The sequence below is a fragment of the Martes martes genome, assembly GCF_963455335.1.
Source record: "Martes martes genome assembly, chromosome: 10".
NCBI classification, from domain to species: Eukaryota; Metazoa; Chordata; class Mammalia; order Carnivora; family Mustelidae; genus Martes; species Martes martes.
In genome coordinates this window covers 90,676,853-90,748,941 of record NC_137898.1, presented here as the reverse complement: position 1 = coordinate 90,748,941, position 72,089 = coordinate 90,676,853, and the positions used below count along the sequence as shown (strand labels likewise).

The following is a 72,089-nucleotide window of genomic DNA, read 5'->3' as shown; positions in this document are numbered from 1 at the left end:
CCCCTATTATGATGCTCATGTTAAAATAGTAAATTAAAATATTACTCACCTGAAACTCAAGAAAACCAGACTCAGCAATAAAAGTAAAACCCAAGTCCCTTGGCCACATTTATACTGATCTGTAAAATAAAAGGTTAAACAGATGATAGCTACGTTCCTTGGCAATGATAAAATTCCATGATTCTACAATCTCTGAGAGCAGATCCCAGCTGAAGAATTTATTTCCCTCTGATACCAGATTCCCCCCTGTTCAGGAGTCTCCATTTCCAATTTAGGACTTTGACAACCCTGTATAACTCCTGTGCACAAAATTCCCCGAAGATAGAGCCAAAGGGAAGATCCTACATTAAGTCAGCCCCATTGTTTCTCTTGACTCCACCCTCTCTGGGCAATGCAGTGGGACAGGGAACTTAGCTGGGGGCAACCAGGTGGCTGTCTGGCCTGCCTGCTCACAAAGGCCCCAGTGAGAATGCAGACCAACACATCAGAGGGGCTCTGGGCAGGTCAGACTTGACGCCTAACTTGACCCCATTGGCAGCTGAAGTCTGATAAAGACGTGATTGAACTGGGAATTTCTTCCTGACAGTTTAACTGATGGCTATAATTAGGGGGCCTGCACTGAGGGTATGGAGATACATAGACTCCATTGTAGGGAGGCTAAGTGCTAGAAAGGTCAAGGCCAAACTATGGTATGAAAGAAGCTCAAAGCTTTTTAATATGAGGGGGGAGTGAGTCTGTAAGGAAATGGGTTTACTGAGCATGACCAAACATATCCATTTTCTGTCAGTTCCTGGACTCAGTATTGTCATCAATGGTAGGTCTTTGTAGTGGAGCTTTGACCCTCAAGTTGTGCCTTCAGATACTAGCTCTATAAGGGTGGCGCAAAGAAGACGTACTTTTCAGCTTGAGAGGTTATATGAGGCAGATCCCAGAAAGCAATGGACTTTCTTTTCTTCTCCTAGAACACTCTCCCACATGAATAATAATATTGATGATGATAACAATAACCAAAACATGCCTGTAGATTTTGAACATTAAATTTAATAAATATTTGTCATGTCTGTTTATGCTTCATTGTCAAAATGATGATTAATAAAAGTGGCTTTAGGCCCAAAACACTTTCTGAGATTTTTTAGGCCTTTTTCTTAGAAGCAAGAAGTCACACTGTGCCAGCCATACTAAGATCCAACTTACAATGATCAAAAATAAAGTGAGTAATGGCAATAATGTCCTCATAAAGGAAAACAACAGCTCACAATTTGGACAGAAACTGAGGGAGTTGGTGAAACTCCTAAACCATGTAGGGGTTAGAGGCTTGACTTGAAAACATTCTTACCTGTTCTCGTTACTAATGAATTCATTTCCTGGTGAAGTTGGTTAAAAAAAAGACATCTTGAAGGAGATTGATTAATCAAAGAATTAGATAATCCCAGGATTGGCAGGGATTTGGGAGGCTACAGAGTCCAGAGCTTGCATTGTGTCTCCACAGTTCCTGCCACGTAGCTGACCCTCTGCTGAGGATCCTGGTGACTGGAAGCTCTACCTATTTGTAGCCTATTTCAGTTTGGGCAGCCAAACAAAACTCTTCCCAATATTGTATCTCTCTACCTCTCAATGATCAGTCCCACTGTGTATCCCTTAGGGTCCCATAGAACATGGCCACATCCCTGCCCTGTAGTAACTAGGCCCAGCTGCATGATTTGCAGGATCCATGCAAAATGAAAATGTGGGACCCCTTGTTACCAAATATTGGTAACAAGGTGAGAATTTCAAGATGGTAGTAGCAGTGCTTTAAGGCAAGTCCAGAGCCCTTTTAGGTGTAGGCCCCCATGGCTGCTCAGCTAACCACACTTCAAGAAACTGTTTGTTTCTGAAAGGCTGCACTTGGTAGAAGGCAAATAGGAAAGAACTTAATTTTTCCTCCACTCCTTTCTTAATTCCTTCTTCCTTCCTGAAGATCCTATAGAATGTTCTGGTCATTTTCAGATATTAAAAAGCTAGTATAGTCTTTTACCAAATGCCAAACTCTCTTTTGACAAACTACCTTTGTCCTCACCTCTCAAAGCCTGCGTGGGGCTGGGAAGCCTGCTGAGAATGCTTCTCCTCTTTGCCCACCCCCCACACCCCGCCGGCCTATGCATCCTTCTTGTTCTTCATGTTGCCCCTGGCTCCTTTGGGGAGAGAGGTGGTGGGCAGGAAAGGCCTCCTAACTTGACAGGTGCAGAGGTGACCTGGCACAAGTATCCTTGGTGTTGAGAACCCAAGTACTTCCTCTTTTTTGCAAAGGGACTTTTCCACGTTCCTCTGAGCCCCTCACACTGGGGACTTTCCACAGCAGTTTTCAGTTGGGATTGCTGCCTCTCTTGGTTGGCTGCTTAGGACATTCTACCTGCCCAGGACGATCTTCTTCTTCTGGGGTCACCCACCCTCACCCCTCCCCACTTCAGTGGCCCCTTGGATAGAGTTTTTCAAGCTGGTTCATGGCTGGGCTCTCCCTTGGGGGCCATATTTGGACCTTGGGAAACACATATTTTTGTCCGGCTTTTGGCACAGTGCACTTTGATAGAGCTTTCTCTTCCTTCTGCCGACATGGCCTCATCCATCCACAAGCCCTAGCCTCTTTCTTCCAGACTTTCTTCCAAATGTGAGTTAGACACCAGCTCCATAATCCTTCCTCATTCCAAGGGACATATGTCAAACATGCTGGGAGGTTCTTTGAAGCTCCTCTTGGTTGGCCTGAACTGTGGAGAACTTTAGCACACAGCTTTTTCCTAGAGAAACTTCACATTATTGTTCCTCCTAATGGATTCCTAATTTTTCCTGTCATCTGGAGGTGGGTGATGGGCTAATGCAAGCAGAAAAAATCTTGGCCAAGAACCTGGCTTTAAATGTGGAGTGTTGGGGCACCTGGATGGCTCAGTGGTTTAAGCCTCTGCCTTCGGCTCAGGTCATGATCTCAGGGTCCTGGGATCGAGCCCCACGTCGGGCTCTCTGCTCGGCGGGAGCCTGCTTCCCCCTCTCTCTGTCTGCCTCTCTGCCTAGCTCTGATTTCTCTCTGTCAAATAAATAAAATTAAAAAAAAAAATCTAAATGTGGAGTGTTGACACCTGTTGCATGTAGTGTGAGGTTTTGACAGAAACTGAGATGATAAGAGACGTTCCACTTTAACATCCTGTTACACAGCAATGTGCTGTGAAACACTTGAGGATAACCTAACTATGGCTAAGGATTGAGTGTGTCCCCCCAGATTCATATGCTGAAACCCCAACCCCCAATGAGACCATATTTGGAGATGGGGCTTTTATAGAGGTAATTAAGGTCAAATGAGATAATAAGGATGGGAACCTGATCCAATAGGATTAGTGTCCTTATAAGAAGAGAATAGAGAGTTCTTTCTCTCTCTTTGCCTTGTGAGGACACATCTAGGAGGCAGCCGTCTGCAAACCAGGAAGAGGGCCCTCACTGGGACCCAAATCAACAAGGTGGGCACCGTGCTCTTGGACGTCCAGCCTCCAGAACTATGAGAAAATAGATTTCTGTTATAGAAGATACCCAGATGATGGTTTTCTGTGAGGATGGCCCAAGAAGATAATACTCTGCCCTGTCCTGAGTGCTGTCTTTGTAATTTGGGCATATTTTGTTCCTGAGATCTTTCTCAGAAGAGCCACATCTCTCTGCTCACTTCTCTGAATGGGCTCCAGTTTGTTTGCATAGCCAAGTGACATCTTTCACAGCAACTGGGCTCTAGCAGAAGATAAAAATGTGTTTAATCACCTCACCCTTGAAACCTCTTTAATCACTTTTTAAATATAAATATGTGATATGAGGTAAGAAGAGATGATGGTGATATATCTAGGCTTGTTCTCTTAACATTATTTAGATGGTGGTTTTTGACTCATTTATTTAGTCTTATTTTCTCTCTTGTATCCTTGCTGCATTTTTTTAATGCAATTGCAGAACTTACATTTACAACTCTTTTTTTTTTTTTTTTTTTTTAGATTTTACTTATTTTGACGGAGAGAGAAAGAGCAAGCACAAGCAGGGGAAGCAGCAGGCAGAGGGAGAAGGAGAAGCTGAGCAGGGAGACCCACGTGGGGCTCGATGCCAAGACCCTGAGATCATGACCTGAGCTGAAGGCAGCCGCGTGACCCACTGAACCACCCAGGTGTCCCTATTTAGAACTCTTTTAGTTGAATTTCTTTCAGATTCAGTCCTTTGTTCCAACATTCATTGATTTATTCAAAAGTGTTTATTGATCTTAAAGTATCTCCTCACACAATACTTATTAATTGCAAAGGGAAAATAGTAATTTTAAAGTAGAAAACCTGGCAGACACCACCTTAATTAAATGATCACCATCAGCATTGCAGGGATAAGTCACATGAACTTCAGGTACCACATGACAGGATGCATGGAGAAGGACAACGCGTCACTCTGTGGTCTTCTTGCCAAAAATACATAACCTCCATCTAACCTTGAGAAAAAGACCCAAACTGAGAAACATTCTATAAAATAACTGATCAGAATTCTTCAAAAGTGTGAAAGTCATGAAAGACAAAATGGGACTGAGGAACTATCTCAGGTTGTAGGAGATGAAGGAGACATTACAGCTAAATGCAACATGGCACGAGGTGAGGAAAAGGACCCTGTGGGTTTGATGCTGACACTGATGTCAGTGTGTGTTTTCCACAGCACCATGCAATTAACTCAGTTCTGACATTATCTACCTGGAGAGAGCATCAGATTCCACAGGTTAAGGACTCAGTCTTACAAGGCACCCAGCCCTGCCCCCCACCCAACTTCAGATCTTCAGATGTCAATTAAAAGTCCAAGTTGTGACCTGTGTTTCTGACAGTTGGGCAATAGTTTGGAGGTTCCCAGGACCCCTCCTACGGTTCCATTAGTTTGCTAGAGTGGCTCACAAAACTCAGAGAAACATTTGCTTACATTTAGCAGTTTATTATAAAAGGCTATAACTCAGAAACAACCAAATGCATAGATGTATAGTTCAAGGTATGGGGAAGGCGTATGGGGATTCCAGGCTCTCTCCAGGCAGCCACTCTCCCAGCACCTCCATGTTCATCACCCTTTGGTTTTTATGGAGGCTTCATTGCATAGGCACAATTGATTAAATCATTGGCCATTGGTGACCAAACTCAATTTCTGGCCCCTTTTCCCTCCCTGGAGTTGAGGGGCAGGGACTCAAATTTCCGACTCTCTAACCACAGGGCAGTCTCCATCCTTTGGTGACCTCCTTTGCAAAGGTCAGCTTATTAACATAACAAAAGGCACTTCTACTGTTTTCATCAGAGGAAATTCCATGGATTTTAGGAGCTCTGTACCAGGGATGGGGAGGAAGACCAATGTATGTTTTATATTATAAATCACAACATCCCAGTGGGAAAATTAGTAAAATTCAAATAAGATCTGTAGGTTACTTAAAAGTACTGGGTCAATGATACCTTGTTTTCAATAATTTTACTATGATTTTATAAGATATTAACATAAGAGGAAGATGGATGAAAGATACATGGGAACTTTGTACTGTTTTTGAAACTTTGAGTCTATCATTTCAAACTAAAAGGTTAAGCAATAAATTTACTGAGTGTCTATTCTGTGCCATTCTCTGAGCTGGGGAGACAGTGGTGAAGAAGACACAGACTCTGCCCTCGGAGGCTTAGAGCTTGGTCCACAATGGGATGAGTAAGCATGGATTTTTAGTAGGACATTAAGTTGAGACAGGCTTTTGTGTACAGTGCAATGGGGAGCACATTAGAAGATGAGAGAAAGCGGAAAGTAACATCTAAGCTGAGGCCTGGAGTTTGGGTAAAAGTTACCCAAATAGAAGAAGGGCCTGTGGAAGGGAGATGTGGGGAATCATCTAGGCAAAGGGGAAAAACTGCGAAAGCCAAGCCCTCTGGAGAAACGTAAGTCCTGTGTGCACTGCTGGGCAGGAAGGGTTGGACGTGTGTGTGACCTGGGCGAGGCCAGGGAGGGTGTTCATGACAGTGAACAGTGACATTGGAGCAGAAAGTGGGGACAATTCATGAGAGGTTTCCTGATGCCCTGCTGAGGATCTGGGAACAGGAAGCCATTGAGGAATTTCAAATGGGGTTTTGAAGTGACAGTTAAGATTTAGTGAAAGCACTCTGGCTGTTGAGTGACTGACTAACCCAAGACCAGAAGAGGCTGGGAGGTTAGCTAGGTATGGGGACTGTGGCCTGAATGGGTGTGGAGATCAGCATATGATTCAGCATCTTTGTGAATTCCATTTCTCCCTCCAGAAGAGGACAGGAATTATGTGAGTGCCCACTATGAGCTGGACAATTTATTTACATCCCTCACTTACCATGCCTATAAAAAGTGTATGTGCGTGGTCCAGCTGTCCTCATCTTATTCGTGGGTAACTGAGGCTCTGTAAACTTCAGTGGTTGGCCTCTAGTCATGGCGGAGTAAACAAATGACAAAGCCAAGATCAAGCCCAGCTCTGCATGACCCTAGCTCTTCCTCTCTTCATGGTAACACATTACACAGAACCAGATGAACCATCAATCCCAGTCAGCCTCACGTCTCCATCTCTGGCAAACCTAGAACAAAGGAATCTCTGCCAGCACCTACTTTCGGTCAGCCACACGATACACACACAAAGAGCAGACAGCTGTTACTCCTCTGAGATACCTCCGTTCCCCTGCAGAAGGAGCTGGGCACACACAGGCCACGTGGGGTGAGTTCTCCTTCACAGCAGGGTCAGAGCACCGGACCCCCACGTCCCTCAGCCACTCTGCACTCAGGCTTCCAAATGGGCTGAATGTTTATATATTGCTCTAGTTTGAGATTTATTGAATGACTTTACATTATTTCTTATTTAGATTTGTGCAATTTTTCTTTTTCACACTCGGTTTTGTTTCATGTTCGACTTGAATCCGGGTTCAAAGTATTTCACAAGATGGTCTTGGATAATATACTAAAGAGATCAAGAAAAGCAGGGATATTCAAAACAAATTAAGCCTTAAATCATACAATTTTATGTCACGGTTCAGTCTACAAAAAATTCTCATATTGCCTCTCCTCTCTGCATGGGGTCATCATTATATCTCCTCAGCTTTTGAAGGTGAGGTTCTGGATATCTGTCCTCAAGACCTGGTCTTTGAGTCCTCATGCCTTATTTCCCCCTCACTTTCCTTGAAACCTCTCCTCTCATGCTACATCATTTTCTAGATCTTTTCATTTCTGTTGGTCCGTGGCTGTCTCTCACCACATAGGTGCCCACCATGGCTCCCGTCCCTCCACCGTCCACTGACCCCCGGAAAGAAACACACTTCTCATGGAACAATTTCAGTCCAAACTTAGGGAATCTACTCAAGTCCCCGAGCCTGTGGTGGATATGGTGCAGGTAGTTTGGGTTCTATACAGCACAATGATAGTTCTTGTCAATTTAGTTCTCATGAGAAAATGGGCTTCTGCCCCTCCCCAGCACCAGTTGCAATGAACAATAACAGCAAACCCTCCACGGGAGTTCTTTCAGGAAAAAGCCACTTAACATGGGAACACCTTAAGGAGCATTTTAGTCTTCAAAATGGAGGTGTTTGATATCTAGAAGCACTGCCATTTCTTATGTTGCCAGGTCTTTGGGTTATTTCTGCAAGACCTCAATGCTGAGGTGGTTGTTATGAGTTGTTAGGGGAATCCTATGGATACATGGCAAAGGAAGATTTTATACAACAGTCTGAGAAGGTCCTAGGCAAGAAGAGAAATCTGCTTTAACCGAAAGGAAAAGATTTCTAACGGCCAAAAGTTTAGGTGCCGTGCTAACAGGGGTGAAAGATTTTGTGCGGGAGGCCCCTGCCTCCCAAGCATTTCTGCTTTGTTCTTACACGATACAGACTTCAGAATTTTCTATCCCTTCCATGTAGCTTGTGCCAAATACTATAAAGAGTACATGGGGGGTTGGAGACTCGCCCCGGCATTGCTCTCAGAACAAACAGTTGAGCAACTGTTTTCAGCAGTGGTGACCATTTCCTGCAAGAAAATAGAAGAGGATTGCGATCAAGTGGACAGCCTGCAGGTCCTTCAGCACAGGCTTGAGTGCTGGATTCGTCGGGGAGCCCTCAGCACAAAGCCGGTGCCCAGTGCTGACTTCCTCACTGATAAGTCCGCAATGGGAAAGAATCAACCAAGGATTCTGCCTCTCCAACAAGCAAAAACATGAACAGGGAGAATATTGTCAATAGAGTTTCCTCCCTAGCATCACCAGTTTGTACAAGCATTTTCCCCAAGATCCCAGTGCCTTCTTGTCCCCAAAAAGCTGGGGTGCCTTACAAAGCTGCTGTTTTCCAGGAAACAGATGGTATTCTCGTTTCTCTATCCTTATTTATTCAATAAAGATCTGGTAGAGAGAGTAAAAGTAGATAAATGTTCCAGGCTTTAGCATCAAAGACACCTGGTTCCCTTCCTGGCTCTCTCACTTGCTGGCCACGTAACCTTGTGGAGATCCTTTAATAATGTGGAGCCTCTTCTTTTCTCATAAAGCAGAGATAGCACAGATTAACTCAAAAGATTGCTGTGTAGACACTGGGGTCATGTGGGTCCTGTGCTCATCACTGTCACTCAGGGGCTCAGGCTGACTAAGCAGTCACCACCTCAATGCTGCCAGTTGGCTAGCAGAAAGAAAAAGAGAGCTCGGAGGGGTCTTTCATTAGCAGGCTAAGTGGGTAACAGGGCCATTGGCTTCTGATTGGCTGGAACCAGTCACACGGTGCCACCCACCACAAAGGGCCTGGGACGTGCAATTCCCACAAGTGCCAGGAAGGCAGAGAGCCGGAAATATTTGGCAGTTAGTGCAATGTGTGAAGTACCTAGCACTATGACCGGCATGTTCCAAACACTCCATCCATGCTAGCTGTAGTTGAGTTTGGATCTGTTACATATAAAATCTTGTTTATGTATTACTTTAGTATATTCACAAGTGTTAATGGCTGATAATTAATTAATGCAGGATGTTCTTCCTTTCAGAAGTACCTACAGTTTAATAGAGGACTCTCAGAGACATGATATTACAATTCAAGAAATGAATCTTGCTGGGAGCTCATGGTGGAAGGATTCAGGTTTCCTGGAAGAGGATGGATCTGGACCAGAGTGAGATGTTCGGAGAGCATCTCAGTCACAAGCAGCTGGGGTTGATTTTCATGGTGCTTCACAGAGCACCTGAGTTCTCTGCTTTGGGCCGGGGAATTTTTATCATTCGCACATTTGTTCATTTATTCATTTACTTTCTCATCAAATGGTTATTGAATGCTTATATGTGCTGGGCACCCAGAATATGTCATTGAAGAAAGCATAGACGCTGCCTTCACGAGCTTGGACTCGGTAGGAGACACTGAAGGACAACAGCCAAAATGAGCACGTATATACCAAGTAGATGGGGAGATCTGTTCTCCACAAATGAAGCCAAGTAAGGAGTGTCTGGCATCCAGAGCTGCAGAGGGCAGAATGTGCTCCCATTTTATCTGGGGTGGTCAGAAAAGGACCCGAGGGCGCAGGCTCCATGAAGATGCCGGAGAAGAGCATTCCACATAAGGATCAGCCTCCGTGGCTCTGAGGGGAGAACCTTCTGGGCCCAACTGAAGAGAGAGCAGATGGTGTAACCAACAGGACCAGGGGACTGGGGCACGGGGCTTTAGTCTTGCTTCTGGGGCTGATCTGTAACGGTTCCGGGAGCGACCTGATTGTAAGGATGGGCTGGGAACTAGACTGCCTTGATTTGGATCACTGCTTTGCCCCTTACTAATGAGATGAGCTGGGCAAGGACCTTAACATCCCTCAGCATCTGTTTCACCATCTGCCAGTAGGGAAGAAACCTCAAGCTCCCTGCCCTTTCTGGGACAATGAAGTGGACTAATTCACACGGAGTATGGAAATCAAGGCCTGATGTCCTGTGAGCCCTCTTTGATGGTAGCTGTTTTTACTAGAGCAAGTTGCTTCCCTTCCCTGGGGTTCAGTAGCATCATCTGGAGAGATGGTCTCTCTAGGCTCTCAACTCAAAGATTCTTTGGAAATCTGATGCTAATTTACATGTTCTTCTTTGGACTATTTGCATGCCATGTGTTCCATTCTCACAGATTTTTTTTTTTTTTCACAATCTGCCCCCATCATTATCCTCTTATTGGACTTAGCTTCTTTCCAGTGATGTTGAGTACGGGGTCCTCCATTTGTTTTTGCCAGAAGCCCCTTCTCTCCGCCTCCCTGGTGGGCTGTATTCCTTCCGAGAACTTTACATACTTCAATACACTTAGCTGATTAAAAACATTCTTTCCATAAACATCAATACACTGGCAAGGATTTTGGAGGAGAAACTTTTAAAAAAAAATGAAATTTCAGGCTGTTTTCTGTTTGGAAACTAAGCATCTGGGAAAGATGCCATTTTAACTAAGGGTATATCAAGTCACAGATCCACTCCACAACATCGTCCCAGATGCCAACACAACATTGAATGTGTGCCCTAGCCGTAATGTCCATACAGTAGTGCATTTGAAAATCTCTCCTCTCTCTCTAGAACTCATGGTGCACTGTGTGCTCTGTCAGTGCTGGTGACCAGTTGGTGCTCATTTTAGAACAGGGGGTTTTAGGATGAAAACTGAAGCCAGCAACACCCAACATCTCTTTCTGTGAACATAGCGTCCTGTGTGAGACATAAACCCCTGTTTGTAGCCTTCAAGGTCACAGAGTGAGTGAATGCACTAGGTACCAGTGATGCTGGACTTGCCTTCCCCGGAGGTGGTCAATCCCAAAAGCAGTCAGAGGGAATTGTCCTGGTGAAAAGGCGAGGACATGCAGCTAGATGAGAAAGCCCAGGCAGAGTGCCACCGTCACCATCTATGAACTGCATGGGCTGGGTCTTCTATTTCTCATCTGTAAAACGTGAGTACATAGCTTTGGGGTTTTTGTTTGTCTGTTGTTTTTTAGAAATATTCACATATTTGAAAGAGAGAGAGAGAGTGTGTGTGTGTGAGCAGCGGGAGGGGCAGAAGGAGAAGGAGGGAATCTCAAGCAGATGCCCCATTGAACAGGGGGCCCAATGCGGGGCTCCATCCCATAGCCCTGAGATCACGACCTGAGCCAAAGTCAGATGCTTAACCAACCGAGCCACCCAGGTGCCCCTATACCTTCATTTTGATAAATAAATGACACTATATACTTTTATAAGTTGGTGACTTTTTATCTTGCATAAATAATGTGCATATTTATCTTGCTAAATAAATATATGGCTGCTCTTCAGCTTAACAAGTTCATATCCTAATGAGTTTGTTGTACTCCTTGGTCAGGAAGGAAAGAGAGAGAACCATGGTGCCTCGCTGTGACTTCCAGTCAAGCTACAACCCAGTAGAAGGTGGACACTAGGGACACTGGGTGGCTCAGTCAGTTAAGCTAAGCATCTGCCTTCAGCTCAGGTCATGATCCTGGAGTCCCAGGATTGAGCCCCATGTCGGGCTCCCGGCTCAGCAGGGAGTTTTGTTCTTCTCACCTTGCCCCTCACCCTGCTTGTGTGCACTCTCTCTCTCTATTTCTCTCTTTCCTTTTCTCTCTCAAATAAATAAATGCAATCTTAGGGAAAAAAAAAAAAGGAAAAAGAAGGTGGATGTTGTTCCAATGTCTCTCCCAATCCTCCCTCGCCCTTGGGGGTTACTCCTTTATCTCCAAATCAGTGCAGATTTATGCACCTATAAATAAATAGATGTATTAGTGACACCACTGGTCTCTGTAATTCTCCCTTTCTCAGAGCGTGTGGCCCACAAAGCCTGTAGAGGGACCACTGGACAGAGCCGGCAAACCCCAGCTGCCTGGCCCCTGTGTCCTCATCCAGCTCCACTTTCTAACATACTCATTTACACGAGAGCCCCACTCACCCACCGGGCTCTTTCCTGCCTCTGCCTTTGCCCTGGGTGCCCCTCTGCCCTTCTAAACCTTCTTTACCACCATGGCTCCCGTTCAGCTCTGAGACTCTCTAGGATCACCAGGAACCCTTCACCGACCCACCAGGCTGGTGAAGTCCTCTTCCTGTGTGCTTCTGCGTGTGCCTCCCTCCCTACACTTCCTTCCTCAACCCCTGACTTTCTGATGAGAAGCGACACTCCCCGCCGCCTGCCCCGCCATCTTGCAGACAGTGAATTTGTCAAGGACATGGGTTTTGTCTTTCTTTCTTTCTTTTTTAAAAAGATTTTATTTATTTATTTGACAGACAGAGATCACAAGTAGGCAGAGAGGCAGTCAGAGAGAGAGGGAGAAGCAGGCTCCCCGCCGAGCAGAGAGCCCGATGTGGGGCTCCATCCCAGGACCCTGGGACCATGACCTGAGCCGAAGGCAGAGGCTTTAACCCACCGAGCCACCCAGGTGCCCCCGGTTTTGTCTTTCTTATTCCCAAATCCTAAGCCCACCTGACACTCCTACATCTTAAGTTATGATGGTTGAATGCATGGAAGGTCGAGGAAGCCGTAGGGGCAAAAAAATAAGTGGCTTCCTTCAAGCCCTCCCGGCAAAATAGCGGGGCAGCCAGAACTAGAACCCAAGAATTCTGATAATCTCCAGCTTTCTTACTGAATCAGGCTGGCTGGGACTTGGTTTTAATCTCAGGGTCGGGTAGCAGTGTTTGGCTGGGACAGCATAACATCCCCTCTAGGGGTCACCTGCGGCCGCCTGTGTGTCCCCCAACTGGTATGCTCACAGCCTGCCTAAACTGGAGCCTCTCCCTTCTTGAAGGTTAAGGCAACAGCGCCACCTCCTGGCCTCAATGCCTCTTGTCCTAACCTGACTTGGGAAGTCTTGGGCGCTCTCTTGTGGCCTTTCAGAGGTTGCAGCGCAAAAGCGACTTGGTTATCCTCAGGTCATAGCTAAAAATGATGACCCGGGGGACATTTCCACCATTGATGCTTGAGTCATTCTGTGAACCCGTGCACTGCAACCATGCCTAGAGAGCAAGGCTTTATAACAACTCAGGATGCAGACAACCAGAGGCCTATAAGTTGCCATACACAGGGGGACATGGAATGCTCACTGGGGGCATAATGTCCAGAGAGCTCCTCTGAGTGGCACATACAGCAGTGAAATGGTGGTAGGGGGCATGGGAAGAATTATGGAAATGGTGGGAAGGAATGGATAGCCAGAAGAAGCGGAAGGGAAGGAAAGGAGATACACTACCCTGACCCGCACATCCTCCTCTAGGCCTGAAGTCACTAACAAGGCCTTTTAAGAAAATCAAGCTGGAGTATAAAAAGCCTTTCCCCAGAACAAGCTCCATGGCATTTCCAGTTACCTCTGTTTGAACTGTTCCGATGCATACTCAGCCCCTGAGTCTTCTCTCTGCTCTGTCGTGTTATTGACAACCATTGACGGCCCTGGCTGAGGCTCAGCCTTCGGCTCCTATGTCAGTCATATAAGAATCTCAGTGTCTTCGGAACGTGAGTCCAACTTGAAATACACTTCCTTGAAAGGCTTATTTTGTTTTGGGACAAGTCTCATACCAATGTGTCCTGCCAAGAAATTATTGCTGTTGAACTGTTGGTTTTCATTGCTGTCAAACACAATCTTACAAGAAGAGCAAGGGGGCAACCACCCTCAAGGGCCACCTGGGAGAGAAGACTTTGGATAGGATTTTCTTAGAACCCTCAGGGGAATTAGGAGAAAAAAAAAAAAAAAAGGAAAATTGAGAATGGCCGTTTGTCTGATAATACTGGTGCCTACATTCAGCTGAATTGCTCATTAGTGGTGCTGAACGGTTCCAGGCCATTTTCAGTGACCTGCAGTCAGCATTATACACAGGTGCCTACAGAGAAGGCCAGACAAAGACCTGGAACCCCAACTGTAGCTTAGCTATGAGCCTATACCTAGATTTCCTCTTTATTCCAAACGGAAATGGTCCTGCAGGGTCCTGCCTGACACACAAAGATTGGGAAGAATAAAGGAACAATGGTTCAGTATTTGTGCCAGTCTGGGCTACTGAAGGGACACTGGACCTAATCAGTGTAGATCATTCCTTTTCAATAATGCCTCTGAAAACACTTAGAAGCATGAAGAGGTGAAATTATATGTGACTAGCCTTGTTCTCTTGTCTGGTTTTTGACTCTAATAAAAATTATTCAAATGCAAAATCAGTAGAAAATTGATAACTCCCAGTTTGTTCAGATGAATTAATTGTCACATCAGGCTAAGTCCTAGGAAGAAGTCCGGGATATTAACTTTTCAAGTGCTTTTCCCATTCATTTTTCCCCTCTTTGGGACTCCGTTTCCTACTCTGTACAATTGAGAGTTGACCTCCTTTCAAGGACCTTTTATAGTTCTAATGCTCTTTGGTTCTTTTTTTTTTTTTTTTAAGATTTTATTTATTTGACAGAGAGAGACCCAGTGAGAGAGGGAACACAGGCAGGGGAGTGGGAGATGCAGGTTTCCCACTGAGCAGGGAGCCCAATGCAGGGCTTAATCCCAGGACCCTGGGATCATGACCTGAGCTGAAGGCAGATGCTTAACAACTGAGCCACCCAGGTGCCCCTGCTCTTTGGTTCTTTGAAAGGAAGCCTTGCATTATCCCATGGCAGACTGTATGTAACATCATTGCCCAGAAAGGTCTTTATACAGAAATCTTTGTTTGCTCATTCATTTTCCCACCGATTTCATTAACAAGTATTGAGGACCTACAACATTCCTGACACAGCTGTAGGTACCAAGAACGAGCTGTGAAAAAGCCAGGTCTTGGCTCTCATGGAACTTGCATTCTCATGGGGGTCCCAGACAAACATTTAAAAATATGTAGTGTAATGTAATATAGTATAATATAATAACATAACGCCAGTCAGTAATAGCGCTAAGGCTAAAGAACAAAGCCAGAAAGGACTTATAGGAGGAGGAATGCTATTCTTCAGAAAAGGTGGTCAGGACCGTCCTCTCAGAAGGTGGCCTTTGGGCAGAGACAACGGAGGGAAGGAGGTGGCCAGGTGGGTGTCCAGGGAAAGCCCACGCCAGGCAGAGGGAAGGGCAAGTGAAAGGCCTGAGGAAGCATGCCTGGTGTGGGGGAGGAAAGTGAGGGAACTGGGGAGTTGGGAAATGAGGCTACATCACTGGCTTCTATCTTAGGTCTTGGTGCAAAGTGTGGTGGGAAGCCATCAGAGAGGGAATGCATTCAGAGTCCGAGCTGTGAGCACACCGCTGGGCACGGGGAGCACCAAGAGATAAAAGGCAGCATCTATGCGGAAGGACCCCTCCCATCAAAGTGCTCTAATCTGCCCTTGTGATGGTGAAGGAGCCTGAAGCAGGTGTGTGCCACAGATCACATGAAAGGAGTGGACACTGGTTCTGAAGGAGCCACAGGGACCGGAGGCCTGGCACTCAGATGCCCAGCTCAGCAGAAGGAATCCAGAGTGGACCCCGAAAAAAGGGCAGGCGAAGGAGGGGAAGACTCTTCAGTCCAGGAAGGAATGAGCGCTGGGAGGAGGCAGGAGCAGGCAGGGCCTGCTTGGAAAATGGCTTGGTTGTAACAGAAGCGTCTCAGAGCAGAGCCATGGAAAGATAACCAGGTGAATAGGCTACCAAGGAGGAAAGGATCCCCCGCTCCCCCCACCACCACCAGGGCTGGGTAGGAAGGTGCTTTTCTTCAACCCCAAGATAGTACATGATCAAAGTGGTTAGGACTCTGATGGCCTCTATTACTCTAGGAGAGGGCTGCTGGTTTCCCCTGGGGGCCTCATCGTCTCCAAGTGCTGAAAGTGATGGTTACCTCATAGGCCACCAGGCCCCACCTGCCCTGTGGGAAGCAATCCTGCCCTCAGGGGCCCAGGGAAGGACAGATGGAAGCCTAGCCCTGCCTTTAGCACCCCATCTTTCTCCACATGGATGGCTGTTCTCTGCATTCCAACCAAGCCCCTCAGATGCACCGGGGATCACCCTTCCAACCAACATGACCTGTTGCAAAGAGGAGCCTGTCTGTATCCTGGCTTCTGTTTTCCTGCATCAACTCCTGGGTAGGAAGCTTTGTGAGACCCCAGTTGACTAGGGCACAGATTGGCATCTGGGGCCTGAGACCCTCTGTCTGCAGGGAACCGCGGGTGAGAAGTACTCACCAGGCCAGATTCTGACCGTGCCCGCCAGCAGCACCCTGGTGCCTGCCTGCTGCCACTGTCTATGAGATAATGTCTCTCCATTTTGGGACTGTGACATAGCTACCTCAGACCTCCGTGGCCGGTGCTTACATTCCAGGCCTGAGACCAGTGTGACAGCAGAGAAACCTGAGCCTTGAGGGGACATTCTCAGGCTCAAAAATCACAAACCCGACAGGGAAAGGCATTTGATCAGAAAACGACACCATTCAGGTTATTTTAATGCCCTGGATTTGTGTTGCCCTTTAAGTGGAGCCCCTTCTGTCACAGGACTTTGGTGCCAAGTGACCCTGGCAGATGACTTTCACTTGTTTTTAATTGTAGAGCAAGGTCACGTCTGGTCTGGATATGCTATGAGGGGTACGGATTGTGGACAGGAGGGCAGGTCTGGTTCAGGTCTGGGTCTTCCATGCACAGTGTGCACTCAGACAGTCGCACGGGCCAGGTTCTGAGGCTTCGTGGCAGCCAGCCCGGATGAGAGCAAGGGAACCTCTCTCCCCTCCCCAGCGCCTGCTTTTCCCCCCACAGACAACTCCTGAAACCTCTACCTTGTTCAGTCACTGTGGTGTTAAATGCCATCTAGGCAAGTTCTTTGAGCATCTCGAACAACTGTCAATCAATGGGAGAATGCACTATCGGCCCATCAAGCAATTAATCAATTCATGAATCAAGAACTATTTATATACCTGCTACTGACTGAGCATTTTGCCATGTGCAGTGGAGAATACACACCTACACACAACATAGTCAGTACTCTCAAGGAGTACATAATGAAAGCACAAAAAGCAAGATTTGTGCTCAAAGAGCCATAAATAGTCAAAATATTGAATCGTCTGGCACTAATGGTAATTGCAGTTGGAAGGAAAAGAACAGAGGCTATCCCAGTGGACAGACAACATTAAGGAAAGGCCTGGAGATGGCAGTAAGCACGTGCCCATTGCAATGAGCCGTCTGAAAACCTTTGTTCTCTTAAGACTGAAGGTAGAAGATCCTTTCCCCAGAAGAGTAGGACAGTCTATCTTCAGCCTGTCGGTAGTATTTCATGAGATTGCTTGGTTTATAAACTTTTAAACACTTAAGAGCAGCATGGTGTAATGGTGGAAGGACTAAATGGATTCCAGAACACATCATTTCTACATGTCTCTATTCAAGAGAGGCTTTGGATGGGCTTTGTGCTTAAACACTGTAGGCTGTAGGTGCTCATCTGTATAGTAAGGATATTATTAATATAAGGCAACAGAAACATCATGGAGCTAGAAGCTGGAAGACCCAGGTTCTAGTCTAGGCTTTGCCAGTGATAATGACAATTATGATACGATGTGTGTTACATTTTTTTTAAAGATTTTATCTATTTATTTGACAGAGAGAGAGGAGGAAGCAGGCTCCCCACTGAGCAGAGAGCCCGATGCGGGGCTCGATCCCAGAACCTGGAGATCATGACCTGAGCCGAAGGCAGAGGCTTTAACCCACTGAGCCACCCAGGTGACCCTGTTAGATGTTTTTTTAAAGATCCTAAACATATTAACTGATTTAGCCCATTCCCCTACCCAGTCTCTGTGAGGAAATTGCCATTATTATTCCAGTTTAATGGATAAGGAAACTAAGGCACAGAGATTTTAAACAATTTATCCAAGGACACAGAGCTAATCAGTGGGAGAGCTAGGGGGCTATTGTCAGAGCCGATTTCTTAATCCTGGTTCTTCCGCCTCTTGAGAAAATGGGCAACTGGTCTTGGGCAAGAGAAAAACTCTCTGTATTTCAGCTTCCTCTTTCAGTAAAATGAGGATGCAAATAACTTTTCAAATTAACTTAAAAAGTGTCAAAATCTAAAAAGGATATTGGATATGATATACTTTGTAATTTTGAAAGTCCTATGTATGTGCCAGGTATTACACTCCTTAGAGAAATAATAAAAAGCTAAAATGAGATGGTTCATGGAAAATAATTTGGAAAATGAAAAATAAAGTGTGTACTTTGATTATCCACTGAGATAAAAGTCAAGATGAATTATAATAATACATCCATTTCCATGACACACATTGAGAGAGCATTATCACTGTTTCAGAAACTGGCCAAGAATTGGAAGACTTCTGATGGTACAGAGCTGGACAGGGTCTTACCTATTACCCAGGCCAACCTCTCTGTATGGTGGAAAGAAACTTCAGTCTAGGCAAGTAGAGATTTGCCCAGGATCACTATGACCCGTGACTAGAAGCTAGTCCTTCCAGTGCCCAGGCAAATATGTTCCTCCCGTTAGTTGCTTCCCTTCTGCCTGGGTTTGGAGTGAATGGGAATTTGTTCAAAATCTGTATCATGTGACAATTCCAAAGAATGAAGTGGTCACTTTTTTAAAGCTCATATTTGAAATGTTTCCTTCTCTGCCTTTACATGCCTAAAAAGAGTTAAATAGGCATCATTTATATGGGTCTCATGGATACTATTAAATCACCTGTGTTCCTGTGGGAAGGAATGCTGCCCTTTAAATTGAAATCTGCTCCCATTTATGGTGCTGTGTGTTCCTGTGAGTTGAAATGATTAGTTACAATAACACATCTCAGGGGGCTGACTTTTTGCTCCCCTCCTGCCTTCTCTGATCCCACACTGGGGGCAGAGACTTCCTCTCCTGACAGGATGGTAACTCAAATCCCTTTGTGTTATTGCTCCTTCCTACTTTAGCTCAGTATTTTGAACACAGAATGTAATAAGAAAGGGAGAAAACTGTGTCACAGAAATAGGTTGGGGACTGAAGACTATGTCTCTTGGGGGGGGGGGAGCAACACCCTTTTTTGAGACCAGGATTCATCTGATTCCTCCTCTGGTAATATAGAGGCCCCCTTCACCCCAGCAACAAAGAGTCCCAGCTGGCTATGTGCTTATGAGAGGGGTCATAGTTAGAAGCTGCCAGTCCAGGGTCTGCTTTTTGGGGACATTTCCATCTTAGATCAGACAGTCTCAAAGGGCATTAGACTCAGGTGGTGGTGGTTACCACGGCAACAGGATCATAGGAGCTCCCCAAGTTTCAGATGAAGCCTGCTGCTGCTTTGAAATTTGCACCATATACCCTCTTCCAGTATCAAACTGAGAAGTCGGTATACTCTCACAGCAGAGGGGAGGGCAGGGACAGACACAAGGCCAGGGTCCACCTTTGCTTACATGGAACTTGGTGTTCTCGTCATCTGGCTAGTCAAGGGGGTTTTGAGAGGTGTGTGCTCTATTGTGTGTGTAGGAAGATGGAAAGAAAATTGCCAGATGTCAATGAGGATTCCAAGACTACCAGAAGAAAGAAAATTGTTACTCATTGACACAAAAAGGCTGCCAAGTCCATTTATGGACAGACAAGTCTGTCACAGGCCTATGTGGAGAGGACAGAGGAACTAGACAAGCTGAGAAATTGTGAGATGACAGCATAAGGAGAAAAGAGTGAGATATCATGGTGTAATGCTTAATGCTGGAGGGATAGCAGTAAACAGACAGTTTGGCTTCAAGGGGTTTATAGCCCAGTGAGGAACACAGGCAGACATCATGGAAGGCGCAGGTTAGGATGGACACTTGACTACCTTAGGTGCTTCTTAATGAAGACAGCTGGTATGTTTCAAGCAAGTTGTGTTAAGTCCAGCCCATTTAAGATAAACCCATGGAGCACTTGGTGTTATATGTAAACAATGAATCTTGGAACACTACTACATAAAAACTGATGAAGGGAAGAAATTTACGTGGCTAAACTTTATAATTGTGTATCTTAGCTCCGGCTGCTCTAACAAAATACCAGAGTGGTGGTTTAAACGGTAACTATATCTCATAGTTCTGGAGGCTGGAAGTCCAAATTCAAGGTGCCGGCAGGTGGTTTTCCTCCAACAGCCTCTGCTCTTGGCTTGTAGGCGGCCATCTTCTCACTGCTGCTCACATGGTCTGCTCTTCGCATGCATGAGGAAAGAGGAAGCTCTGTTGTCTTTTCTTCTTCATAGAAGGGCACTAATCCCACCGTCGGAGCACTGCCCTCCTGACCTCATCTAAATCTCATTACCTCCCAAAGACCCCATCTCCTACATACCATCACACTGGGGGCTAGGGCTCCAACATATGAATTTTGGAGACACAAACATTTAGTCTGTAACATTGTGTGAACAGCTTGGGATGTGGGAAGAATTTATCGAAATGTTTAATCTTAGGATTGGTGGTTATTCCGATTTCATAGGAGGAGACAGTAAGGGCAATCTTCCTCATAGAATACCAAATGTGAGTCAAGTACAAGAAATACCATGTTTAAGATTTACATGTAAATCTCAAGTTGCTGTCCATATTAATTTATCAAAAAGACAATTAGACTAGTGGGGCAGCCAAGTCAACCCATGAAGATTGGTGAGCTGATATAGGAGAAAAATTTAGGGATGAAGAAAAGCAGTTTTGGTGCTGCACACACTAAAAAGAGAAAGACCCAGAAATATGCAGTTTTTCGAAAAGTTTTTTTTTTTTTCTTATTTACTTAGTGTTTAAGGAAAGGGTTTCACACGGGGTGTTTGGGTGGTTCAGTCAGTCAAGCGTCTGCCGTAGGCTCAGGTCATGTTCCCTGGGGTCCAGGGATAGAGCCCTGAGTCAGGTTCCCTGCTCAGTGGGGAGTCTGCTTCTCCCTCTACCTCTGTCCCACCCCTCCACTCATGCTCTCTTTCTATTAAAATTTTTTTTAAAAAAGGAGGAGTTTCAGAAATAATATAGAGAAGGAATTGAGGAATAGGGAAAAAAAAAAAGAAGGAATTGGCTTAGGGAAATTATTAATCCAACAGTGCCTGCTATGAATGAGACTAGAAGAGGAAAATTTCTATCATGTGGGAAAAAAATCCATAGAAACCCTAATCTTGTAAAGAACTGGGGTCATTCCACCCCAACAGTGGGCATTCTTTCATTTCCAAACCTTGCTTAATCACAAACTCTTACCTCAATCCTTTTCAGACTGCTTAAAGTTACATAGCTCTGCTCTTCCTGCCTTAAGGCTGCAGATTTGCTTCTGTATCCACACAGGCACACTTTTCTCCCCCCTTACCTGTCCAGGCAAGCTTCTGCCTGGTAAATGCCATTTGCCACCCACAAGTCCACATCTGCAAGGTAACACACCTGTACATGGGGATGGCTTCTGCTTCAGCTTTCTCTACCCCACTCAAACAGATCACCAAAAAACTTTTTTTGGATCTTCATCCATATGCAGGATGTACAAAGCTGTCTGGAACAGATCTGGCATTAATTATCCAGTGCACAACACTGGAATAAGTGGTTAATCCCAAGGAGGTTTACACTGGAGATTGACCAACCTGCCCGGGGGTGGATTCAGAACCAATCTCGGCTCCAGAGACTCTTCCACATCATGTGTTGTGCAAATGTTCACTGGCACCAGAATGGACTTCATTCCACAGCAGATGGGATCCTTCTTATGCAGACCTACTCTAAGATAATATATGACCCAAGCACTATATTGTCTAGAGTTTCCTTCTTTTCATAAAATGCATCATTGGTTTAATTCTCAGAAAGAACTTCCTCCTCTTGTGCTCCTTTACCTGCTCTTGCCCTCTTTCAAATCATGGTCTGGAGGCTCGTTCTGGGGCTCCAAAACAGCAGGTGATTTTATTCCCCCAGGGCCACCATGTTGACCTGTAGTGAATCCAAATGTCTTTGATTCATTAGTTTTCATTCTTATGGCAGCTGCCTAGTTTTGATCTGTTGTGTTTGGGCAAAGAGTTGCAGTAGGAAATGTGGGGAAGATAGCAAACACCTGTAAGAGTGATGGGGGAATTTCTGCTATCCTTTCTTTTCTTCAAGATTATTACTTTGTCTTTGAAGAGTTTTCCTTGTGGGATTTTAGATATGGCTTAGATAAGCTGTTAGAGAAGGTCTGAAATAAAGAATCTTAAATCTGGGACCAAAGGATTTCCAAGATGATTGTAAAGAAGTCAGATAGCAAGCAAGTCTTTCTCTTCATGGTAATCGCTTTCTTACAAATTTGTGTCTGTGGTAGGAAAGAGCTGAGAATATTTCCTGCAGACTTTTGTTTTGTTTTCTGATCCAGTAGGTGAAGGTGAGGAGTAGAGAGTAGACAGGATAGGTTGTGTATTTTTGCGACTGGAGGATTTAGAAAAAAAATCTTCAAATCAGGACTAATTTTCTTTAAAATGCTTACGGTTTTAGCACCTTATGGCCCACATACTCAGACTGCAAACAGTACTGTTATAAAATGTGTGGATTTTGGCACAGAAAATACAAAAATCAACTTCTTTCATTTGATATTTGCTGTTGAACAAAGACATAAAGTCAGAAAAACGAAAGTGTGCTTCCCTCTCTCACATCTTCTGCCCCCAGTAAATTCAGTGAACTTATTAACATATTTTACCTTCTAAAAGTTAATTAGCATAATATTCTTTAACTAAATGAGCTTCAGCATTTATTTTGTACCTGCTATGCATTAGATGTGCCTATGGGAAGGCTGAGTCATAGGGATATAATGGGAATAAAACAGATTGTATGTTCCTTGCTCTTGACGAATTAGAATCTCTTATTGAGGACCCCATAAAATGCACATGTATTTTGATCACACTGACAGGCAGTGTAAAGTCACACAGAGGAAGGAGAGAGAAATTTTGGCTGGCACCATCAGATAAAGCTCCATGGAGACGCTGAAACTTGAACTGGCCCTGACAGAGGGTGCCCATGTGTGCACAGCTGGAAGAGTATGGGTCAAAGGACAGAAGTAGGAAAAAGCAGGATGCGGGCCCATACATTTCTAGGAAACCATCTCATTGAACCCTGCCCAACCGTCTCCATAATCCATACTGCCCACCAAGCCTATGTGACTCTCCCAGAGATGGATGAAATGTGCCCTAAGTATTCTTGAATCACTTGTGTTTACAAGCAAACTTCCAACACAAGGACACAAAGCTGGAAACGAACTGGCTTGCCATTGCTTTGAATTTGGATTCCATGTTAGTACAGGTAAAGAACATAAACTCCAAAAGGGCTTTAAAAATTTTTTTGTCCTTAAGAAGGTCAATCCTCTCTAGAGGATTGATATGAAATGGCAAGATACAAATGCAGACACTTTGCTCAATCTTTGTTAATCTTTTTATTGCTACTGGGGCAGGATGATTCTTTAAGGAGCACAGGCAAAAGGGCCAATGACCTGAGCTTGAAGGTCACTAAATCCAATTAAACCTAGAACAGAGAAGTCACGGCTTCTACAGACATACCAGAACCTTTTCTGCAATCATAGACTTTTGGTTTATCTAGATTGGCTTTTTCCCTCATTGATTAACCCAAGTGTCTGAAAGTAATTATAGCCAGCTCTCCATTGCTCATGACAGGCTGCAACAGTGACAGGGGAAAAAAAAGCCAAAATATGGATTTAGATAAAGGACACAGACCTACCTTAATCATTACAACACTCTAATATTATCTTGCATTTCCTAAACAAACTCTGGGGACAAAGAAGTCTATTTTGAGTTGATGTCACTTCAAGATAGGTTTTCTAAGTTCGGATCTTGGTACTATTAATTTTTCCCTTTCATTTTTTTTTTCCTCCCAAACTTCCACATCTCAGAAACTGTGCTAGTGACTTCTACAGAAGCACTTGCAGGTGAATTTTGAAGAGTCAAGATATGGAGAGAAACCAGCTTTTGTCATGGTGAAGAGACATCAGAGACAGGAGTTCTTGGGATTCTGTCACATGCTTGTTTTGCACTTCCAAGAAAGCAGAGTTCAAGTGCACTTACAGACCAGAGACAGGTGAGAGGTGTAGGGAAGCGGCAAGAAGGCTCAGCAAATCTGAGAATAGCACAGCATATCTGCCAGGGAGGCTGCGGGTGCCCACATTTTCTCCACCGCTTCGGAGCTGCCTTGGCTTCATACCCTGTTGCTGCTGGGTCACAGCAGGAAACAGGCTCTGATGATTTTCACTCGCTTGACACATTCTTCTGGGGTTTTGTCTTTCTTTTTCAAATGAGCCAGTGATGTCTTTGTGTAATAAATACTGGGCGAGTCTTAGGATACGGAAGTAATATTTGTTATACTCTCCCCTTACTGGCTCTTTTCCGAGGAACAATTCTGGGCACAGCTGCCTCTCTCATGCCTTACACCACAGAGGAGTGATGGGGGCTTGTGAGCAGAAATTCACCCTGCAGTGGTTTCATTCTCTTGTCCACAAAGGCAGTGGAAGCAACTACTGCCCTGGGATTTCTGGCAGTCTCAGTGGAAAGGAAATGGAGATGCCAAGTTATGGAAGTGCTTGCCCAGTTGGGTCTTGGACTACAAAAGCATCATGGTTTCCTTTCCTCCCCAATTACTGCTCCTCCCCTGGTTGGTTCCCATTTCCATCTGTATCCAGCAGGGCTGGCTAACCTTCCTTTCCTCCTCCTGGGAGAACACATATTGCTCCAGGGCAAAGGAAGACCAAGACAAACAGCAGGTTTCTCAGAGGCCTGGGGAACAGGGGATCACCAAAGGACAGCTTAGCTGCATGGTTCTCAAAGCAAGGCATCTCCAAATGAGCAGGAGACGATGCCATTGACATTTTTATAGCACAGCACTTGTTATTTTATAAACCTTGTTCTTACAATTCACTTCTCAAAATGGTTGTAATGTATTTGTCCCTTTTTCTAAGAGAAAAATGTAAGTCCCAATGAAGTTAAGTTACCTGACCACTTCCTCACAGCTGATTAAGTGGCAGAGCTAGGGTTTCAATCAGGCTGTTACTGCTTCCAGGTCATTATACTCTATAGACCCTGAAGCCATCTCATATCTAATAAATAATGGAAACAGTCTTGAAGAAATTAAGGGGGGAGGATCAGAAAATGACTGAGATAGATGTCAAATCCAAGGGCTGTTTACATGTGCAATGGAACTCTCATGTTTCCCATGAGGAGGAACTGTTAACTTTGGTGAAAAATCCTCCTCGAGAAGATTCCTCAACAATTCCCCACTGTATAGAGGGAGAGCAGTGCCAGCTTCCTTAGCACACTGCCCCAGACAGGCCCCTCTCCGGGCCCTTGCCTCGCCTTGCCTCTCACCACTCCCTCCCTGCAGTCTGTGCCTTATAGCTCTCCATAGCTTTTTTTCATTTTACATTTCTTGGTTGTAGTAAAATAAACAAAATCTACAATTTACCATCTTAACCATTCTTAGCATATGGCTCTGTAGTGTCATGTCTACTTACATGGTTGATAAAACCTATCTCGTAATTTTTCATTCGGCAAAATTCAAACTCCGTACCCATTACATGCTCCCCATTCCCCTGATTCCCAACAACCACATTTCTACTATTTCTGTGAGACTGACTGCGCTAGGTACTTCAGATACGTGGAATCATATAGTTTTTGTCTTTTTGTTGAGACTTTGTCTTTGCACACATTATTCATTGCTCCTCTAGACACCCTCCCCATGTTTTTACTGGTTAATTCTCAGGAATCTTTCAGGAGTCAATTCAGATATTGTCACCTCAGGCTCTCCATGGCTCTCTACTCTCAGTGAAGTGCCCTTCTTATATATTTAGTAGTGTATTAATCGCTTGAGAGTTGTCCATGTTTTAACCCATTGATACACAACATGGGGTTGAAGATCTGAATTCTCACTGGCATACATCTGGGAGCTTGTTAGAAATGCAGCATACTCTTTACCAAGGTCCCAGTAAATCACACATACATGAAAGTTTGAAAAGCACTGTTCTAACTTATTGGACAAGAGGCCTGCAGACAACTCATGGGCCAAACCTGGTCAGCTGTCTATTTCTGTAAATACAGTTTCATTGGAACACGGCCACTGACATTGCTTCCTGTATTGTCTGTGACTGCTTTCACGCTACAGTGGAAGAGCTGAGCAGTTGCAACAGAGACCACCATATGGCCACAAAGCCTGGAATATTTACTCTCTGCCTCTTTACCAAAAAGGTCTGTGAACTTCTGCACTAGATCGTGAGCTCCTTAAAAATGAGAACCTGGTCTTATTTTGCTTTGTAAGAAGGAACACAGACTAGTATAATGTGGTTATTACACGTGTAGGCTTGAGGGTAGACTGGCAAGATTTGTTATCTAGGCTCTGCCATTTCTTTTTTTTTTTTTTAAAGATTTTATTTATTTATTTGACAGACAGAGATCACAAGTAGGCAGAGAGGCAGGCAGAGAGAGAGAGGGGGAAGCAGGCTCCCCGCTGAGCAGAGAGCCCAATGTGGGGCTTGATCCCAGGACACTGGGATCATGACCCAAGCTGAAGGCAGAGGCTTTAACTCACTGAGTCACCCAGGTGCCCCAGGCCCTGCCATTTCTTTTCAAGTGACTATGGGCAACTCATAATCCCTCTGTGCCTTATGCTCCTCATCTACGAACTTGGAAAAGATAATAGAACCTATCTTACAGGGTTGTGTATGGGTTAAGTGAGTCACTCCAGGTGAAGTGGAAGTGCTTCATGTGGTGGCTTCAGCAAATGTTCTCCCTCATAGCTGGTTCCAGATATTTTTAGAGTACCACGGGGGAGCTGTTGATGTTGTACAGAAAATTATGATAATAGACATTGTCTACTAACACCCATTCTCTGCTACTTCCTTGCTAACATCTATTAGGTATCTAACTTTCCTGGAGGGTGGCCTCCTCTCTGGTGGTGGTGCGGGTGGGGGAATATTGTTGCAAGTCAACCAGGTAATGCCATTTTCAGTAGCTGTGGATTGGCTTAGGGGTGGACAGTTCTGGCCAATGTGAAGAGCACTGTTGAAGGACTTCTGGAAAAAGGTTTCCTCATTCTTTAAAATAAAAAAAAAGGAAGAGATGACTCTGTTCTTTCATATTGTTATATATGGATGTGATGCTCTGAACTGCAGCAACCATGAAGGTAGGCATTCTGAGAACAGGATAAGCATGTCTACAATGGCAGAGGGACAGATGGAAGAATCTGGGCCCTTTATGAGGTAAGAGTTGCTGAATCCATCAGCCCCTGGGGCTTACCTACTCATGTACTCGTATGGAAGAAAATAAAATTTCCTACAAGTTTTCCTTCAGTCCAAAGCATCCTGACTCATATAGCCATATACACATATTTTTACTCCACCCAGGACCTAACAACTGTTGCTGGGTTCCATGAGCAAAGAAAAGAGTAGCAACTGGAAATGAATGTGCTGAGTAGAGCCAAAGAAAAATCACAGTGTCCTGGGTTAGTGCAGACCCAATTCGTCGTTGCCTTTTATCACTCTCTCAGCTGGGAGCATCTTTTCTTGATACCCGTGGCTCTCTCCCAAGTGCTGATCTCCCCTGTTGACTGTGCCTGCTACCGAAACTTGACAGGTGGGTTTTGATTATTTCCTTGGCGATATCCATGATTTTCCTTCTAGGTAGGAGGGCCTGAGGACAGCTTATGTGTGTGCTTTGGGGCACAGACAACAGACGTGGCATCTCTTATGTAACATGAAATAAAAGGAAGTTTTCTTTGGGGTAGAAGTGTTAAAAAATTACTTAGAATCTACAGCCACAGGGATTTTGTGGTGTGTCAGCTTACATACTGGGGCTGTGTGTGACATCTGACCCAGAACTAACAGCACAGATTCAAAGCAATGTAGGTGGCTGAGTACGTATGAGAGAGAAGGTGAGCGGGAATGAGCTGGCTACTGCATCTCTCCCAAAGGGCAACCTGGCCTGAGCTGAAAAAGGTGAAGGATCGGCTTCAGTAAGTGAGGCTGAACTCCCTGCAATCCCACACTCCTGCAAATACTTACTAAAGCTAGAAATGCTGAGCTCCTTCTGCCTGTGAATGTCCGGGGTGGGAGAGCTCTGGAGCCATAAAGTCATTGTAACAATCATATTTTAAGGCTAGAAGGTGCCATGAGACATGATCTCATTCATCTCCTTGTCCTTAGGCAGTAATATTCTACCTAAAGCCTTCCAACCATAGCAGAACACATTTTATGGTTAAAAGCCTCCAGAGGGGTAAAAAAAAGTATAAGACTGCACAACTTTCTCCCATAAACCACTTTAATTGTGTGCACATCATCTACTTCAGAGTCTAAGAGACCCTGATGCCCATTCTAGACTCATCCCATTCTCATCAATCTAATCCCAAGATCCCCTTCCAAATGGGAGGATCCATAATTCAGTGACAGCAGGACACTAACAGGCAGGCGCAAAGCTAATGGGATGAGGGGGCAGAGGTCTCCCGTGACCTCCTTAAACCTTTTCTGTCAGCTACTGACATGCATTTAACATCACGTTGTTTGCCTCCTTTCCTACCAACAACTTCTCCTAATTGTTCCATTCTTCTAAGACACTACAGCATGATATAGCACCTTTGCCTTCATCTTCAAGTGTTCTCAAAGACTAATTAGATCCTTAAAGAACAAGAAGTAAAAAGCTTTTTGTGGGTAATCGATTCCCTGCAGGTTTGCTAATATTATCGGTTCAGTTTAAAAGTCCCTCACTGGAGACTTGTGAAGACAGAAGCCCATAGCCCCCTGGGTTTCCTACTCTTTGGGCATTCCCAGTGTCTCCTTTCCCTTTGGAAGCACTGGGCTGAATAAGCAATCTGCCATGCGATTCTGCTGAACGAAGACAGAGAGAAGGTCACAGAGACCGAAACTCAACTGCTCTTGGAGAGGGCTTAGGAGTAAAGCTAATAAATAAAATCTTTGATGCAACTCTCTTTTAGGAAAGGGTGTGGAGAGTGGGGTGGATCTACCAAGAAGCTTTGGCAGTCTGCTTTGAAGTCTTCTGAGCAGAAAAAAGTGTAGCCACCCAGGGAAGGAGCCTTCAGTGACATCCTCCATAGGGCTGATGTGTTGGAGAATATTCAATCATCAAAAAGTCCCTTGAGAAATGTTTTCCCTCCATCTTCTGGAATTGTTAGGCAACTAGACAGAACTTGGGGTGTCTGGATTCAGGAGTGGTCCTAAAAGAAACTGCAGTTTCCTGGTGGGAACAGAGAGCTCCACCAGGAGCTCTACCAGAAAATTGTCTGTTCCTCCAAGAAATTTGGCTACCAGTTTTCGCTTGGTCCATCTATAGCTTGTGTGTTGGTGGATTAGGAACATGTATGCACAGGGCCAGGCTCCTGGCAAACAATCTTAGGGAGGAGGGCAAAGGAGAGGCAAAAGGGGCTCATTCTTCTACCTCACAGATTCCTTTTCCAGGATCTACCCACCAGCAACAATCTGAACACCACAAAAAAGTACAGAAATGGATATGCATATGATTGGTACATATTTCCTCCATCATCTGCTATGTCACCTGCCCTGTGGAATAGAGCTGTGGGAGAACTGTGCCCCTGGGACCCTAGGCCTTCTGAGCTACAGTCCAGTTGCAGAGGGCACAGGTTCCTGACTGGTCGCGGGGTGGCACAACCACCCTCCTTTCCCAGCCTTCAAAGAATGGGTGAATAACCTATGGCTAAGGGGAGACACCCATTCTCTTGGGGTTGCCTGGGGTATCTGAGGCAGAGGTGGTTATGGTTGACTCCTCAACAGAGGCACTGAGATCCAAGAATTCCAGGATGATGTCCCAAAGGCAGTAAATCAAGTGCCTGAAACAAACGGACAAAACAACTTAGAGGGTCTGGCTCAGTCAACAGACACCAGATCCTATTTATGACATTTATTTTCCCTTCCCCCCCTTGCCCATTACTGATATCCTTAGTGAACCCTACATTTCAATAGCCTGATGAAGCCTCTGCCATGAAATAAAAGTTTGGTGAATAAAGGTTATGACCCCAGGGAAGGTGGAAACAGAACTTGAGACTAAACTTCAGGAAATTCCACATTTATTTATATAGCTACTTTAGCACATCAGCACTGCCCTGAAGACTGTGAGGGAGGGAAAAATCCCTGTGATATCAACTTATTAAGAATTTTCAGAGCTTCCGACTATGGCTGTTTCTCATAGTTAATCATTATAGATCTACAGTTACCTTACAGGCAATGAAGCAAAAGCCAGCACCCTTGTGTAGTGACAGTTAATAGGTACAGTCTGCTTTGGGACAGAGTTTGAGAAAGGACTGGAAGTCCTGAATACTTTTCAAAAGCACTGGTATCCCAACGTACCAGCAAGGAAAATACCTACCTCTTCTGGGTTATTCTAGGGGTGTTCACTCAGTATTTCTGGGTCCTTTTATCAGAGCCCAACCTCATTATCTTGTCTCCTTCCTATTAAGCAAAGACAATTCTTGATTCTAACACTGAATCAGCTTTGCAGTGAGGCCTTGAACATAGAGCTAAAAATAATTATCCAGCCTGTGGTACACAGGCTAGGGGATGTTCTTACGGTGTTCACAGGCAGGTGTTGAAAGAATTGTTAAGCACACTGAATAAGCCTGGAGGGTGACAGGGCATTTTCAGTAGCTCGCATGGGGGCCTGCATCGAGTTCTTCCACATGGAAACAGTGGCTGGCCCAACACTGGCCCACTGCAACATGACAACCTGCTCAGTAGCAGGCAGTGTGGGTTTTCCTTAGTGTGTACGGACCTGGACATCACAATCGGCAGTCAGGGCCTAGGGCAGAGAAAGACTGCAGTTCTACCCACCTTCATGTGGGCTGCTCACTTAGAATCCATGGACACCTGAGACCAGAGATGGCTTCAGCGGTAGAGATGCTGCATACATGCCTTCCAGCCTACCTGTTGATAAGGGGTTGCTGCAGTGACTCCAAGACTAGACTCCAGCTCAGCCGGCATCTGTTCACCCCAAGGATTTCTACCACGATATCTGAAGAGGAAAAAACAGATGTGGTTTCAGCAGTAACACTGAAACCTGAGATTCTAAGGAGATTATCTCATGATATCTACTATCTTTATCCAAACTGGGAACTTCTGGCAAACTTCTGAACCACATAGCCAAACTAAAACAGGGAAAAGCTAAGAAAAATGTTTCTTAAGTGTTTAAATAAGGATGGACCTGAAGAAATAATTCTGTAACCTGTCACTGTAGGTATGTCTGATGTAACAGTTTAGGGTGGAGAACAGAGGTTGGTAAGAGTATCTAATGACATGGATGGAACTAGAGGGTATTATGCTAAGTGAAGTAAGTCAATCAGAAAAAAACAATTATCATATGATCTCACTCATATGTAGAATTTAAGAACAGAGGAGCACAGGGGAAGGGAGGGAAAAACAAAACAAGACAAAACCAGACAGGGAGACGAACCATAGGACTCTTAATCATGGGAAACAAATTGAGGGTTGCTGGAGGGGAGGGAGTTGGGGGATGGGGTAACTGGCTGATACGCATTAAGGAAGACACGGGATATAATGAGCACTGGGTGCTATATGCAACTGATGAATCCCTGAACTCTACCTTTGAAACTAATAATACACTACATGTTAATTAACTGAATTTAAATAAAAAATAAATAGAACAGAAAAACAAGAGTATATAACATTGTCCTAAGAGCTAGCCATTCACTACTATACCCTCATTACCACAGCACAGCCATAGGTAACAAACTGCCTTTCCAACCTTCTAAGACCCTATAGAAAGTAAAGAAAAAAAATCCTCTTCAGAGTTTGTTTTTATCTACTGCTAAGGACCATATGCCTTATTCAATGACCCCAATTTATCAAGGCCGAGCTTCTGTGGGACATATCATTTTCTTCCCTGGTCCAAATACCATGAGTTGGCAGAGAACCTGAAATCTTCATCTGCTGGGAATAGTTCTGAGACCTGCCTCTGTGGTGTAGGCAGAGCCGTTATTACCTCACATATGCAGGATTCTCACCTACTATTTATGGTGTGGTCACAGTGATCCTTTCCATTCCCTCAGCATCACTTGAATGAGGGGTAGAAGAATCACAGCTCTGAGCATTTACCTATTAGCCTGAGAAATGGGGGGTCAACAGATTTTTGAGTCTAGGTTTCTGAGGGGTGTGGGGTAATGGTGGCAATGCAGGATGGGAAAGGAATAATTATCAGTATAACCAATCTCATTGTTCAATTACCTGGCAGGATTCCCATCAGGCTCTGCAAGGCCTGTTCTTCAGCAGCCGCTTTCTGCTCCTGGGTCCTCACAGGCCGTGGACACTTCGGTAAAACCCCACCAGGCCAGATGGACTCCTGAAGAAGCCGGAGGTACTGCACCCAGCGCTGTGGACATGTTAGATTAGCCACTTGCACCTCTAGCCACCTGTGGTGGAAGAGAGGAGAAAGGTCAGATAAATCTGAAGGAAACACCACGGCAAGGCAGGTGAGCAATCAGAATAGGGCAAAGCGAAGGGAGTGCCAACTCTCACAAGTGACATCAAGCCAATTCAACAACTTGGGGCCACAGAATTTAAGATGAGTAATAATAATAATCTTGTTATTTACCCAGTGTCTATTAGGAGCTCCATGTTGTATTAGGGGTTTCACAGAACAGAGCACTAAAAGGGCCCCTGTCCCTGGGCACGACTGGAGCTTGCCAACTGTCCTCTTGGGAAGCACTGTCCTCTCAGCAATGTGCACACACAGCCTTCACAGTTAAGGGTTTAGTGATTTTACACAAATTCTTCTGCTTTGCCACCCTGTCCACTTCTAGCTGCTCTTCATGTCCCTATGAGCTGTTCTGAGAGTACCCTTCATCTGTCCTTTGCTCATGGAAGTCCCCTCACTGACAAGGCCCTCTTCTTTCCAGAAGTCAGCTATTCTCGAAAGACCTGTAGAACCCCAACTCCTCCACAAAATTCTTCTTGATCATTCCAGCCAGAAATGCTCCTCTTCGTCCCCTCAGACCCCCTCTGGCACTTAGTTCTACAGCATAGGTTTGGAACTCATATTTTATATTGGAGCAGAAATTATTTCCTCATGTGTTTACAGCTCTACTTTTCCAACTAAATTATAAGCATCACAAGAGTTCTAGGTCTTACACTTTTAAAAAGTTCCCCACAGTGCCTTGGTGCTCAAGAAATGTTTGTTGACTGATTGCAATTATTCTTATTATGATGAAAACTTCCTCCTTTATCTCACATTAAAAAAAAATGAGGCAATAACTTGGAGGGGGCAAACATCAAATCTGCAGTTCCTGCAGGGCATTTTCTCTCTCATTCTTTATTTGTTCCTGCATTTTTTCAGAGCAATACGGTTACTAGCTGAAGTTCAAGGCTGCCAAGGCCTCCTTAGTATGTAGCAGGGCTGAGACTGGCAGGGCTCTGCCTGTAATGGACAGACCATCAGCCATGTTTACTCTGTTTGGTACTACACCACGTGGCAGCTCATGCCACTGCTCCTATACCCAAGTTACTTGTCGCCCATCCAAGAGCAGAGGGGGCTGCCAAGGCAAACTTTATTTAACCTCCACTCTGCCAGACAGTCTGCATTCCTCTCAAGCTAGGCATTCCAGCCTTGGGGGCTGCAATCCCCCAGGCCGAGGGCTCACAAATGATTCTAAGAATAGGAAGTCTGAAAGGTAATGGCAGGGCAGGAATGGCAGACACTGATGGAGATCAAGAGCGGCACAAAGCCGCTCTTGCCCAAAATAGCCATCACGATCGTATTTGTTATTATTAGGGCTGCATCTCCTTTTTATAGGGCTTTTCATTCAGCGAGCCTAAGACGCTTGATGAAAGGGATCCAGTAGCAAGAATTTCTGTTCCTGTTTATAGAAGAGGGTCAGCAAAGGGAGATGGATACGATGCCCTGATCAGATTCTCCGCAGGGGATCAGGTGACCCAACTCTCGTTCTTCACCTCAAGCCACAAATGCTTGTATGACTTCTGCTAAGGTGAATGACGTGCACCAGGGTCTCATCTGAGTGACTGGAGGGCGGGGGCGAACACCTGAAAACCAAAATCTTGAAGTCCTTCGAAAAGTCAGGAGAGTCTTAAGCCAGAGGCCTTCAGCTGGAATTAGATCTAGCTCAGTTCTCATTCACATTTGCGCAGTGTGCCCTGACTCTTGTCCTCTGGGGCCACTGATGCCTGTGACCCCACTCTAGAGAGGCATCTCAACATCCACTCAATCCTTCTCAGAACAGAATATTCACCAGTAAATCTGGGTACCTCGGTCACCTTCTGGGCTTGTCTTACAAGAGAGGAGACTGACTGTTTTGAACTACTGTTAATTTACCTGACAGGAATAGGTCCCTGTGCTGCACCATGGCAAGGATGTCCTCTTTGTTTTCTTCCATCGTAACTCAGTGTCTCAAGCACACCAGCGGGATGCAAAACAAATTTTAGCACGTGGCAAAATATGAATGTATAAATGTATATAAATCTACAGAACAAAAGCTTATTAAACTCTAAATGGGAATGTTGGGAAGAAGAACCAAAGTAGGAAAAAGTAAAAATAAACCCTTTGATGATGAGGATGAGTCAGTGAGTCAAGACAAGTTGCGGGTGTTAAGCAGAACTGACAGAGAGAACTCAAGTCTCCAAGTGAATGTCAGCTGCTGATAAAGAAACTGTCAAGCACTATAAACCCTGAGGCATAGAAGTGATCAACAGAAGGCCCTAGAAGAGTCGGTCCCAGGAATGTAATGAACATAAGAAAATATAAGATTTGTGCAAACTGGCAGAAGAGAAACAAACTGCATGTCTAGAAAGAGGCATATAATGTAGAATGTGGCTTCTACCTATGAGGTGCTATGGTTTCTGTTAGTCTTACTCTTCTCCATACCCCGAAGGTGAAAGACGTCAACCACGCACCCTGGTACCGTGAAGATTTAAAAATTCACCCTTTTCGGGATTCTCCTCTTGCCCAGGTTCCTCCCACCCCTCCTCCTCCAAGAATAGGAGGCTTTCTCCTGGATATCTGGGGTTAGCCAGGTTTTATTTCCTAGCCCCAGGCAGCCTGTGGAAAAGAGGCAGGACAGCAAAGCTTTCTCGCTCACAGAACTTCTGAGGTATACTCTCTCATCATGGGTGACGAGCATCCCAAAGTGGAAGGAAAAAAGGATACAGCTGAAACCAAGAAAATGACCAGTGCCAACTACTTCCACCACCCAAACTTCCCTGCCCCTCAGAAAAAATAGAAACAAGTCTGTGAACTTTAGAACAATTTCCAAGGCATGTTTTATTATTCCACAAAATGCTTTTTTTAAGTTGTAAATGGCCAGATTCAGGGATCCGGTATTATTTGCCTTGCCTAACACCTAGCATAGCATCAACAACTGATGACAATGAAGAGGGCAGGGATTTCTTCATCCAATGAGCAATTCTACCCCTTCCATCCCCATTTCCCTTCCTCTTATTCTCTATCTTATTCTCTTATCCTCTATCATCCTTCTCCAGAGTGTAGAGCCACACATCCCACCACAGTGCTTTACCTAGCCTTATTAACTCCCTTCGTCCTGCTCAGCTCATTCTGAAAATGGGTTAGAGCAGATAAGGTGAAGAGATTAACACTGGAAAATTAAAAAACAGACTGACGCCTTAGCTTCTTATTAATTCCCTTCATCTCTCTATTCCACATGTTGTCTTTCTATTCTTAACCTACAAGTGGGAAAGTTAAAAAGAAATGTGTCCCTATAGCCTCTCTTGAAGCAAAAGGAATGGAATGCGTGTGTCTGAAGTCCAATGTACCACAGGAGCTTTTCCAGTATCAGTTTCTGGAATCTGTTGGTACTGCTCACAGAAATCTAAAGTTTCAAGGTGGATACACACACGTATCCCTTGGTTTATTTATTGTAAATTATTTATAAGAATTCATTTACTAAATACAAATGTTATTGTTTATGTAATTCAAGACTCATGAGGTAAATACGCTAAAATAAATATAGTAGAGACTAGCCACAAATAGCATTGGTTTTAGTTTCTACTACTATTCCAGTTCTGATATTAAATTTATAGCTATCTCTCCGCCTACCATCCTACCTTTTTCCACCATTAAAAGAAGAAGAAAAAAAAGCCAAACCAGGTCTGTTCTGTCAGGATGTCCCTGGGTGATTCTGAGCACAAGGCAGCCTTCTTAGTGGGCCTAGAAATAGCCAATAAATTGAGAAAAAAGCAACAACAGATTGACACGGAGATATTCAAGATCTTCTCTGATGCCAGACATGGAAGGAGGGATGAGGGCTTTCCACTACACTGGGAGTGCATGTCTAGTCCGTGTTCACAGGAAGCTGGTCTGAAATAGCTACAGATAGAGGAATGAAGCAATAGCTAAAAAGGAGACAGTTTAATGCTAGGGCTTAAGATGGCACCTCAAGGTTAGCAGAAGGTCATTTCCCATCAAAACAACAGAATCAAATCTCATGATTAAGGAGAGAAAGCTTTATAGGGACGATGTTTAATCTAATTACCCACTGTCCCTTCACTTCTTTGCTAAGAGCTATTGTGGCTGAGTGAGGAGGGGTCCACGGGGAGGACAGGGGGAGGATCATGAAGTCATAACAGAAAATATTCCTAACAGCATTAACGATCTTCTAACAAAAATGCCTAGTGCAGTCCAAATGAAAGAAAACAACAGACTTATTCCTTGTACCCTTTTTATCCATCTGGCTACCTCTGTAGGCAACCCAAGGGCGATTACACTTCCACCTCATTCTCATGTATGAAATATGGTTCAAAGAAAAAAGAGAGGGTAAAAGAAGATCAGGTTAAAGCTCCTGCCATTCTAAACAGGTTTACAGTAGAAGTGTCAACTCATTTTATTACCCTTAGAGGAGGGTTTTCCAACCCTGGCACTACTGACATTTTGGACTGCTAATTCCTTGTTGTGGGGGGCTGTCCTGCGCACTGTCAAATGTTCAGCAGAATTCCTGCCCTCCCAGGTAACTCTTGTGTAACAGTCAAAAACGTTTTCGGACGTTGCTGTGCGTCCTCTGTGAGGCAAAATCATCCCCAGTTGGGAATCACTGCCTTAGATTTAGGATGTTGGAAGCCATGTGTTGGGCCATTTCCAGTCACTCCAACTCTGGCAGCTGTAGCACACCATTTCTCAAACTGTGGGCTCAACAGCATTAGAGGCGGCCATGCGCTCAACACTGCAGTTTCTGACACTTAAAAACAGCTAAGCAAAAATAGATGAGAAAACAGGAATGTGTATCTCATGTTTCAGGACCCTCTGTTTCATATATGGATGTTTATATGGATCTATCAGATATATTTGTGTGTGCTTGCATGTACTATGTGGTCACAGTGGGTCATGATGTAAATGTATTTCCTACTGTGGGTTGAAGTTTAAAAATAGCAAGAAAAACACTGATATAGTATAAGGAATTAGGAGTTCCAAGAAAAGGGGGAAAAAGCCCAAGCTACATTTTTAGCCTCCTGGAAACACTCCCCACCTCCACCCATCCCCAAGTACCTTGTAAAATGTTTACAATGTCATAGATCGTGAACATTGTGTTCTGTACCACAGTCCTAGTACAGTACTACAAGTATTTGCTCATTAAATCAGTAACCCCAACGCATAGGGTGGAGAGAGAGATCTTGAGGGTGATGTTGTGGATCCAGGGCATTTCCCATTAAACAAGCTGTTTTTGCCAATGTCACACCTGATAAAAGTAACACTTCCAGTCCCTCTGATTCCTTTCCCAGGCCTCTGCCTTCCTGCCATGGCCCCTTCTCGTGTTTACAGACAGTTCCTCCTTGTCAGCTCTCGGCTCAAGCCTTCTCAGTCCTAGAACTGGCCAGGCCCAGGTTACTCAGCTGTGTCTGAGAAAGTTCAGCATAGTTGCCCTCTGACTGTGTATGTAGGTCACCATCCTTTCCTGCCTTGTGTGGGGAGAAGAATGAGGAGGAAATGAACTTCAAGGGCAAGAAACCCCTGCTTCTTTTTCCCAATAACTATTGTGAAATCTAAAATGGCTCAGAGTCTACACAATTTCTTCTTTGATTTTTGCTTTCATGTTTTAAATCACAGATCCACATCTTTAAAACATGTGCTTCAAGGGAAGACTACATACTGCCTAAACACCATGCTTTAAGAATCGGAGTTCCACACTTCTATATCTAGCCACAGTCTTTGTTTTTGATTAGTAACATACAAGTTACAGCTACAAAATTAATAAGTGTTAAGAGTTGAAGCATTTTGAATCAAGGAAGGAAATTAAAGAAATCATCTGTCTAATTTTAGAGGTTATCTATTCTAATAATCTCACCTATTAACACATGAAAACAGAGAACCAAAAACAAGCACTGCTTAGCAAAAGGCTTATAGGAACATACAACTTCACAGCTAGAAGGAAACAGGTGATCCCTACCTCACCTCCGCCCAGAGTCTAAATCTCCTGAGTAGCATCACGGCAGAGCCAAGGGTTCTGGTCCATGAGTGCAGAAAGTTGGGCTTTTATCTAAGCTCTGCCACCAATTAGGAATGTGACTCTGGGGAATTTGCTTAAATTCCTGAAAAGGATAACTACAATTTATTAGAGGTGCTCCTTAAATACTGGCAACCAAAATCAGCCTCGTTGTAACTTCTGGTCATTGTTCTTACTTCCACCCTCTGGAGTTAATGGGAAGTACTAAAGTTACTAGGTCAAATCTCTTTCAAAATGGACCAAAGACCTAAATGTGAGACCTGACTCTATAAAACCCTAGAAGAAAACACAGTCAGTTATTTCTTTGACATTGGCCATAGAAACCTTTTTCTATATATGTCTCCTCAGGCAAGGGAAATGAAAGCAAATTAACCTATTAGTAACACACTGAAATAAAAATCTTTTGCACAGAGAAGGAAACTATCAATAAAAGGACAAGGATATCTACTGAATGAGAGAAGTTATTTGCAAATGATATACCCAATAAGGGGTTAATATCCAGAATATATAAAGAACTCACACAACCCAACACCAAAAAACCCTAAATAACCCAATTAAAAATGGGCAGAGTTCCTGAAAAAACATTTTGCATTTTTAAATTCAACTGTTATCTCTCCCCTAAGTCTATTTTATAAGATACACATCCTTGATTCTGGCAACGTCAAAGTTGAACACACAGAATACACTCAATAAAGTACTGAAGAGAAATGAACCATTCCTCATCCTGGTTCCATCCCCTGGGTGTGTGCTACTTTTTATTCTCTCTTAAAATGGAGTACCCAGAACCAAACACAACCTCCAGATGTGCCCTGACCAGCAAAAGATGAAAGAATGCAGAGGATTAGTGCCTTCCTTGTTTCATACACTATACTTCTATTAATACAGTCAAAGACTGTGTTGGCTTTTTGGGCACACACTTCAAAGCACTGACTCATACTGAGTTTTGCAGTCAACTAGGACCCTAGTTCCACATATGTACTTTAACAAGAAAATCACGTGCTCCTCTGTTAAGCCTGGTCTTGCCCTTCTGCACTTGTGCAATTTTTAAAAAAATCTAAATTCTGACTACAGTTCTTTCTATTAACTCCATCATGTTGGTTTTCACCTATTATTCTAACTTTTCAAATCCTGATTTTTGTCACCCAGAGTATTCATCATACCTCTAATGTTATTGTTACTTGCAAATTTACTGATGAAAAAATTAAGCAGGATAAGAACAAGAAAAATGCTCTCACTAGAAATCTCCCTCCAAGATGACATAAATTTGTTAGACAGATACTCTTGGGCTAAAGAAACTCAACTAACCATGGATCACTTAAAAGTCCTACATACAGTCTGTTGGGGCACCTGGGTGGCTTAGTCAGTTGAACGTTGAACTCTTGATTTCGGCGCAGGTCATGACCTCAGGGTTGTGGGAGCAAAGCCCGTGCTGGACTCCGTGTTCAGTGCAGAGTCTGCTTGGAATTCTCTGTCTCCTTCTGCCCCCTGTCCCAGTCACACACGTGCTCTCTCTCTCAATAAATAAAAAAAATTTTTTTTAATAGATTTTATTTACTTGACAGGCAGAGATCACAAGTAGGCAGAGAGAGAGAGAGAGGTGGAAGCAGGCTCCCTGCTGAGCAGAGAGCCCGATATGGGGCTCGATCCCGAGACCCTGGGATCATGACCCAAGCTGAAGGCAGAGGCTTTAACCCACTGAGCCACCCAGGTGCCCCCCCCTTTTTTTTTAAGTACTACAGTCCAGGCCATGCATGTCCATTTTGTCCACATGGACTTTACGAGAATATGGCAAAAGTTTGTTGAAATCCACCTACAATTTAATACCCAATGCATCCCTTTACTTTAATGGTTTAATAATCCTGCTAAAGAAAGAAAGAAACTATGCTAATCAGGTTGGGCACATTCTCACTGAATACATACTGATTTCTAGGGTTCGCCATTTCCCTCTCTGCACATGTTCACAAAACATCTATTTAATGATCTGCTTCAGAAATTTTTAGAGATAAATGTCAGCGTCAATGACCTGTATCCATTTTTTAAAAGGCAAGATATTTGTCCATCTCCAACTTTTTCAATGATTTTAGGTCTTCAATAATAACTACAAATTTTAAGTTCTATAGAACATAATTAATCTGGATCAGGTATAGGAACTTTAAAATAGGCTAAGTGCTCTCTTATTTGCATTTCTATTTTAGTCTTCTAGTTTAATAGTGTCTGTCCAATTCTTGTCAAACCATTTTCCTTGACAGAAAAAAACCTAGAAATTAGACAGCTTAGCAAACAGACTAATTCACTGTTGAATAAATGAATAAATGCTTTCTCAATGTAGCCAGTGACTACTGCAGAACCTGTTTAGAAAGATTTACCTGTATTTTCTTTGCTGTTTTTTAAGTCTTTTTTCCTAACATTTATTCACAACTTCAACTCTTGAGTTTAAGCTTACTGAACACCATTCTCATTAGTTCTATCACTACTATTTTGCATTACTCAGTATGTGTCCTCTCCTCTGCCTCTTTTTTAAAAGTATGTACATACGTCTAGAATCAGTTAACTACACTGGTTTCATCTGATCTTGATTCTTTCCTTTCCTCACTGGAATTCTGTGTTTAATTAGTTTATTTCATTTACTCCACACATATTGGTGGAGCTTCATGTAAGTGCCAAAAGACTAAGATTTTAAGGTTTTGTGGGAGGGGATCTTAATTCATTTTGATATTTTCCTCAGCATTTACCATAATAGTGCAAGTCCTACAATAAGCTATCAAGTACTGAATGAATCAATCTTATTCCACAATTCCCAGTGATAATTTTGAGTGTTAGAATTTGAAGTTAACTCATTATTATAGCCTACAATTATTTTTTATCTTATTGCTCTGTTCTGTTCTCCTGTGAATTTTATTAACCTTTCATCTACCTCCACTTTCCTGTCAGCTGTTTTCCATAATATCCATAATATCCAGAGTTATCTCAAAATTTTTTTTTCTTTTTTAAGGCTTCTTGCTCTTCACTGAATTGACAGATCTTCTGCCATGTATATTCTACTATCCTTGAGTATGCTCTATTTGAATTGGAAATCTGCCTTGTGAGTATCATGTGCCAAAGAACAGAAACTCTGAAAAATTTCCCTTTGTACCAGCTTATACCATTCTACATTTTCCTTTTTCTTCCAAAGACAGAAGAACTTGCAGATAAAAGAAAAGATGAAAAATACAATCTGGGCTCATGGGTCCTTAAGTCTTATATCAAAAAATCTCAAAATTACTAGGACTACAGTCCCTGCTTCTTCATGTGTTGTCATTTATTTTTACACAAAAGGAGATTATAATGTACTGATTTGATAAGCAGCCACAGACTTTTAATCACATGTCAGATATGCTGGGCAGAAAGATGCTCTATCATCCTCTTAGCTATGCGTCTCAAGCTACACGGTAGAAAACGGGAGTCATCCTTGGTTCCTCCTTTTCCCCGTTCCAAATCTACCCACCCCTCTGTAACACCACAGAATTACTGAAAAAATCACTAAATCTAGGTGATGCTACCTCCTCCATCTCAGGCACTCCTCACCCTTTCCCATTTTTATAGCAATTCCTCATCACCTTTCATTTCTACCAGTACAACCCTTTCCCTAACTTGTCTCCCTGGTTCTAACTTTACCTCCTTCTATTAATCCTCCAGGGCATTATTTAAGTGATTTTCTAAGTTACAAAGGTGGTCCCGTCATCACCTGTTTGCATTTTGTAAAAGGCTTCCCCGCAAATGGGGGCAAACTTGATCTCTGAATGGCTCACAGGCTCTCTATGAGTTGGCACCCTCTTCAGAGTAATCTGGTCCCTCTGTTGCACATCTTCTATTTCTAATCATACCTGACTTCTTCGAGTACCACAAATCTGCCAGGCTGTTTACTGCTCTGCCACCAACACTCTGTTCTCCAACGTCTGCTCACAAGTTCTCATCATCCTTTCAATCCTGTCTCAGAAGTCATCTCTCCTGTGAGCCTTTGTGGGCCTCTCATCATCCATTACTTCATCCCTTTTATTCATCACCTATAGAGTCTTTTTAAAAATACTAAACTTTATATTCTAACTCTTTATGAGATTGCCCCTCCAATTGGATATTAAATTCCTAGGGTAGGAATTTGGGGTCTTGTTCTGTATTTTGATCACTCAACATAGTGTCTGGCACAGAATGGGAAATCAATAAATATTAGTTACTAAGGGAATTAATGCTCTTTGTGGGACAAACAATGGTCTTAATGGATGACACGCAGCTCAAAATAAGCTTTGCAAAAGGCAAACATCCTAATACTTCAAGCAGCAAAAGAACAGTAAGCTCTTCATTATTCATGCTTATGGAGGAAGGCAGTAAGAGATTTAAAAAATAGTGGACAATCTAGAAATCCTTTGTATTGGGCATTTTGTAGATCTTTATGTAAACAACTGGCAGATTTATTTTCCTAATAACCTTTTGTTTGGATAACATTAAAACTAAACTGTGTGCCAACACAGAAGCTGTAGGGTAAATGTTTTAAGTATTGTGGACATTAAGTCAGCTGAGCTAGAATTAAGAATTCATCATGAATAATCCATGCAATTCACACCTGGTTATGCATTCCCCTGGAAGGCAAGGGAGGTCGAAGGAAGGGAGTGGGTCAGCCATCCTCTGTTTCTGGCACATTCTTTAAATCCTAGAGAAGAGAGACACCTGCCAGCAGTCTATGTTTTTGTCACTTTTCCTGGCAAATAGGCCCAGAGGACAGAAAAAACTGAAAGTCAAGGAAAGCAAAGGGGTTATGAGAACTGTGAGTCACACTTGTATTTTGGGAAGCACCCCTGATGGATGGAACAGTATCAAACTGATTCCAGCCCATTACTTGAAACTAGTAAGAGGAAAAGAAGGTAGCAGAATGTTTGGGTAAGAAGTGACCAAAAGCAAGGGTCAGGTTACCTTTCTAACAAACACAGAGGGAGAGAAACACATTTGAGAAGCTCTGTATTCATGGGATAAATGAGACTAGTTGCAAAGGGAGAAGCTCTAGAAATTTGTTCTGGATTTGAGTATTGTGATACCCTTAGGATTCCAATTCAAAAGCTTCTTACACAAATCTAGTGTACCTCTGAAGACCTTCAGATCAACTTTTTTTCGGCCCCTTACTACGTTGCTAATGCACCATAAGCCAGCTCTGAAACATCACAGCTGATGGACTTGAAAGCTAGGCAAAATCAAAGTCATGTTTCTTGGATGACTGCCTGTGCTCCTTGTTTGATCCATGCAAAAGAAGCAGTAGGACATCTGTCTCACAACCACAAACCCCCTTAGTCTCTGGAACAGTCCATGTTTCTGCTCCAAGGCCAAGAGATTCCTCTGTTACCACACTTTTCAAGGCAAGGCTGAGTATAAAAGTAGTTCATACTCTTCTAGGGAAAGGCAGACTCAGTGGTCAGAAAGGCCAGAAATGCCTCACACAGGCAGTGTCTGGCAATGAATGGAAATAACACTGTAAAGCCACAGTTTTGAGCCTGGCTTGACCACTTGAATGAACTGAGGTCTGGTTTCCTTCTTAATAAAATGGACTGATTCCTGCCTTACCTTCTTAACAAAGTTATATCAAGATCAAAAGAGAAATACGAAAGCATTTTTGAAAGTGCTTGTGTGTTCGTACCCGAATTGAAGACCCCTTTGGATGCCCTTTAAAAAACTGTACCATGTCCTAGAAATGATGAAAAAATCCCGAGTGAGCTTTGCATTTCATGCCTGAGTTGCCCCTTTTGCAAAACGGACTCCCCTCCTGGCAGGCTTAGGGGTATAACTATTAGAACAGTGAACCATTTCTGTCTTAAATGTTTAGGAATATTAGGGAGAAACCCAGGGGATTATGGGTGATGTGAAGATTATATTTTGGAATCCTTCCTAAAACAAGCCCTCTATATACTATAACAGTGAGACTTATACTGCAAGGACTGGACTGCAGGATCCATAGTCTCTCTTTCCCCTTCTTTCCTCACTCCCCTGTGAACAGCAAGCTTGGGTCATTCTCAGTCATCAGACAGCTATCCTGAGCCTTTCTTTCTCAGCACCTAGGGTTGGAAGGCGGGGGAAGAGGGGCAAGACTGATTAAAATGGCCACTCATTCAGAGGAATATTGAGTCCATAGAGGGGGAAATGGCAGGGAGAGGGAGAGAAACATTTAGAACTGGGGCACTGGAAAGAAAGGCAAGACACAAAGGAGGGCAGAAGGCAGGGATTTCACTGTTGTCTTGACAACCAAACCCCTATTGTGTCTGGTGAGTTGACCTCACAGTGAGATGTCTAGACTCTGCTCTGGGCAAACCCCACCACTACAGAAGAGAGAGGAGGGAGAAGTGGGGGATGGAAAGATGGTAACTCTGCTGTACATGATGGGACTGACTCCCAACTTCTACTAGATTACAGGTTAGAGTATGCTCAGCCATGATCTGGAAGAGAATTAGGGACTGGGTTTAAATAAGCAGACATGGTAGTGTTCCAAATTATGCTGTGAAAATGGCTAGAGGAAGCTGAACAGATCATCCTCAAAGAGAACAAGGTTTAGAAAGAAGCAGATGTCAAAGTTAAGGAAACAGGGAAAATACTGGAAGGAGCATGGGGAAAAGGAAATGTAACAGACAGAAGCACCTTGGGGAAGAAGAGGTACCTAAAAGTATTTGTTTCCCATTTCTTGTCTATAGCTTGAATTTTAAAACCTTTCCAGAGAGAAGGTTATCCACTCTGATAGTAAGGATATGGAACACAGCTGTGGCGACAACTCCAGAATCTCCACATAGTAGGAGGGATTTTGGGGGCACCACCTGTGGTTAGAAAACTAGGGGGGCAGGGGAGGAGGTGGACATGGGACTTATCTTGAAGCTGCATTTGTATAGCAAGCATACCATGTTTATAGAGATTATATATTGATTGGGGAAGGGCTAAATTCCCCCCAAGAAAATCTGTGGCATCATAATTACATCAGCACTTAAGGTGTATTAAGGTGTATTTCCTACTAGTTCACCCCCTACTCCCTCCCTGTGCTAGTACCATACAGGTCTACTCCTCCACAGGGCACCTGCTGAATCTATACATAAGGACAGAGGTAAAGATCGAGCCTCAAGAATTAACATATGGCTGTGTCGCCAGCACCAACTTAACAGGAAAGAGCCAAACGATCTCCACCCCTGGCTGAAAACAATGGAAACACCCTTGATCATTTGAGAGGTGGATAAGATTCCCAACACCAGGGCAATCTAGCCCTGACAGTGTCCACCTCAGTGAGATGGAGATCTAGGATTCTGGTATCCAAAAAGGACTTGAGTATAGAACCAAGTAGCTTACAGAGAATATCAACAGATTTTTTCTGGATGTTCAGCTGGTTTAATCACCGTAGACTCTCTGGTTTACTCCGGGTTTCTGAGTCAAAAATGTTCTCAAATGAATCAGCTCCAGCACTGACTCCTTGAGGGGTGGAATGCACTCAAAGGGGCAACTTCTGGCAGTACATACTGCTCAAAGAAGCAAGTGTCCACTGAAGACTGATCAGAACAGAGGGGAAGAGGGTGAAAGATAAAGAAATTGGGCTCATCTAAAAGTCACTGGCTCAGAGCAGAGGGCAGATAAGTAGCTTCTGAATCATGGAACAAGACAGGGAATGGTTTCCATTACTATCACCACCGAGACAAGGCCTGTAATTGCAAAAAGAATACTCCCTCAAAGAAGGCAAATGGGTATAGGTTAACCTGCAGCGCCACCTGGTGCCCAAAGGGAGAATTCCTGTTCTAACTCCCCCAAGGAGCAAAACCTTGCAGCACTTTCCAAGATGTATTTAACAAAATGTTCTCTCTCTGTCTTCTGTGCTCATGAACACTGTCTCTCAGACACACACACTCTGTCTCTGTCTCAGAGGGGGACTGGATGAAGATATTAAATTTTTTTTTAAAGATTACTTTTTATTTAAAAGCAGAAATAATGCCCTCCCCTCTTTAAAATGCTTAGTGTCTGGAATATTTACACTAGACCTGTCTAAATGATACCTATCTTACATCTAGCTCTAAGTACTTAATTTCCTCTATAAAGCCTCCCTAACGTTTATGTAAACAAGAATCCCAATATTTTTTTTTACTGCATTTACAGCCTATACCATGTCATTTAACCTCACATTGTTCAATACTTCTTTTATTTATTTATTTATTTATTGAAAATTTATTTCGATTACAAGACAATACATAATTCTTTCTTTCTTTTTTTTAATTTCTTTTCAGCGTAACAGAATTCACTGTTTTTGCACCACACCCAGTGCTCCATGCAATACTTCTAATTGATTCGTAAGGGTTCTCTATTCTCTTAGGCTGCAAGTCCCCTGAAGCAGAAACAGTCACACATTAGATCTGAAGAGTGAGCAATCAGCTGCTACTTAATAAGTACACACAGGCATCAAATCTTACACAGACTTTTCAAAAATTATTTGTAAAGAGGTCACCATAACAAGAACTGCATAAAGTTAGTTTCCTAGGAAGCAAATGAAGAGGGTTAGGAGCACCTGGATTAGGGGCAGTTCCCTGGTTCTGAATAAACTCTGAGGTTCTGCTGTGGATATGACCAGGGAAGACTTTAAGTATGTAAGATAGGATGGAAGAGTATAGAGATAGAGATCATATGAAGAAAGGGATCCTGACTTGAAGGGTGCAGAAAAGAATTTCTGTCTTCCAGGGTCTTTTGCTACTAACAGATCCCAAAAGCAAGAACACTATAAAGACTTCTCCAAAAAAACACATTAAAATGTAAACATTCTTTACATCAGGTATGTTACTGCCCTGGTGATTTAGAATCCCCAAGGAAATGGAACATGGAGCCTGTAAAGATGGGATGAGAACTTATCCATATGGATGTGTCATATGTCAGTAACTCACCAAAGTTACTGAGTGCTTCCATGTACCAGGCATGCATCAGGAGGCTTTCATTATCATCGCTTATCTTCCAACTACCTTTATGAGCTAGGCATTGTTATTCCCATTTAGAGAGTAACTGAGGCAGAGGGAGGTTAAGAGACTTGTTTTAAGTCACACAGACAGTAAAATGCAAAGTATAATTTGAATTCAGATTTGTCTGACTTCAAAGTCCATATTCTTATTTCCCTGCGTGGAAGGAAAGAGGCTGAGAAGCACACTAGCAGGACACGCTTCCAGAGGGCCAGCTTAGATGGGTCTCACAGTGGGAGGCCCATGGCAGAGAGGATACTACGTTCTTTTGGAAAGAAGAGTGCCACTAGGATAAGAGAGGGCCTGAAGGGCGCAAAGGAAAAACCTCCTCTTAGGCCTAACTATGGCTCTGCGAATTTGAGGTGCTCACTTAAAGAGCTGTTGGGGAGGGATATAACAGAAACTCAGTTTACACTGGTGTTTCTTGTCTCCCCATGATCGAGGAATCCTGGGATCCTCACTAGTGATAAACAGAGGGACTGATTTGATTGGAATGGCATGTGATGTTCACTGGACCGAATTTGTTACGTGCCTTCCATGTATATGATTAGGTGCTTACGGCAGAATGATGAGTAAGACAAGGGCCCCAACTCAGGATCCTGACAGTCTCAAACTGTTCTGCGTCCCTATTTGTTTAGTTACAGATGGGAGAGATACCAGTAACTTGACTTGAAGAAAGGTGCTGAGGTTTAAATACCTCATGAGATTCTGTTTTATTTTTAACTGATGCAATGACCAATTCTGCCTCTCTGTTTGAGTGTATGAGAATTTACAGGCAGAACTGCAAAAACACACAGGCACCTATCTGTTATATCCTTAAAGATGTATTCAAGTAGAAACTGTCAATATATGATAGAAAAGACATGGTATTTTCATCTGAAGGTGGGTGTAGAGTAAGTAACACCTAAGAAAAATGACAGGGAGGCCACTCATAATAGGACTCCTGAGGCCCACCCAGGCCTAGTCTACAGAAGTTGACAACCTCCCTTTTGTCAAGATCTAGTGAGAGAGGCATGAGACAAGCAGTGTCCCTTTTCCTTCAAGGAAGCACAATACAACATGAGCAAAAAATTATTTTCAGGACCTCTAAAAACTACTTGAGTCAATAATGAGAGGGCAAGAAAATAATCTGACAGGAAAATCTAGAGACTTAGTTTGAGGTAATTTTGAGATTTAGTTTGTATCTGGGACTTTTGAAAAGTATGCTACTTTCCTACAGAAACTTCAAAGAAAGAGATCAGGTTTAAGAAACCACAAGGCGCCAGAACTTAATTACAAGAAAGAGAAGTTTATGGAGCAAAGGAGAAAAGCTGTCTTCTATGTTCCTTGAGAAACGCTGAATCTTAACTCTGAAAATCTTTTTCTGAGAACAGGATGCAGAATAGGGATACCTAAGGGAGATTATCTCTGATCCAAGAGTGTTTTAAGAATAAAAATCAGAAATATGCTGTTGGAAATCAATTTACATACTACCATCGTATGCATGTTTTCCTGAGTCCACACAGATGAAAGCAAGAGAGACTAGATGTAAATAAGGCAGAGGGACTTGCAAGTGAGGACAGTTCTAGTGGCCATGGCTTGGGGAGAAACCCTGCAGAGCGGGGGGGGGGGGGGGGGGCAGTACAGAGTAGCAGAAATTGCACAGGCTTTGAGGCCAGGAGGACTACAGTGGAATCTCAGGGCTGGTACTTACTAGCTCTATGATTTTGGGAAGCTTAATATGAATATCCTTTTCCTCACTTGTAATATGTGTAAATACAGGTCTATCTCACAGAACTGCACTGCACATCAGTCCATGAAGCACAGAGTTGCTTAGTTGGTATAGTTAGTACTAAATAAACGTCAGCTCCTTTCCTGTGCCACTTGTTTGTACCCTTTGGTGGGAGGCCTGGAGTTTCCCTTAAGATCTAATTGAGGTCAGAAGGACCCTTTATCCATTTGCTACCTAGACATGCCCACGGAGAAAGAGGCCCTTGAAAGGACTCCACTTAAGGAACACATAAGATTCTGGAGTGACCTATAAGAATCAGTGCAAGCAGAGTATGTGGTCAATCATTAATAATTGTCTTTCAGGAAGATGAAAAAGTGTGCCTGGCAGCGCAGTCCTCTGCAAAGGTCCCCTCCTCTCTTTTCACATGCCTGCTCCTGACCTTTCCTGAGAGATCGTTTGTAGAGACAGCATTTCAAAGAAAACAAGTCCATGGCCTGGCATAAAGTCCAGAGCTTGCCATCTCATTTTCTCCTGGGTCCTCTGTTTGTTGGATTCCTTAAACCTGACACATCCTTTCTTTTCTCCTTTATCTCTATAGAATTCCTGACTCCACATACTTTTCTACTCTCCTTTGCCCACAGGTTACAGAACCTTCTCCTTTTCTTCCTTCCTCTTTTTTACCACGCGATTCCATTCTCACGTGCCCCCCCAACCCACACACACATACGCACACACACACACTCTCACTCACTCGCTCACTCTTTAAGAAATCCTGATGTAGATGCCAGGAATGTGTCTGCTGCCCTTTGACACAGAGTCTGATGCCATCTTTGGGGCCAAAGGGAGGGCAGAGCCACAGGACGTGGCATTCGTGTACTCTACTGCTAGCCTGCTTCATATTTTTATCGTGGCATTGCTCTGGGCATCCAGGCAGGGAACCAATCCAGCTTCTTCTCATTCCTTTGCTCTACATCAGGACTCCATAATAATCTCACCCCTTACCTTGGCTGGATCTTCCTGCCCCAAACCTTCTACCATCAATGGAGCACGGTACATCTCTCCTCTTTCCCTCCAACCTAGTCATGTCTGAGTATTTGTCCAATTTCCTAACCCTGATTCTGATGCATGCAGGGATACTGGTAAGTTTCTTCTGTTTTCGGACATGAACAGTCTGCACAAGCAGGATTCACTTCTTGGCTAAGTCTGCTACCCCCACTCCTCTGCCCCTCCCTTTGTCTCTAGTTCCAAACAAGGAGTGCTCCTTCTTACATAATTGGATGTTCCCAGCACAGAAGCTGACACATGAGGTCAGGCGCGCATGCGTGCAAGACTTCCCTTTGACTTAAAAATGCCTTTTTTGGGCATCTAACTTCTCTTCAGCTCCCTTCCCCCACTCTCTCCACACCATCAACAATCAAGGGAGATTTATGAAGCCTGGCTCAGCTCAGAACGCTTCCAACCTTGGCTTAGAAGGCGGGGTCATGAGGTTGAATTTACTCTCCTTTTTTTTTTTTTTTTGCAGGCTAGAGAGAGAGCTCCAGAGTGAGGCAGCACACGATCATGATTTGCCAAGAGTCCCTGGAGTCCAAGGCAGTTACGCATATATAGGTCTTTTAAGGGAGCAAGGAGAGTAAACAAAGCTGAAGGCAGAACTTATCTTCTTAGAGATGATAATGCGGGAGGTTGAAAAATTAGAACATTTTAAAGATGAATGTAAATCTAGATAACTGTACCATCCCTGATATCCCAGCTGCAGCGAGCTCACAATGACTAGAGAAGCGGCAGTAACTATCAGTGGCCCCAGTACCGACTCTCCTTCTCTTTAAAGTACAGTGCTCAAAGGAGAGCCCATGTAATCTGCAAAAGGATATAGCTCCAATCCTTGTGGTCTCAGAAACAGCAAACATGGTGCTCCCTGGGCAGCAGTCAGGGGGACAGTCTCAGAGAGGCCAACACCAAAGCAGGAAGCAGGCAGGGACCATACCATACCTCTTGCCCAAGCAGCAATGGTAGGTGGAGTGGCAGGGAAGGTGCTGTAGCTTTGGGGGGATATCAAATTCCAGCTTATTTGCTTACCAAAGCAAGTAAAGCCCAAGAACGTAGCACCGTATAAACCTCTTTTTAAAAATAAAAAGAAACGTAAGCTGTCCAGGGGAGAAGTAACATGGGCTGACCTTAGGATGCTACAGTACCCTTTGTATTATGTGTGAATGTGCATACCCACAGAAACATGGTTTGGAGTTTACAAAGTGACTGATACTGTCCTCTTGAGGAATGTAGACTACTCTGAGGAAAAGATTTTTGTTGGTTTTTAATCCCTTCAAATCCCAAGGCAATCCCTGAAGAGAAAGTCATTACAGCTAAAAATCAGACAAACATGGGTTCGAATTCTGCCTGTGGTATACTTTATAGCTCTGTGATCTGGATTAAATAACCACAATTCTTCATAAGTTTCAGCTTCCTCATCTTTGAAATGGGGATCAAAACACCTCTTTCGCAGGGCTTTTGGGGGAATTAAGTGATACAATATGCTTGTGTGTTCAGCACAGTGTCTGCACAAAGTAAACTCTCAACAAAGGTTTGTTGGATACTAAATATCCTGAAGGTGACAATATCACCAAGGTCTGCACTTTGAGTCCTGCAATAAATCCCGTCTTTTCCCTATCTACCATGCACAGGGGAACTTGCTGTACGAGACCACAGACCACAGATCCTTCAAGCTTCTGGAAAGGGAATTGGGGTTCTTTTTCCACATATCCAGTTTCTTCTTGACTCCTATCTTAAAAAAAAAGCTTCAAGAGCACTGTGAACCCAACAGAAGATATCTGAGAAGAGGGCATGTTTATATATTATTAAAAAAGGTGGAATGATTTCTAAGGAAAGATTAAAGACCTTGACGGGGGAAGGATGAGACTCTTAGTTCTAGTCTGTGGAGACTCAGGGTGAGAAGGGTGTCAGCCGGCTGTGTTCTTATTTCCATTGCAGCTAACACAAAACAAAATGGACTTAAAAGATAAAATTTGATTAGAAATAGGTAAGAACTTTTTGACAGGAAGGGATATTAGACAACTGGATAGGTATAAAATATTGCCTGGAAAAATCTATGGTGAACAAAGATAACAGACCAACAGAGTTATCTTTATAAGTTATAACAGAGTTTTCCAAAAGCAATAGCCACAGTATTCTGTTCCTGCGCAAGATTCATATTGGCTTCATTCAAATACATCCAGAATTTTCCACCTTTAACAAATAAAGATGCCACCTCATTAAAAAAAAAAAAATGGTAAAAGGAAAGTCAAGGGAAATTTAGTTGTAAGCCCTCTCTCTCCCTGATTGTTTACGGTGTGAGCTACCTATCTATGGGTTTTGCTCATTTTCATTCACCTGACAGCTATGTACCCAGCTAACCAGAAGCATGGTTCTAGTGGAAGTGTCAACAGATGGGGACACAAAGGTTAAAAATTAGCCTGAATCAAAGTTCTTTTCACGAGGAAAGGCACTACTTGATTCCAGCAGTTCTCCCCACCCACGTAACCAGGAGCACCAGTAATCCTAAAAAATACTACTGAACTCTGTGTACTTAACCTACGCTTGTCTGTGGTGGAAAGAGAGGTAGGTGGTCTGCTTCCCAACGTAAGACACAGGAACACTCTGGTTATTGCTTTAACATATGAGCCCATTGGCACAAAGTCACCTTGAAAGGCCTTACGAAGTCTCTATTGGTTAGGTACTCTGTTCTGTGTTAACTTGGAGACAGGCACAGCGGGGACAGTCGTAGCTCTGGGAGGAGACTGGTATAGAGTGGGCATCCTGAAGACACAAAAGCCATCCTGAAGACATAAAAGTAGAGCAAATTTGGGGCCACTAGCTGGAGAAATTAGAAAGAGAAAATACTTTTTATCCTTCCATCCTTTTCCTGAAGTGTAAATATTAAAATGTAACATCTACTGGACACCTTTTATGAACCTAAACAGATTGATACTATTATTATTCTTATTTTCCAGATGAGGAAACCAAAGCTCAGAGAGATTAATCATAGCTGAGAAGTAGTATATGGTGTAAATAAGAATCTGGGCTTTGGACTACCTGGTTTTGATTTCTGGCTCCACTACACATTAGCTTAATGATCATGGATAAGGCCCTCGGTATTAAGCCCCATGAGACTGTATAAAATGTGAAAAGTCGGGACTGAGTCCGTTTCATTCACTATTGACCAGCCTGGTGCATAAAGGAGTCAGACCAAAACAATCTTCTAGCTGGACAGAGAGGTAAGAGTAGTTCAAGGTAAAGTGGATGAATGCTACAAACAGCCTGGACAACGGTCTACCAGTATGCTTATACCAGAGAGCACAATATATTTACTTCTGCACATCTCATCCGCTCCACTTTATCTTTGTCTCTTCCTTTTCCCTAGAGAATTTATAACCATTATTCACTGAGGTAAACGCAATCTGGTTTAGAATTCTCAGTCTGAAATTTCCTTGTATTTAATTTCCCATAGAACCCTAACTATGTAAGATACTACTTTTTCAATGATCTGTCTGTAATTCTCAAATATATTTCTCTCTCCTTACCTGGTACTGGCTTAGCCCTTTAATATTCTGAGTTGTTCAAACTTTAGTAACCTTCATATATTTAATTTATGAATCTTAATCTTTTTATAAAATTTCTACTGACTCATCTATACTTTTCTGTTCCTCTGAATAATTTCTTATGTTATGAAACCAACTCATCAAGCAAATGACTTCAAGGACAGAGGGTAATCAATTATCACATACTAGCTAGTTTTAGAATCTTCCAGTTTTTGGAAAGCAACTGGGAGACCAGCAAAGGGTAACTTAATAGAGGAAGAAAGAAATGAAGGGTCAGTTAGCAATATTCACAGATGACTGAATAAAATACAGAGACTTGACTTCAAGTATGAAGGTAATGAGAAAGGAAATGTTTATTCTATTCTGTAACATTTAATGAATACCTTCTATGTCGTGGGTCCCCTGTAAGTTGCTGTGGATATATAGCCATGTCCAGTCCTTAAAGAACTGATATTCTAGTGCAAAGTTTCTCACCTTTGCACTACTGATATTTTGGGTAGGATGATTCATTGTTGTTTGGGGCGGGGGGTAGGGGGAGAATGCTGTTCTGTGTAGTGTAGAATGTTTAGCAGCATCCCTGGCCTCTACCCACTAGATGACATAGCTTTCTGCCTCTCTTCTCAGTTATAACAAACAAAAATATCTCCAGATGTTCCAAAGAGCCCTGGGAGAAAACTGCCCCCAACTTGAGGACCTCTAGTTTAGGGAAAGAAAATCATTTCTCTATACACTGTAATAAGTATAATCAGCAGAACTTTGAGAGTAAAAAAGAGAGCTCCTTAGTTCTGGAGGAAGGTGGGAGAGGATTCACAGAATAAATGACATTCAATGCTTAATTTTTTGAAAAATATTTAGCAGTAGGCCAAGCAGACAAGAAGAGGGAGAGTTTTGGACATAGGGAAGGAGAAAGAATGAGAGAGACAGAATGAGTAGGAGAAGAATGAACAGAGAAAGACCATTCTGGTAGAGATAAGAGGATGAATAAAGACGTGAAGAAAGAGAGACCATAGAGTGTCGGCCATGATGAATGGTTTGCATGGGGGAGAATTAGAAATAAGGCTGGGACCAAGCCATGTTACATAGGAAAGGAGAAATCTTAATATAATAAATATATATTTAAACACAGTGAAGCCCTTTCTCAAACAAAAAATAACCCAGATCCCGGCCTATTACACTGACCAAAATGAAATTTCTTTGATTAGATCATGGTCCACTCAGTTTTCCCTTAGCTTCTAAAGCACCTCTGTGGAACCCCTAGAACTCTGGGAAACATAGTAGAAAAATCACTTTTGTAGGCAATAGGGCACAACTGAAGGATATTAAGTGCGGACTATATATTCATATTTGCTTTTTGGAAAAAGCGCTCTAGTGGCAGAGCTGAATATGGAGGAGGGACAAGGGGGAAAGTCAAAAGGCGTGGCGACTAGTCAGCATTTTATATGTGGGTTTCGCTTGGAGACCAGTTGTCAGCTACAACATGTAAGAAGAAGCACATTGGCTTTGGAGTTATACACGTCTAGCTTCAAAGTCCAGGTGTCATTAACTATGACCTTATGTATGCTAGCTGACCTTGCCAACCTCTATTTACTTCTATAAAATGGGACTGTCTACCTCACTTGGCTGCTACAAGAAAATATATGTACACAGAGGTCAGGTGCTGGCATATGATGAGCACTCAGCAAATATAAAAGTGCATCGTCTTCTTTCACTAGGTCTTTTTATTATTAAAGCTTCTTAAGCTTCTCTGATCTTAAGTAACTCTGAGAGTGGGAGGGGAGATTTACTTGCTCCTTGTTAATGGATTTTCTACTTGTAGAATGGACACATAATTCTGTTTTTAAAAGGAGTTTTCCTTTTTGGAGTGACCTATTATCATGAGCCACATGCTAACAAAAGACGTCCAGAATTTGACTTCTTACTTTAGGATCTGCCAGGATGTCTCAAAAGGGAGAAATCAAAACAAGAATGGTCAAAACACAAGCATTGTGTATACCTGTCTGGTTCCAAGACTGTGTCTCTGACCATCCTGAGTTTAGCAGAGTTTGTGTCAGTTTCATGGTTAGGAAGTCAGCAGCTAAAAACTCCATCCATGTGCAGATCTTTTAGAAGATGCAAGTGGTGTTGAGATCACAGTCCACATTTTATATACAAGAATACTTTTACTCCTTATCATCCTGTGTAAGTACTTCTTTAGTTGTGAATGTTTACACACTTTTGGAGAAAACAATCTTTATTTTCAGAGAACTGATCTGTTTTCTCCTTGTCTCATTGTTTATCATCACAGTAAATATATACTGTCAGTGAAGAGCAATGTCCATTGCAACAAGTTGGAAGGTACAGGTCTCGGGGGTATAACTGGGTGGAGAATTGATCCCCGAGTAGAAAGAGTTGAGGAGAAGTGTTTTAAGATCACAGACAATGTAACTCAGTGGATGATGCCAGAAGTCTTACAGAAGCAGACCCATTTACACTTTAGACGTTGAGGTGATTAACACAAGCCTTTTGGTACTCTTCAGGCAGTCTTCATCCCTCTGCACCTATGACAGGGTCTCTGTCTTTCCTCATGACTGCAGGTTTCCTGGACTCTACACTTTCCCTCTCCAGTGCAGAATTCAGCATCATATCCAACCCCTGTCCAATCTGGGACTCTAACATGATGAAGAACTCTGCCATCTTACCTCTGAACTAAGGTCCCAAATACAAGATGAAGAACTTTCTGCATGTTTTCTGTACATAGCCATCTCCACTGTTCCATCAGCAGCAAGAGGAGCAGATCTAGGGCCGTGTCAGCTAGCTCTGTCTCTGCTCCTGGGGAATGAAAAGGCATCAAAAGTAACTCAGGGGGTGCCTGGGTGGCTCTAGAGGTTAAAGACTCTGCCTTCAGCTCGGGTCATGATCCCAGGGTCCTGGAATCGAGCCCCACATCAGGCTCCTGCTCGGCAGGGAGCCTGCTTCCCCCCCTCTCTCTCTGCCTGCCTCTCTGTCTGCTTGTGATCTCTGTCTCTCAAATAAATAAATAAAATCTTAAAAAAAAAAAAAAAAGTAACTCAGAAGAGACCCATTCTGGAGGAACATATTTCAATGCACCGGGTCTTCACCGTTTTATCAATCATCTTGTATTTCTGTAATTCTTCTGTACTCAAATCAAGAGATGGTTTACTTTATATCTAAGAAGTTCAGTGACAGGCTCCGTATTTCTTTATAATTCTTTGTTTATATTCCTTAGTCACTCAGTAATATTTATCTTTCTAAAAGATTTTGCACATAATTATTTTGCCTATCTAGCTTCTGTTTCTTTTGTACTTCCCCTGCAGGAACTGAATACATTCTATTCCAAGTAACTGCTCCCAACTAATGACTAACTGGAACTGGCAAGGTCAGGCTCTTCCATTCTTATAATCCACTGGCCTCCACAAAGCATCATGGAAATGTTGTGGGCAACAGATTTGGGGAAAGTTTTGGGATCCATTCTCCTGTAAACAAGTTGCTTTGAAAATATCTCCATTACACAAAGCTATTGGGTTGGGATCCAGAAGGCTTTAGTTTTTGGTTTTGAGATAACATGTGGTTATCTCACTCCACCTTTGGTAACATATGCCATAACAATGACTGATTTCTTTCCTCTCTCAAAGACTGGAAAGACCACAAGTGACTTCACACCCATGCTAAGCTGAAGTTTCCTGAACAGATGTACTTTATGGATGGAAGCACCCGTTCTTTAACCCTGTTAAGGGGGCCCTATGTCATCTGTGATTTGCTTCCTAGGAGATGTCCCCGGGAATACATAATGTTCCAGAATGAATCTCAGCAATCTGGTGCTTACTGCTGTGATTAATATCATAATTAATCATCAACAATAATTTTGTTAGTCTAGGACCAAAGGGTATTGTCTCAGCCAGCTTGCCCAAGCTCTCTTCCCTAAAGGGCTCTTTAGGACATTAATAACTTCGGATTTGGATGAATCTTTGAGAACCAAATCCTACTTTTTTCTTAATTCCATCTAATATCTCTCTCTCTCTCTCTCTCTCTATATATATATATATATATATTTTTTTTCTGCACTGCATTTCAAGGGGGCATGGGAACTCGTATGTTTATTTCCAGTCATTTCCTCAAAGACAGGATATTCAGTTCCTTGGGAAACAGTACCATGCAGAGCATCAGCCACCCTTCTGGATTTTATGATTTTCTCAGGTTTAGCATTTACCTAGAGCTGCCACCATGTGGTGACAGCCTGTCATAGCAGTAAAAAATAAGAAAGGAAAAGAGGGAAGAGAGTCCTCTGGAAGAAAACGCTAAGTTTCGCGACATGTGAGCATTTTGTTTCTCAGGGCTAGAAGAAAACCTCACACATAAACTATACCCTTACAGATATGATGTTCAAAATTTACAGGCTTGACTTTCTCTTATTTGTAACTTCCTACAGCTCTCTGATACTTTTGCTGTTTTAACACTTCATTTACTTAACCAGTGAGATATGTGGGAAGATATCAGGTATGTGGGTTTTTTCACACAGTTAAGCTGAGGTCCATATAGCAGAGGTCAGGTGACTGTTCAAGTGTTCAAGTGTTCAAGTACACCTGTGAAACAATGCTGAAATCAGTTTTTTTCTCCCCTCTCCCCCCCAGGATTTTGTGATCTTTTCTTTTCAGTGGGAGACTGTCTTAGTGGAACTGAAAACTTTTTTATAAGTTCTAGCTCAGCAAACATACTAATACCCGGGGCTCCCAATTCTTCCTCTGTAAAAAAAAAAAACCTGCATTTTTTTTGGGAAGCAAACCTCCCTGTCCTCACCTCTTCTCCCTTCCTGCTCTATGCTGGGGAACTGGGTGGTGTCATTTGTTACGGTAGTAAATAAAACAGAAGGAAAAGATCCAGGGAAAAAGGAGAATTCTATCTTGAGCTTCAGTTGCTCTATGGTACATCAAAGTGGAGATTTCTGGTAAGCAAGTGGAAATACGACATCCAATATTTCGGCATCGTCAGCACATGTTAGACTTAAAATCAAGAGTATAAATGAGATCACTCAGGGGGAGTATACAGAGTAAGAACAGAGAGCCAAAAATAAAGTTCTGCAAGGCTACTAAGGGAACCAACAAAGGGGACTGAGAAGAGATCACAAGAGAGGTAGAAAAAAAACTAGGAAAGGGGTACCAAAGACACAAAAGAAAGTTCGTAGGTCAAGGGAGTTCAAAGATGCCAAACCATGGAAAAAATAACGTAAGATAATACTATATTCATGGATCTTATTTTGCTGGACCAGAACTCCCTGTTTTTGTCCCCAGCTCCTGTTTGACTCAGCTCTGGGGACTGTGTCAAATTCTTCTTTGTATCCCAGGACTCAATATAGTACCTCAAACACTGGTGTTTAACACATGGCTTGCTTAGCTGAACACAAAAGAAATTACATCAACAAATCCCGACTGTCACACCCTGCCTCCCTTCTCTGTGGGAACAGAGATCTTGTCACGTACCTGGATCACCATTGCGGAGATCTTGGGTGGGCAAAGCTGCATCAGACAAGTAACCATCCATACAACCTTTAGGGATTTGTTCTGGATCTTTTCCTGGGGCTTCTGCTGGCTGCATTTCTAATAACTTTGTCTGTTTTTCAATAAAGGATTCCATCACAGACGTGGATAGGATTTCTGACTCCTGAAGAAAGTGCCAGTGTCATATCACATAAAGAATGAAGAAAATAGGAGAGTAACCATGGCCTTTCAGCTTCTTCCTATTCCTTCCCTGCACTAAGTATCATGAGTATAGAACCCAACTAACTCAGTGGCCACCTTTGGAAACTTTTCACTTTCTACCTAAATCCCAAGTAAAACAATGCCTTTGTATTCTCATTCACTGCAAATACATCTGGGTCATTTGTTCTCTCCCAGGAACTGGCCGGCCTTCTCATTCTGCCATCTTTTATTACAAGCCCATGACCCTTGAGTTTAGAATAAAAATTAGAGATCTAGATGCTGGTTAAGTCCTTTAGCAAGGCACCTTTATCTCTCCTGACTTTGGAGAATGTAACTGCAGGATCAACATCCCAGCTATTAATTCCAGGAGTTATCTAGGAACTTCTTACCACATTGCCTTCCTGGAGACCATAGAGAATCTTCTCGGGTGCCTCAGTGATATTCAGTGCTGGAGCAATCTTACTGGAGGAGAACCTCAATCTGGACCTGGTATTGACACAAAAGAGCAGAAACAACATAATTTATGGCTTTGATCTCCAAAGGGCTGACAAGTATTAATACCTTAAAACAAGAACACCCATACTTATTCTTGGGAGCTTACTATGATCAGAGTTGTCAGGAGAGACCTGGTCCTGAAATTCCCAAAATGATATACATTCTGGCAGTTCTTAATACATAGTGCAACCACTGCACTAAGCTATGTCCACAATGCATTTGTGAAAAGGTTTTTGCTAATGTAAAATAGGGGCCAGCCTATCCTGGTTGTATTCCCACAACCTAAAAAATGGCTAGCATATACTATCTACTCATTAAACATTTGTTGGAGATTAAATTGACAAGTGGCATAAACCAAGGTTTTTGTTGCCATTGTTAGTACCCTTTTCATACATCCACTTACTCTCCCAGTGTTCCAAATAAAAGTAGGGAAGGAACCACAAGTGCTAACCTCATATTTCGAGGCTCTTATAAGCACAGATATCACAGTCACCCTTCAAAATATGGGCTCAGTTAAAAAAGGCTAAAAACTGTGTTATTGCTGGTCCATGAGACACGAACATAGACAAAGACAGTCAGGCAGACATACAGAAACAGACATACAAACTCTCCACCCTTCCCTCTCCCTCCTCCAACACATGTGCGCGCATGCACGTATGCACACACACACACACACACTCTCTTCTCTCTTTCACTCACTCACTCACTCACTCTTTCTCTTCATAATGGTCCAGGTACAGGTATGAAGTCTGCAGTTAGGGGTAAGTGTGATGCCCTTCCCTTCCACATGTTGGTTTTGGAAGGGTAAATGTGGGACCCTAGTGCAGGACAGAATAGCCTAAAATAGGCCCTATACGCGTTCATCCTGGCCCTTTCCTGTTTATTGCTAGTATGTGCATCTTCTGAGCTAAGATTTCCAGAAATGATAACAGAGATCAGTTATAAGTCTTAGTTCTTAATAGGAAAGAAACATCTCAATTTTCCAGGAAAACAGAAAAGGAGAATATCCATATTCTACAGTTTTCCTTCTAGTCAAAACTCCATGGTCAGTTTAAGCCCTGGGTTCCCATGGCAAGACAAACATTCAGCAGGAATACCTATGCTGGATCTCAGGCTCCTTTGGGATGAGCACTGAGGAGTGTGGGGTCTGGCTTTGTATAAAAACTGGTATGTATGACTCATCTACTCTCTCCTAGGGCCAGAAAGTAGGGATAGGCTTTGGCTGAGGACTGGCAATCATCCTGAGAATTGGAAAGGGTCCCCGCATGACCGAAGGGCTTCTCACTTGCTGGGCTTCTTGCCTTCTGTCTGGGGCTTGGTTTCTGTCTCGGCCTCACTCAGCTCTTCTGTGGGGCTCTGGGGTTCGGAGCGAGGAAATGCTGTCTTCAGTGTATCCACGATAGCACTTACCACCATCTGCAGGGGTCAGAGGTGCAGGGTCATACAGACACCACCAAAAGAGCAGTTGTCTCATGGTGCTTTATGCAATGAAGATGAGCAGATAGCCAGGCTAGCTAGTGGAGCCTTTTCATCAGCATAGTCAGATACCAGACAGATTTCCTGGCAACTATCCCCCCTTTTCTCGGTGGCCATAAAAATCTGCTTCCTCGCAGAGTTAAGACAAACAATGCCATGGGAAAAGAAGCCAAAACAAACAATGAGATAAATAAAAAGCTGGGAGTTCTACAGGCTGGTGAAATACTTTTCATTTTTCAATTTCTTTTCTTGCATATGAAGGAATGATTTTTAGTTTCCAAATCAGTAATACTTTCACTAAGATATGAATAAATGGAAGTGATATAGGTAGGAATATATGGAAAAGAGAAAAAGTAAAGATTATCAAATAAGAAATACATTCTAGAAGCATATATAATATTAAAATGCTTAGAGTAATTCACAGAGTAAAGAACTGGTTTTTCAGTTAATCCACACAATTTCTCTTCTTTACAGAAAGAGTAACAAAATGTCAAAATTAAGGAATAATTGATAAGAGTTGATATAAACTACTCGTAAAGACCAAATAAAACAATCCTCACTGAAGAGCAAGAGTTGTGTATATTTTTCAGAATGGAAAAACGGCACATAGATATATGCTAAAAACGAAAATTCACAAATGAAACCCTAAAATATCAAAGAAGTAAAAAGAAATCTTTACTTTTCCTTTGGTGCTCCTTGCTAATAAACACTGCTGGCTCACAGCAACATCATGCCTTCCTTAATTCATGCCTGTGTTTATCCTCTACAAAGAACATAGCTAGCACAGCTGAGACAAGGCTGAAGTGGTGGGGTAAGATGACGATAAAGCACAGGGGTAACAAACCAGGGAAAGAACAAGAGGACAGCATGAATAGATAATGCAGCTTAGAAAATTTAACTTGTTCTCAAGGCTCACAAAATTGTAGTTGCGGGGAGGGTCCTTATCTGCTCTGTTCACTCTTGTATCACCAGCAGTTAGTCCTGTTCATGGTCAAGCTCATACTTGACCAGGGAAGCAGTAAGTGGCTGGTAAGTCAGTAAGTGAACACATCTGTGTGGATGGACACAGCCGCATGGAATTCTGGGAATTCTACTTCATCCCTCCCTTTCCAGTTTGCAGCTTTTTCTTCATAGCAATGAATGTCTCCTAATTCCTACCACGATATTCCACTTTTTCATTTTATCCCCTGAAATCTAGAGAGAGATCCACCTTCTGCAATGAGTCAGTGGTTTCTAACCTTTTTAAACACATGCCATCTTTGGATAAACATAAACCTCAGACTTCTGCCCTGGAGACTCTAAAATCAGCTGGTAATCACTGCTTACAGGATATAATGTGTTGTACAAATGCCCTTCTCCTACCATCTCCAAAGGTTCTGAGCTATCCTCTTGAAAAAAGTATAATTCTTTCCATGCTCTGTTCTCCAATAGAGAGTCACCACACCAGTCTAAATCCAGGTTAGTGTCCTGTCTTGGGACTCTTTTTCCTGAGTGACCAACACCAGGAATGATCTTTACCTCCAGGAGACTTTTCTGCCACCACCAATCTATGGAGGTACAGATCTATCCTTACCTTCCTCCACTGAATAACAATGTCATAATATTGCCTAGGAGATGGGTGTACACATATAGTGTCACAGTTGCTCACTGTAATTCAGCAAAGTGATGGTCCAACCAATATTTGCAACATGTCTTAAAAATTCTCGTCCACGTTCCATGGACTCCTCTATGCTGTCTCTCCCCACCCCCAAACTCCTTTATTTTTTAATCCCTGCATACACTCTGGTGAGAAACTAAAGCTGAGCACAGTGGCCCTGCTGGTACCTTGTCTATTCTGGACACCATGAATGGTTTCTTGACAAAGGCAATACGAGCATCTGTGTTCAGAGCAAGGAACTCCTGCATCTCCTCACTGTTAGCGATCTCTGGAATGGCACAGAGTTGCTGCAAAAGACACAAGAAGGATTTCAAAGAGAGATTCTCGTCCCCAGGTCTTTCCAGGTTGGCTCAGGTATCTGGTAATTAGAATGAGAACACAGCCAAAACAGAAGGATGCTGACCTTTAGAAAGGATTCCAGGAGGCTCTTTCGGGCTTCTACTCTGTCACTATCCATGTTGCCAAATGGAAGATCTGGAAAGAGCTTTTTAGGACCCTTCACGTCTTAAAAAAACAAAAACACAAACTCATTCACTTAACATTTACTGAGAGATACCATATAAGATACATCATATATGTAAAGAAAACGGAATGGTTGAATATATTCCTAAGATATTATTTTATTTTTTTTTATTTAGGGAGTTCCAAATATATCCCAAGGATATAGTACATACAATCTACTCCTGTTATCAGTATTCAGGATAAGGTAGAGGCAGACTTATGCCTCAGGAGTTACAAATGAGGGCCCTAAAGTCCAGCTGCCCAAGTTTAAATTTTAGCTCCAATCCCTACTATGAGAATGACCTTCAGCAGGTTGCCTAATCCTTCTTTGCTTTTCTCTCTGTAAAGTGGGGATAATGACAGTTATCTATCCCATAAGCTGTTCAGAGAATTAAGTGACCTAATAGGTGTAAAGTACTTAGAAGAGAACCTGGCAAAAGTTTTCAAGCTCAGTTCAGTGGTAACTATTATTATTAAGAAAGAAAATGCAAGGACACCTGGGTGGCTCAGTGGGTTAAAGCCTCTGCCTTCGGATCCAGTCATGATCCTGGGGTCCTGGGATCAAGCCCCGCATTGGGCTCTCTGCTCAGCAGGGAGCCTGCTTCCCTTCCCCTCTCTCTCTCTCTCTCTGCGTGCCTCTCTGCCTACTTGTGATCTCTATCAAATAAATAAATAAAATCTTAAAAAGAACAAAAAGAAAGAAAGAAAATGCATTACTGAAATCCACAACTTATGCCTAAACTTATTAAAAGGTTTATTTGGGTAATCATCAGTTTTGTATTTTTTTTTGTTTGTTTTGTTTTTTTTTTTAACAAAGCAGCTGGCTTACTAGCTTATTTTTAGAGTTAAATTTTATTACATTTTCTTACTGTTCCTGTGCCTTATGGGTGTCAAATAGCAAACACACAAAAAGACTGGTTGTTAAAGGAAGGATGGGAGTATTTCTGGACACTATTTTAATATTTAAGAGCAATCCATGTCTGCATGCATGTGGAAAAGTTGATTTAACTCCTTACGCTACCTCACGGACACAGGTGGAAATGTGAAAGTTTCTTAAGCTTAAACTAGATGGGCCACAGAACAAAGCATTAAATGGCAAAGAAGTGCCTCAGAAAGAATGTGGTCAGTGCTATCCAGCACTAAAACCCAAAACATATGAAAGCAAACTGGCAGAACACGGGCCCCTTGTTACTGTGTTCTCCTCCTCTATCCCTCCCCACAAACTAATAGGCCTCCAGCCTCTCAGAACAGGGGGCTAGATGTGTAAAGCAAGCAGGCAGTCTGGGCTGGGGAAACTCCTGACTTTTGATGAACTTTCGGAGATCTGATTTCTCCTCCAGACGAGTCTGTAGATTCAGAAACTCTCGGTAGCGGCGATTCACAGTGTGGTAGGCCACCTGCTGCAGGCCACTGCTGTTCTCACCATCCAGGGCCGTCTCATACTGTTGAATGAACACATTTGTTTAGGGCATCAGCTCAATGGCCACAAAGTAAGAGCACAGTAGAGGTAAAGGGAGGGAAAAGTTCCTATTCTCTTTATTTCTTCCTTTTCTTTTTTAAAATTTATTTGACAGAGAGCGACACATACACAAGTAGGCAGAGTGGCAGGCAGAGGGAGAGGCAGAAGCAGAATCCCACTGGGCAGGGAGCCTGATGTGGGGCTCAATCCCAGAACCCTGGGATCATGACCTGAGCTGAAGGCAGAAGCTTAACTGTTACTGAGCCACCCAAGTGCCCCATTTCTGAACCTACTAGATCCGACTGCTGCTCTGAGTTGCAATAAATAACTTGAATTCCCAGGATAGCTGAATTAAGGAATGAGATGTGCTTCCCAACATATGTGGCCCAGAAAGAGAAATGAGTTTTGCTATTCTCCATTCCCTCCTTCCCCCTCAAAACCCCTTCCTACAAACACTTTCTTTACTTAGAAAACAGATATAGGGCTCCTGGGTGGCACAGGCAGTTAAGGGTCCGACTCTTGGTTTCAGCTCAGGTTCTGACCTCACGGCCATGGGATCGAGTCCTGTGTCAGGCTCCACACTTGGAGTGAATTCTGCTTGTGATGGTCTCTCCCTCTCCCTCTGCTCCACTTATCTTCCTCTCTCTGAAATAAATAAATCTTCTTAAAAAATGGCTATATTAATATTTTTCAAATCTCGAAGAGTATAAAACAGAAGGTACAAGAGCACCTCTTTCACTCCTAAATTATAGGTTGGACATTATAAAAGGATAACCATTTGCCATTATACTTGACCAGTGATTATTTTTGTTAGGGGGAAGAACAAATAATCCAAAACAGCTGATGAATAAAATCATTTGTTTGCCTGGAATGCATTAGAGGAACATGTGTTTTTATTTTGCTTTGGGTAGATTAATTATTATTCTTGGAGCTAAATTGTTGTTGTTTTTTTTTTTCCTAAGCACATATCATCTGTATGATTGGAAGTCACATGAATACTGGAGATGTTGTAAGGGGTCAAAGTTCACTGTCTTCATATGTGTGGAGGGCCAGTATGTGGGAAAAGAGAACTTGTACTGAATGTTCCCCCAGAGCAAACACCTTGAGCAGCATGAAAGCTGCAACTCAGTACAGGGTAGACTTTCTGACAGAGTAGTTAAGATATAATGAAATGATGTGCAAGGACTATGTATGTACTTGTTCTCATTAGGGGTAGGTTACCATTATTGTTTGGAGGAGGTATTATACTGTGGGGCAAGTGATGGAACAAATGATCTCTTTGTTGGTGGGGTTTAAGGCTGTATTAAAATTTTCTAGAGCCAGAGTGAAGTATTCATCATGAACAGACATAAGCAAAGTAGTAGTCCCTCAGACCAGCACTGCAAAGGAAAGGCCTGGGTAAGAGACCCAGACAGAATTCAGGGTGGGGCTCTCAATCCTGGAGCACCTGGGAGTTTCTGTGGAAAAGTCTGCTCCCTGAGTGACACTAACAACACATATAATATTTCCAAACCTGGCTACTCCTCAAAAATCAGTTGGGCTTCTTTTTAAATAGATTCTGATAGGCCCTGATAGAGCTGAATGAGAATTTACAAAATACCCTCTTCTGGTGAATGGGAGGCAGTCTACCATAACGCCAGTTTCAGGGAGCCACTGCTGTAACTGAATTCACCATCTAATACACGAACCCCTTCATATCATCTCTGCCAAGTAGTTCCTACTTCTGTGCTTAAACACCTCTAGGAATGAGGAAGCTGTTACACCTTCTGAGATGTAATATATATATATATATATATATATATATATATATATATTCTTTCCTAAACAAAGTACAAAAGATACTAGTAATTAAAAAAGGAAAGAAAGAAATTAACAGGGAAGTTTGGAAAGAGAATTTCTGGACAAGCCTCTATATTGGAACCACTGAAAAATATGACCCTCAGTATCCTAAGAACCCTGAGATTCTAGGATTGTTTGCATAGATACTAAAGAAAAGCCAACTCTACTTTACAAATGATCTTCAAACCATTGACATATAGACTGCTGAATTGAACATAGTAAATGAAGAGTAGCCTCTCTCCTTTAGAACACTAGCTTCATTGGTTCTACTCTCCAAACCCATTCCCAGCCCAGAGTGGGTGACCGTAATTCTAATCCTGTTACCTTCACTGTGTAGAGTGTGTATGGGTGGAATCCAGTGCCACTGTGCTCTCGAGCAGTAATGGTACCAGTGATACGAAGGTTCTGGATGACAACTGGGCCATCTGGACTGCTCAGGGGCTCAAAGCTGAAGGTGGCTGAGGTGAGAGGACCAGTTGGAGAAGAGGAAAGCAGAACCTGTGGCAGACTAGGATCTACAGAGCTCACGTCATCGGTGAGATCCTTCTCTAAGCCTGAGGGTCGTGGGAGGCAGGTCCTTTCTGGATCAGTCAGCAAAGCTGTAAGAGAGGTGACATCTTGTTCCACTTCCTTGTCTGCTGTGTCAATGTGGATCTCTGGGCAGGAAGTCAGCATGGAGACTAGCAGCCCTGTCTCTGTTTCTGTTCTTGGACCCTCCTCGGGCTCTGCTCCCTCAATTCCTTCGGATCCCTCAATATCCTTAGACTCCAGAGACTGGGGACCCTCCAGGGCACACAGGGCATCCTGGATCCTGTCAGAGAGGAAGTTGCCCGGTGTCATGAGCATGATGGTTTCCTTGCTCAGCTCAGACAATGGAGACTCCAGCTCTGTGTCTTCACATAAAAACAAAGGGCCTCGAATATCTGGCTGCAGGAAATGAGATGAGTTGTTTCCTATTTTTCTCTCTTCTGGCATGCCACCCAATTCTCCCTCTATTGCTTCACGGCCTTCTTCAACTTCTGGGGAGTGGTGGGAAGGCCCGTCTGGCTCACTACAGTTTAGTAGCACTGGCGCTGCTGCTGGAGAAGGGGCTCTCACTTCCGGGAGGCTCTGTACCTCAACAATCAGTGGCAGAGATGTGGGCACTGAGGGCTTTTCCAGGGCACTGGCTGGGGAAGTCGATTTAACCACTGCTGTCGGATTATTTCTGGCCTTGGAAAAGATACCCACAAGTACAAGGTGGATCCAGTCAGGATCTGACAGTCTGCTGATCAGTGGTAAGATTACATTGCAAGTAATGAGTTCCACCACGACATGGCGACCGGTCCGGGTCTCCAAGTGGGGCTTTGGCACTAGTCCTTGAAGCAACAAATTTACAATGCCACGTGTATAGGTGACCTCAGTGGTGACGCTCTGTACAGCAGGATGTGGGGCAGCAGCTCGGCAGTAGGCCTCCCAGAGCTGGGAGGGCTCAAGGGTACCACTCTGCTTCCCAGCCAGGGCTTCCTTCGCCTGAATATAGCTCTGCAGGTGACAACCGCAGAGAGTCAGAACCCTCTGTGCAAGAGCATGACTGTCCACCATGCCCATCCTCCTCCGGAGCTCCTGGACCAACCCTCTCATGGCAGCCTCCATTTCATCCTCAAAGGCTGGCTCCTGGCTCACAGTGCGATACCACGATGACACAAAGTCCCGCATAATCATCTGGATGGTGCGGTCGATCTCCTGTTCCAGTTGCCTCTCTGCCTCAGGGTTTGGAGGGCAGGTGGCCACTGGGATGAAGCGTTCCAGGTGCAATCGACCTGAAGCCCCCACAATGGCGTTTGAGCCCAGCCATCCTCCCAGCACGGCTAGCAATGCGGACAAAAGGCATAGGAGCCACACATTGATCAGAAAGTGGATGACCAGGAGCCAGCCGAGCACAATCCCCACAGCCATCAGCTTCCGGCTATTCAGCAGGTTATTGAGGTTCCAGCTCGAGCCAGCTGGAGCCTCTTGTAACGAGGACACTGTCTCCGCCTTCATGGCTGAAAGGGGCAGATGGCTACCCAGACGATCGATCGCCCTCTTTCTACTTCACCTGAGTTCGGGAATGGGGCGTCAACTGTATGGAGACAAGGCTATCTGGGTTGCTATTCAGGGACCGGGGCAGGACTCTGGGTCCTCGGAGTCCTACACGCACTGCAAAGCCACAGAGGCAGCTGTGCTTCTCCCCCTCGCTCCAGCCCCTTCCAGCGGAGACGCCGCTCTCAGAGACTCCGCTGCCTTCATAACGCAGAGGTCGGAAAGCCTCCGCACTGCCTGGGGAGGGCGGGGCAGGGCCTACGGGCGCCCCTCACCCAACACTTACAGACGCCGAACACCGGGTCATACACCGCTGGGGGGGCGAACCCCGATTTGTGGGGGACACAACAGTGTCTTCGCCGCCGCCCTCGGAGGAACCCTGCCCCGGGCTCGGTTCCCCGGGCGACTGCAATCAGCCGCCCGGTTTCTGTCACGGCTGCCGGCCGGCGGCTGCCGGCGACAACTTCCGGGTCGACGTCGGCAGAGCGGGGCATGCTGGGAGAACGGCCGCGCGCCCCGAGGAGCGGCGCTGCGCGCGGCTCCCCCTGGTGGTGAGGATCGGCCGTGACAGCACCAGCGGAAAGTGGTCTCCCATACTCTGGCTTGCAGATCCCGTGCTGAAGGGTGGGCGTAAATTCCAAAGCCATGTGGAGCACAGAGCGGCCTTGCAGGCAGTAACCCTCGAAGAGTGAGACTTCTAGCTTTATTAAATGGAGTCGGCCAGCATTTTTTACTGCTTAGGCAAACTCTCAGTAATCCAGTTTGTTTTAATCCCATGCGGGCATTTTTTCATTGACTTGATACATTTTAACATTTACCCTGCTCCCTCCTGGGGCCCCCCTGCGGCCCCCAATACACAGCTCGTGTACCTTGTTCTCAGGAATTGCAGAACACAAGGCGTACAAAATTTATACAGAGATAGATTTATTCCTTATATTTCACATACTCTGTAACACAATCGTATTTGGGACTTGGGGGTTATTTACTGGTGGCATTACCCAAGCAATCAGATACTTTGAACATCTGCTGTATTCAATCACTGTGAACAGGTACTGTGGGCGAATAGAGCAGTCCTTGTCGTCAAGGACCTGGCAGGTAGGGGCACCTAGGTGGCTCAGTGGGTTGAGCAGCTGCCTTCAGCTCAGGTCTTGATCCCAGGGTCTTGGGATCCAGTCCCCACATTCGGCTACCTGCTTCTCGGACAGGTTGCTTCTCCTTCTCCCTCTGCCTGCTGCTCTGCCTACTTGCACTCTCTATTTCTCTGTCAAATAAATAAATAAAATCTTAAAACAAAACAAAACAACAACAACAACAACAACAACACAGGACCTGGCAGCTCATTGGGGAGACAAGTTCCTGGATCATGAATGGGTAACTAATAATGCAAGTCAGTATGGTATATAGTAAAATGCAAAATCTTACAGGTATTCAGGGGAAGGACAGATCACTGGGGCTTCCAGTGGTTTAGAGGGAACCTCACAGAGCAGGTAGCCTTTATGTTGGATCTTCAAGGGTGAGAGGGGATTTCTAATCCCCTTCATGTCATCTTCCCCGTTTCTCAAATAAATAGGAAAAGAAGGCAGAAGTAGAGATGTATTTTCAGACAGTCCTCACATATATTTGCTTTGAAATCTACCCAGACAGAATTACCTACAGGAAGATCGAATACCTGACAGTAGAACTGACCATGTGTTAGAATGTGCCGGTGTTGTGTAAAGCCAGCTTTCTTCCCCATCTCGGTCCGTAGGAGCTCTGCTAGCAATGTGGCTATCCTTTTTATTTTGGCACAGGATGCATATAATTCGTATAGAGCTATTTATGATTACTCATCTTCAGCTTTTTCTATGATGTTAGCAGGGTTCATCATTATAGCATTAGTTCGCAGAAGTTTAAAGGAACCTTCAGGCAAACTCCAACCAAAATCTGTGCCAACAAGAGGCAAACATATTGTAGCTTCTCTCATGCCTACTGTTGGGGCAACGATTTCTTTCGAATACAAAAGGAATCATCATTTAGATGTGAAACATAGTTAATGCCTATCAATTCTAATATAAAGAGTTTGATTTAGGATCAGAATGTCCACGAAGCTGACTGGACACATCCCTGAGACGCCAGAATGTGGTCCAGTGTCTCCATGGCACAGACCACTTCACTGGTGTCTCCTTCCCACAAAAAAGGAATATAAGAAGTGGGTGCTGGTCCTTTGTCCTCCCAGACCATTTCATTGTCCTCAGTCAGAGGGATAGTTACATCGCAATGATGCTCTGGAGAAATATCCCTGCCACTTAACCAAGAACTAAAAGAAGTGGATGAGAGAGAGTCTAGTGTGATTCTGAAGATTTTCCTGTGATAGTTCAGAGAGAAAGTTTACTCTGCAGCATAATCTGGAGTGTTCAGGGCAGTAAGAAACTGACCTTGTAAGTGGGCGCTGTGCCACCTGACCAGATGGTCTGGAGTATGGAGGTAGCCAAGAGTGCCTTCCTGATTCTGAAGTGGATTTGATGAAATAGGACTCTCAGATGAACATGCCAGTGCACTTGTCATTTTGACTGCAATGAGTTTCTGCCTAGAGATCTGGGGCCAGCCTGAGTCTCCAAACAGATTAATCACAGGGAGGAGGTGAGAGGCAGAACTGATGTTTGGTGATGGTCATGGTATGTATATGTGGTGGGAGGAAGCTTGCTGTCTGGCTATATCACTCACCATCTAAGTCCTTCCTACTTTCCTTCTTACCATTTCTTAAAACATTATAGGCAAAGTGCTAGGCGTGTTAGAGATAATGAGACAAATAAGACACAGTAATTCACCTCAAGGGACTCGCGGTCTAGTTGAAAGAGAAAGACACATAAATCAATGTAACAAAACATTATCATGGGTGGTATGACAGTTGCAGTAGAAGAATGTGTAATAAAATGGGAACATGAAGGAGGGGTGGTCAACTGGGGAATTGGGTGGTGTCAATAAAGTCTTCATAGAAAGTTGGAAAACTTTGGAAAAAGATAAAGAAGTAAGTGAGTTATTTTAGGTGAACGGAGGACAGAGAGAGCAAGGGGAAGAGAGCAGGAAGGTCTGTTAGGAGAGGCCGAAGAGAGAAATAAGCAGGACAGTGAGAGCAAGGGGGAGGCACTGCAACAAGGGGGCATGCTGGAGGCAGCTCATGCCACACCTCGATTTTCTTTCAAAAGCAGAAGTCAAGTAACTTCCTGAGAGAGCAGTAGTGATGGGGCAGGTGACTTGGTTTGTAATTATTGCTCTGAGAAACAGAAGGAGCTCCCGAAGTTCATATAAAGAATAAAGAGGGACTGAGGA

General features: G+C 43.6%; 1 protein-coding gene across 2 annotated transcripts; it reads right to left on the bottom strand.

The window, feature by feature from the left end:
* Positions 1-28,111: 28,111 nt before the first annotated feature.
* SNX19 (sorting nexin 19) lies at positions 28,112-69,222 on the bottom strand. 2 transcript variants are annotated; one of them, XM_080814915.1, is made up of 11 exons: positions 67,041-69,222; positions 64,722-64,860; positions 63,321-63,421; positions 63,085-63,204; positions 61,070-61,200; positions 59,679-59,775; positions 59,071-59,251; positions 56,275-56,404; positions 32,074-32,258; positions 30,757-30,844; positions 28,112-29,666 (listed from the first exon to the last, which is right to left on the bottom strand). In XM_080814915.1, exons 1-11 carry the CDS (start codon positions 68,739-68,741, stop codon positions 29,534-29,536), a joined length of 3,006 nt encoding a protein of 1,001 aa, XP_080671041.1. In that variant the 5' UTR covers positions 68,742-69,222; the 3' UTR covers positions 28,112-29,533. The 2 variants fall into 2 exon arrangements, with proteins under 2 accessions (XP_080671041.1, XP_080671042.1); XM_080814916.1 differs by lacking the exon at positions 32,074-32,258.
* Between the last annotated feature and the right edge of the window lie 2,867 nt (positions 69,223-72,089).

Bases quoted from the DNA above. Each gene is read 5' to 3' on its own strand.
- SNX19 (XM_080814915.1), bottom strand. From the start codon at position 68,741: ATGAAGGCGGAGACAGTGTCCTCGTTACAAGAGGCTCCAGCTGGCTCG. The intron at 64,861-67,040 runs GTAACAGGATTA...TTCATTCAACAG, and splicing joins ACACACTCTACACAGTGAAG to TATGAGACGGCCCTGGATGG. The intron at 29,667-30,756 runs GTAGGCTGGAAG...CGTTTGTTTCAG, and splicing joins CAGCAACCCCTTATCAACAG to GCACTTGATTTACTGCCTTT.